This window comes from Paramacrobiotus metropolitanus, unplaced genomic scaffold (assembly GCF_019649055.1).
Source record: "Paramacrobiotus metropolitanus isolate TYO unplaced genomic scaffold, Prichtersi_v1.0 Parri_scaffold0000118, whole genome shotgun sequence".
NCBI lineage: Eukaryota > Metazoa > Tardigrada > Eutardigrada > Parachela > Macrobiotidae > Paramacrobiotus > Paramacrobiotus metropolitanus.
This window is the reverse complement of record NW_026570338.1, coordinates 314,308-386,396: the sequence shown is the minus strand read 5'-3', so window position 1 is coordinate 386,396 and position 72,089 is coordinate 314,308. Positions and strand designations below refer to the sequence as shown.

At 45.9% G+C, this 72,089-nt stretch overlaps 3 protein-coding genes and 1 pseudogene across 3 annotated transcripts; 1 reads left to right on the top strand and 3 right to left on the bottom strand.

The window, feature by feature from the left end:
* Positions 1-701: 701 nt before the first annotated feature.
* On the bottom strand, positions 702-5,869 carry LOC129598256 (protein unc-80-like; annotated as a pseudogene).
* Positions 5,774-12,887, bottom strand: LOC129598254 (protein unc-80-like). The gene is made up of 7 exons (XM_055496076.1): positions 12,756-12,887; positions 11,682-11,992; positions 8,530-9,077; positions 7,725-7,935; positions 6,945-7,146; positions 6,677-6,826; positions 5,774-6,282 (listed from the first exon to the last, which is right to left on the bottom strand). The coding sequence occupies exons 2-7, from the start codon at positions 11,724-11,726 to the stop codon at positions 5,774-5,776; spliced, it is 1,665 nt and encodes a 554-aa protein (XP_055352051.1). The 5' UTR covers positions 11,727-11,992; positions 12,756-12,887.
* Positions 12,888-31,302: 18,415 nt separating this feature from the next.
* LOC129598253 (protein unc-80 homolog) lies at positions 31,303-61,999 on the top strand. Its single transcript, XM_055496075.1, is given in 21 exon segments — positions 31,303-31,963; positions 32,289-32,735; positions 34,129-34,177; positions 40,817-41,266; positions 41,770-43,033; positions 43,940-44,370; positions 45,386-45,683; positions 45,868-45,944; positions 46,445-48,001; positions 48,638-48,995; positions 48,998-49,221; positions 49,796-50,352; positions 50,744-50,954; positions 53,310-53,511; positions 53,652-53,801; positions 54,137-54,324; positions 54,677-55,390; positions 55,903-56,421; positions 57,740-58,149; positions 58,945-59,358; positions 59,957-61,999. Coding segments are annotated over 20 exon segments (9,648 nt in total). The 5' UTR covers positions 31,303-31,963; positions 32,289-32,640; the 3' UTR covers positions 61,437-61,999.
* Positions 62,000-66,509: 4,510 nt separating this feature from the next.
* On the bottom strand, positions 66,510-68,581 carry LOC129598252 (fibroblast growth factor receptor 4-like). The gene is made up of 5 exons (XM_055496074.1): positions 68,419-68,581; positions 68,105-68,338; positions 67,701-68,029; positions 67,052-67,281; positions 66,510-66,950 (listed from the first exon to the last, which is right to left on the bottom strand). Exons 1-5 carry the CDS (start codon positions 68,579-68,581, stop codon positions 66,734-66,736), a joined length of 1,173 nt encoding a protein of 390 aa, XP_055352049.1. The 3' UTR covers positions 66,510-66,733.
* Positions 68,582-72,089: the final 3,508 nt, after the last annotated feature.

Sequence of the window (72,089 nt, the reverse complement as noted above, 5' to 3'; positions counted from 1 at the left end):
AGCAGTAATTTTGTTTTGGGACAGTCCAGTTGTCATAAGAATGTTGTACTCTGTACTCAGTGTAAGTAAGTGGCGAGCGTCAACATAGCAAAACACGGTGGAAACTGGAAGGACGGTACAAGGTTAAGTACACGAACCGCCGGCCGAGGTGTTAAATTGCTTAATTGGTTAACCCATTTTTTCTCCAGTGGAGAAGTAGCCCGACTGAGCAGACACTTATCAGCCAGTCCATAAAGACCAATCTATTGTACGGGGAAAACAGCGGCAACCGGTACATCGCCGACACCGGCGTTCAGAAGTAAACACAGAAAACCATGAAAAGACAAAAACGAGCACGAATCAAAGATGAAGGTGTGAGTGTCAGTAAGCGACAAAATCTGGAGCAGAGTTCAATTGAGAGAAGAAGAGACAGCGCAGAGAAGAAAAGCCCAACGGAGCTTCAAAGTTCCGAAAATCATTTCTTGGCAACACATGCCAACAGAATGCATCGGGTTTCAAATCACCAGTTGTGGAACGAAAGGTCACCGGTGGTCCATTGTATCAACAACGGCGCACCGGAAATGGACCGCGTCAAAATTCCAAAATAATTTTCCAATAAATCACCAGTCAAATTTCTACTATGGTAGATTTTCGTGAAATTTTATTCCAATAAGATTCCGATTAATTTTTAAAGGGAATCATGGAGCTCAAAATTCCGGCTATCATTTCAGCGGGGAAATTTCTTCGTCGTCGTTTAGTGATTCCACACTGTGCGTCCGCATCGGGACGTTGGCTTTAATGGACGGCGGACGCGCCGTGTGCACCACCGACACCGTAATGACCTTACTGTTGACGTTATTGGGAACGACGTTATCCTCGCGCGGCGGCCGCGTCAGCTGCACCATCTCCATTGCTTCGGGGACTTCCGAGCTGTTGACCTTCCGCATGGACGCATGATGGTGATGCGGCCCAGTATGTTCTCCATGCTGCGCTTTCTGCCGCGTCAAAGTACTCCGCTTCCGCTCTGGTAACCGACTCACCTGTTGTGATGAAGGAACGATGCTGGGCGGGTTGGACATGTTGCTGTTGGTGCGGACGATGTGCTGGTTGACCGCCAGCTGTTTCGAAGTTAACTGCTTGGACACGGGCGGGTGCAGTAGTGACACGAGGGTGCGGACGATGTAGCGCAGGTCCTCGATGCGCATGGGTGGGAGATCGGTGCTCTCGCTCCCTACGCGCAGGACGAAGGGGAAGAGGAAGCAGACGACCAGGCGCAGGAAGCGGTCGCTGAACTGCGCGCAGAGTTGCTCGAGGTTGCAGTATTCGCGGCCGGCTTGGAGGTAGATGGCGGTGAGGTCGATGGTGGCGTCGCGGAAGACGGAAGGGACGGTGACGAGGGGCGGGAGGGTGGAGATGGTGCCGGCGGGGATGGGCGAGGCCAGGACGGTGTCGCCCGAGGCGGCCTCCCAGGGTCAGGTGGATGCAGGTGCCCGTGATGGCGCGCAACTGTGGCATCAGCGCCATCAGGTTGTTGGTGCATAAGGTGCGCGACAGGCCCTGGATGATCTTGGCCGCCGCGTTCCTGTTCACACAATTAGAAATGATTTCAGAGGAATTTAAATGAATTTTATTGAGAATTTACTCTAATAATTACGAAAGTTAGGCATTTGATCGCGGCATCCGTGTTACACAATTAGAAAGACTTGGAGAGCGAAGTCCCATTTAATCTAACAACAATTTATTTAACAGTTTACGAAATTTTTATGTAATTTGCTATAACGCGGGGCCGTATGGGCGCCACGCGTATCCTCGACAGCGAACAGCGGTGAACCCGGATGAGGCTTTATTGCCGAATCTAATGCGCACCGTGGCGCAGCAACACCAGACTAACAAGGAAGGATTCTGCAGCCAGTGCAACTGTGCTGCAGATCCGTCAAACAACACAGCAATGTGCGGGTGGAAATCCCCAGAAACAGCGAATAGCTACTCAGGAGGGCGGAGCGCCCGCCCTTACACCCCTTGCAGGCATCGCTACGTCCTCAGAGCGAAATCATGGCTTCGATGGAGAAATCGACGGTGGGCAGGATGTCCAGCATGTAGTGCTCAGACCTTCACAAGCCATCACCTCCTTATCATACGGCGCCACTTTCAGCGGGGGTGTGCGCCACATACAGGACAAAATGGTCGCATGCCAACATCTCCACATTCAGTACGAATGCAGCGCAGTGCACTGCGACTGAGTTCAAATATCCGTTTCGTACAAGTGCACTGCACCGCTTGCGTACAGAATGCTGGGTATGGGGCTGCCGACCATTTAGTCATTGTACGCCAGTCGTGGCTCTTGGCGTCTAAGAGTTCGGGCGGACGGGTGGCCAGATCGCCGAGGAATTTGCTCAGGTGGCGGATGCTGGCTGTGGTCAAAAGTGGGCAACGATGGCCAGCAGGTGGTTGCGCGGGTAACTGAACTCGGCTTGCTGGTTGGTCGGTTCCGGCGGCTCGTGGATCGTGATGATCTTCGGTCTAAAGCAGAACAACAAACTTGTCATACCAAATCGATATCGAAAGCTGTAGTTAAAAGATAAAAAAGTATCATGTGCTACGTTAACCGATGTTCTTTAGAGATTCCAGAAGTATTTGCAACACCTACAGCATCCGCATTATCAACATTAGTAGCCAGTGTACTACGACAACTTCGCGCAAATTAACCTTTCATTACCAAACATAAAATCGAGGACAACACCAGAACACAAATCTAGCTAATTCGGCCGACAACCAACTATGCTAAAAAGTAAGTAACAAATAAAGTCTTTAGAGAAGCGGTATACATAATTATTATAGGTAGTACTCATTCAACGCCGAAAGGCTTAAAATTTTGTCCTTATGGTTAATCGTACCGGTTGGCCTCCACGTCGTGATCGCGACCGACATGCGACGGCGACGCCATGACCACGGAGCGTCCCTCCGGGGCGGCAGGGGAGCGGACCGGCACGGCAAGGGGCGGGTCAGGGATTCGCAGGAGAATATTAACGACTTCAAGCTGCCAGCCAGTGAGATGATCTTCTGCAGTTCGTCCTTGGCAGTACGGGCACTATGCCCCTATCCGCCGGCTTCTCATCGTACCACACCTCCTCGTTGAGCAGCGTCCGCCGCATCTACGTCCCCGCGAACTCGCCGCGCTGTCGAAGGCGATCACGGCGATGCAGCTCGATACCGCCGAGGTCAGGATGTTCTGCGCGGTGAGGTTGCCCATATCGGTCTGGTAGCAAAGTCCAACGGCTGGCGGCTTCTTCCCGTCCACCTACGGGCAATACGTTATAAATTGGTTTCGATCATGCGTAGTTTCGTGACCGTAATGGCGAAAAACGAGTATTACGGTTTACCATAGTTGTCTGCATTCTTGAAACAAAAAAGGTACCAGTTTGGATCTCAGCAATATACGTACGTACGCGTAAACGAGTTTCGACCGAATTCGCACAATCCCGTATAAATTTGCTGGCTGGCTTGAAAAATTAGTATCCATAAACTTGATATTCATGGTCTGTCTTACCGTTAATAAGTGTGTCACTATTAATTGGTACTTATTTAACGATAGTTACCTATTTACATTAAATCAACACCAAAGTATTGTGGGAAAAACTATTTTTCTATCGAATTTGTAGGTTCCGTAGAAATAATTATTCAATTCAAGCACTCGAAAGCCATTATAGTCTGAGCCTAACGCCATTACACTACGACAACACTACGATAGTTTGTTTCGTACACTCCAGTTTTTCGACAGTATTACTGAAATACAAATACTGACTATTCACACTGCTTCCTGCAATCTTGAAACAGGAAAATGGTGGCAATGAGGATCACAATATACGTAAATGAATTTTGGCCGTATGCGCACAATTCATATATTTTGTACGTAAATTTGCAGGCCTTTCTTGGAAATTTGAAAATATACATATATCAGCGAAACAGCCATGGTCAGTCTTAATGTTAGTAAGTACTTATGCAATTATTCAACTAAAATCAACGATGTTTTCCATTTACCTCTAACTAACTAACTACTTAATGCTATCTTGTTTTGCGAAAAATTATTTTTGCCATCACACAAAGTGGAAGCGAACTGTGTCCATCACTAAATTCAGCTCCAACCAATAAACGATAACACCAGCGTCTGGCCATTACACTACGATAACACCATATTTTCAGACTTAAGAAAACCGAAAGCAGCCTTAGCGTTGCCCAAAACTATGCAAAGCATCACAAACACCGTCACGTGACACCCGTACCTTTTCCAGAATATCCAGACTGCCCAGGGGATAATGAATCAACGCTGTCTGGACGACCTTGGACGGCCGCAGGGCAAAGCGTCCCAGCGAGAAGAGGATCTTCTTCATATGCTGTCGTTTCAGCGGTTTAATCCCGGTATCGGCCTGACTCAGCTCCAATAACCCGGCGGCCGAGCCGAACATCTGGAGGAGGAAGGGGTTGCGGTGGAGGAGGAAGAACTGGCTGCAGGCGAACTCGAGGGTGTGGATGAGGAGGTGGTTGGTCTGGTGGGCGGCGTACATGCGCAGGACGGTGGGCATGATCAGCAGGAAGCCGGTAGAGGCGAACAGGTACTTCAAGTTCTGTGCCAGGGTGATGCACGTCGCCAGACACAGGCGCAGGGTCGCCGAGTCCTGGCAGTGGAGCACTAGGACGCCGTTCAGCACGGACAAGAGCATTTGGATGTCGGCGTAGGAGAGCTGTACCTCCGAGGTGGGGCGGGACAGGTTGCAGAGCAGATGGGAGGCCAACTGCAAAACCATGTTTGGTATTTTTGAAAAACTGTTGTACTTGTAACGTGGACAATTTTTTTAGTACTGAGTTAAACGCTCTTTTTAATTATCTTTAGATTTTATTCAATAATTTCTGCAATGAGAATTGAGACAAAATGCAGTATTACAACAACAATTTTAAATTCTGTGTTTCTTAAAAAAAAGGTTGTTAAAGCATCATTTTTACTGTAAATGGCACTAGACAAGCCGTGACAACGTGCCAGAGTAGGCGTTTCGGATACGATGCCACTAGACTACGAAATCACTTCTCAGCCGTATGATAAGACGAAATCCAGGCTAACAAAGTAAGCCATTCACAATTGTCAATTATAATACTGATTGCGGTTGTTTTTTTAATTCTTAATTGCACAATCTTGGCCGTAGTGATATAAATTACGACTGTTATGTCGCGACATGAACATCAATAAAGAACGAGATATGAAAAATTGTTAATATCCGTAATTGGTAATTCGTCTATACGTATGTCTCGTATATTTTAAACATTGAAAAATTAAACGCCTGAATTTAATTCATTTTGAGTCAGAGCAGCCAGCCCATGTCCGGCAAAGGTGACACTCTAGCATGGGACATCAGACCTGTCGGAATGTAACTTATAAAATCGGCACAATGTCGGCTGTGGCGCATTTTATGATGCACGCAGTCAAATTCTTGAATTGCTTGCTGCAACCGTTTTAAAGTTTTGTTCTAACATAAACCAAAAATAAATTTCAGTTCTATTAGAAAAAAAATTTACATATACATACAAAAGTTCTTTTCTACAGCATTAATTTTAATTTTAGCTGGTCTAGATAAACGTGACAACTAATAGCGAAGAGCCACTTTACAGTGCCACTATACTACGAACAACTTTAACGGTTAAGAAGTTGTTCGTAGCACAACTTCTTAACGCTCTATCATAAACCTTATTAAAAACACCACTGATGTCTTATCTTACCTGAACCCAGGCGTATTTATGCATGACATCAATCCCCAGATACTCTGACCCGAACGGTTACTCCTGGAACTTGACATGCATCGCATTCCTGCGCACTCAGAAACAGACTATGCACCAGGAAGACCTTCTGTGCCTCCAGAAACAAATTATGGTAGGCCTGCAGCTGCAGCTTGAGAAGCCCTCCGTCCCCGGCGACCGCATCAGGTTCAGTTGCGGATAGTAGCTCCTTCGGAAGAAGTACACATCTCGCACGTACCCACTGGGATGGTGCGCCCTCCCGTGCGCTGGTCACATAGAATATAATTCTCCCGTCGTTCGTGGAAATGGAGAAGAAATCCAGCGCTTCGGTTAAGAGTTCCTGAACTGGGTGTCCTCGCTGACGGGATCTGCGAGGGATCTGGGTGAGATCGGGGCCGTGGACGATGACCTTCTTGGCGCCGGGGACGTTGGCGGTGAGGAGGAGGTGGGCGTCGCACTGTTCGCGGCGCAGGATGGTCTTGATCTCCTTGAAAGAGATCCCGTCGACCGAGGGACGATCTGCCCACATCACCGACATCACACGCTGGTAACCGCACAGCCAGTTGGTAGTTGGTTTCTGATAACGAAATGTTAGGGTTCCGCTGACGTAGCGACATGCAGCTTAGCCTGCAGCTATTCAGAACCAGTGAGGTTTTAATCTTACATTAACTATAACACACGGCTAAAAAACGATCGTATAAAAATGTTCGGGTTGCACCGGCTAAACGATAATACAGTTTTACACTAGCCAAAAACAGTCACAAATCTCAAGAAATTTAATTACCACAGAACTGTTAGCAAGATTTTCTTCGGTCAGTAACTGTAGTACGAATGAACGCAAACTTCGTCCTTCAACTGAAACGAGGATTAACAGAAACCCTGTGCGAAGCATAATATACAAATAGCGACTAACCAAAAATGCCGCAATTGTCGACACCGACGTCGTCCAGCAGATCGACCAGCTGCAGAATGGCCGTGCCCAGCGCCGTGGGGAACACCGGTAGCGAGGTGAGGGTGTGCGTGGCCACCGTGCCGGTGTCAGCGATCTTCCCGTTCTCGTCCACTACAATCGTTCACACCCGTATACGCATTTCAAATAAATCGGCAAATAAATGTAATAGTTATTAGAATTATCGTAGTAAAATATTAGTGTCACGATAAACAAAATAACATCAGCGCACCTTCAACCTCACGCTCGTCGGCCACTTGGTGCGGTACGGGCTCGATGGCGGCCATCTTGAGCACCGGCAGCATGCTGACCTTGACCCGTTCGCGTTCGCGCTGGTTGCGCTCTTCCTGGGCGCGCAGGGCCTTGTTCATCGACTCCTGCAGCTGTTTGCGGCGCGTCTGGGTGGCGGCCACCAGCGTGTTGGAGTTTTTGGACTGCCAAAACCGAAACCGCGTTAGAATGCTCAAGCTGTCAACGTGAATCATAAATAAATACATAAAGCCCAAGAAATTTCAGCAGTACTTCGTACACGTCACACGTGCAAAAGATTCCAAGAGCTAACTGTTAGTCTCCGTTTAAGGCGTATCGGTTAAATAATTAACTCATGGGAAACGCTGAGAAGTAAGTAGAAAACCAGCAACTGGCTGGCAAAAAACACCACAACTATGCATAGAAGTATCGAATTTGATTACAGCGCACTTGCATGACATCTCGCGCTTAGCTTGGTGCCTCTACACTACCACATTCCAGTATCTACTGAGTAGACGTTAGCACCTACGGTGCCGTCAGAAGATAGCAAGAATAACAGTACTATTGCCGTGTTGTTACTTGTTACTTTGTGTTTAGCCCGCAACTGCCACCTACGTAAACGATACAACAAAGTGCATTTCGCGTAACACTATTTTAAAGTGATTAAAATTTCAACGCTAAAAAGCAGCCAGAATCTTTAATGCATTATTTCAACGTGTTATAACCTGAAATATGTGAATACTAAGCAAACTTTGTAGCGTACCTGTTCCTCCTGGCTGATGGCCACTTCCTCGATCTTGATGGAGGTGGGCGGCAGCCAGGGCGCGTCGGGGCAGTCGACGTAGGGCCGGCCGATCAGCGGCGAGGGGAGGGTGTAGTCGATGTTGAGGGCGTGGCTGACGCGCATGATGGCCTGCGCGCCGTCATCCAGCCGGATCCACACTTGGCAACGGTAACGCCACAACGCCTGAAACCTAACCGGCAACACAGACAAATAATTATTTCCCATATTTGCATTTCAGTCGGTTCTTAGAGTAATTGTCATAGCCGGATAAAAAAATTGTAGTTTATAACAAAATTATGTCAGCTGAGTTGACCCTGCTTCGACGATTTTTGTACGGCGAACTTTTCTGCAATGTGGTACACGCCACAGTATTCTTGGCGTTGTTCCAAAAGATTTTCACAAGTGCTTAGTGCTTACGTGTAGTACGAGTAGCTTTACTAGTTTTTTACAAGCTTATACAAGCGATAGTCAAGCTTCTGATGTGGCACAACACTGAGAAGTAAGAATATTAACGCGGGTTTGGTGCCGGTAAGCGAATCCATGTTAAAGACGTTATGAAACGTCCGGAATGCCAAAAACATCGAAGCACATAAAAACTTATAGAAAAATCTAAAAACTGATTTAAATTTCGAATTGTTATAGTTTGATAAGTCTGAATATAATTGGTTCCCGACAGACGAGGTGCCCTTGGCAATAACCACTTCACTACGATGGTTAATGCTTACTATTACGAGCTGCCCGCATATATGTGATATGTACAGAAATTATCATTGAGACAGCGTACTTGAGTATGGAATCCACCCGCTCCTCGGCCTCTTCGTGGTTCATCCCTTTCCGCAGACAATCGGTGACGAACTTGCTGATCTTGACTGAGCACACGACGCATAAGACAGCGGTGGTTGAAGCCACTTCCTCGTCGTCGACCAAGAGCAGTTCCCAGCAGAGGGGGAACATGCGCTCCAGCTGCTTCTCGTCCATCACCATCAGCCCCTTGGCCAGCGCCCCGAAGGGGGCCGCGAAGAGGCTGAGCACGTGCTGCTTCAGGTAGCGCGACATGGCGCTGAGCTCGCGCGGGTAGTAGTGCAGCTCCTCCGCCTTGGCCCCGCCCCCCGCGGAGGCCTCAGCGCGCTCCTTCTCCTTGCTCTCCGTGGTGCTCTCGTGGCGCAGCTTGTTGATGGACTCCAGCGAGGCATTCTTCTCCAGAATGGTCGATTTGCTCATCCGACTCAGACCGGCGTAGTGCGACCCTTTGCGGAAGATGTGCAGCTTCCGCTGCGACATCGACGGGGTTGTTGGCGTCTGGCTGCCGCTTTGCGCCTGCAGCTCCATAATCTGCAACTGCGCCGGCCTTTGCGCATGATTCATGGCACAAACTTATAAAAAAGTTATGAATTTACCGTATAACGAACAAAGTTAAAAGTGAATTTAAAAAATTAAAATTCGCTTCTGGTAATCATGTCGTAGGCTTCTGCGTAATAACGCGTTCCTAATGCGTACAGGCGTGAGTTTATCAAGATTCAGATCTATATTGCCACGAATGGGATACACCAGAGCCGGCAAACCAGAAAAGACTGACCAAAACCAATATTATATTCTGAAAGCCCGTAGTCGAAAACCCGGCCAGATAGTATTCATTTCTTTTAAAACCTCTCCCGCTTCGAGCGCCACAGCGGAAGAGTTTTGACTACCTTCACAAAATGTAACTAAATTACTATAATAACAATTATCATCGTGGTATTTTTAACCAGGCAATGTTGCCACGTAAACCAAAAAAATATAGATAAAAAATGAAAGTTATGTTCCACTAATTAAAATATCAGGATCAATTTAATTAGCAGACCGTTGGCGTTATTGCGACAAGAACGACTACATATCCAACGTTGTCATCGAGGACAATTTCTAAACAAGTGCCGGACAAGCAGCGATAGACAGAACTACCGCGGGTTACCGGGCTATCAATGCTGTCCGGCGCAAAAAGCCCGTTCGGTGAAGGAGTGCTGAGCTGCCACTACTGTCCGTGCACAGATCCCGGACGGTGAGCAGGTGACCGAACTGTCACTACTGTCCAGTGTACAAAGCCCGTTAGGTGAGCGGCTGACCGAGCTACCACTGCTGTCCGGCGCAGAAAGCCCGGGAGGTGAGCGGGTGACCGAGCTTTCAGTGGCGGCTGCCACTACTGTCCGGTGCACGGAGCCCGTTAGGGAACGAGTGACCGAGCAACCACTACTGTCCGTGCACAGAGCCCGGGAGGTGATACGAGTGACCGAGCTGAAGCCTGACACTACTGCCAGTGTACAAAGTCCGTTAGTTGAGCGTGTGATCGAGCTAACACTGCTGCCAGTGTACAAAGCCCGTTAGGTGAGCCGGTGGCCGAGCTGTCGTTATTGTACAGTGTACATGAGTGACCGAGCTATCACTACTGTCCGGCGAACGGAACCGGTTAGCTAAGCAAGTAATCGAGCCACCACTACTGACCGGACATACACCACTGGGCACACACCAACTTCAGTGAAAAGAGCCAGTGAAGTGATGAGTTACCGAACTAGTGATCCAGTGCACTATCACTGTTTCGAATTTCACACCTTATAGACTGATATTTCGGCTTTCTTTTCGGGTATGGGATATCGTAAAATTATCTGTATGTACAGCGAAAGGGAATGCTTTCAAGGTTGAGGGTATCATGAACTGATTTTCATAGAAAATTCGTGTTTGCCCTATTGCATGTACCGATCATGTTTCGACGAATAGACTGATGTTAATCTAATAAATATTCATTCAAATTCAAATAAAATGGCCATGGACCACAAGAAACGCGGAGGCGAAGCCGAGGCTGTTTCTTGTAATTTTGTAATATGATCTAAAAAGTTTGTTTATTATAAAAACCGGCTTTCGCTGAGAATGGAATCAATGAGCCGACCCTTATTAAGTGGTCATCAGTTTCCGTACCCTACGGTAGTAGATCTTCTTTTGAAAAGTAATAACCACTGCACTTAACAGCGAATTTATTGCAGTTCTACGCTAGTTTCCTCCCCAGCGTTATTAACGGCCGGAAAAAATGTCCATGTTGTTTAGAGTTCTCAAAATATCTACGTGAATACGTATAATGGCGTATCGTAATCCGACAGTTCGCCACTGTGAAGCCATTTCACTACGAAATATCACATTTTAACTGGTACCATTCTAACGTACAGTAAGCAACCTGTACCAATAAAATTCGCCATCGAACGTCACGTAACGTGACTGGCAAAATTCTTAGCAAGCGGATGAATGTGTCTAAGCGGTTCGCCACGTTGAGACTACACTCCTGACCAGACTGTCCACAATAGCCCCACATTTATCGAAAGTTGGCAAAGCTGTTTCTAAACCCAATTTCAGTTCAATTTCAATTTCACTTTATTACTAATTGTTCCGATTTGTTTTTTTTATCTATCTTTTGATACTGTTAACGATGTCTGATTATTACAATGGAATGGTGAATGTACCTATGTATTTCGATTTTTTGTGAGGTTTTGTACTGCTGTCATCTTGTCGCATGCGTAAGGGGACTTGTCACCGTTGCAGAAGAAATTAAATTCAAATTCAGTTTGGATTCCTCTTTCGTTCGTACGGGATGTTCTAATGCATTTCGCCGGCAAACTAGTCGGCCTGATGTTTTTCGATTCTGGTTATCGTTATTATAATTCATAGGTGATTGGTGACCTTGCATCCTTTCCAACCTGAACAGTCGTCTGCTCAACCGGATCCCGGCGACTTTGGCAGTTTAAGTTGAGATGCTCTAAGAGCATAGTTTTAAACTCGCCAGACTTGTGTCTTGATTTCCCAAAACTCAATCTAATGCGCCTCTCTAAAATCTAGATGTAATACTGCATCTGATCGCGACCTAACTCCTGATTATTGTCGACGTTAAACTGATTAAACACGCAAGCAAAAACAAACCTGGCCGTGGTCGGCAAAGGATTGGATACTCTGGTGAGAGGTCATCCCCGAGGTGCTGGCCACGGAGCCCCAGCGCCGGCTAGCCGAAGAAGGCGTGGCAGAACGCGACAATGTGGCGCAGTTCCTGCTTGGTGAGGATGGCGCGGAAGAAGCGCTTGGCTTCCGGCTCGTTGACGGCCTGCAGCCGGTGGAAGCTGGCGTAGGCCTGCCGCCGCATGTACTCGCTGGGGTTGCCGCGGCTGCTCAGGCCGGCCGCCGGCACCCCCGACTCCGTGCCGCACCCGTGCACGCAACCGATTATCACAAAAATTCTACAATCAAATCACACAAAATCCATCAATGCTGGCACATATAACATCAACCAAATTTCGCAAAAACCAATAAGTTTTATTGTCAGTTGTACATTATTGTTGGATACTTCTTCAACAGTTTAATAAACATAATAATTTAAAAACCTCTAAAAAAGTAAAAAGTCCAACAATTAATTCTGGGTAAACTGCATGATGCAGACCACAAATTAACAAAATTAAATAATCTGTCACAGGAATATGCAATGAATTCGTTTGTTGATTATTTTGGGAAACGACGGGAAACAGGTTCGAATAATCGTCTATCGTTTTTTTTTCGCCCTTCAATATACCCAATAAAATTTTATCAAAAAGTGCGTTTTCATTTAATTAAATGGGCAGGTTTAAAAAAGAATCTTCGCAATGAAACCACAGCACTTGAAATTTGAAAACTTTGCACATTTCCTGGTGAATTGTTACTATTGTGCGCTCAATATATGCCTGAGCCAGTGCACTACAATATTTACTTACTAATAATACTTACAGTGAAGACTGAAGTTTCTCTCACTAGATTATCTGACTTATTTGTAATTTCCACAAAATAAAAAATAATTAATAATAATACTTAGTAACAAGAAAATTCCCACAAGAAGTAATCAAGAAAACATTTCTGGACTTACTTTCAAGCAAGTACGAACAAGAAAACATTTCAATAAAGAACACATTTCTGGACTTTCTTTCCCACAAGAAGTAATCAAGAAAACATTTCTGGGATTTCTGGACTTACTTGGTAATGCAGGACATGAGCAAACGATGCGTGGCCACATCATGGAGGAGTACCGGCGGCGGTGCGCCCGCTACGGGCGGCGGCAGCCCCGGCTGGGAGACACTGCGCGCCCGCAGCACCCCCAACTCCGCCTCCCCCACCCCGCCCCCTCCCGCCCGTTCCCCCTCGCCCTCCCCCTTGACGTCCAGGAGGAGGTCCAAGAGGACGTCGATGAGGGTGAGGGCCACATCACAGATGCGCTGGCTTGGTCGCTCGTTCAAGGCCACCAGCACCGCCCGGATGAGGGCCTGGTAGTTGAGCTCCCCGTCGTCCTGGATGAGGTTGCAGGTGCCGCGGGCCTCCTGGTACTCGGGCAGGGGGTAGGCGATGTTGGAGTCCGTCTTGGAGCGGGGCAGACCGCCCGGGGTGGCGGTGGCGGCGGGGGTCGACAGGTCGCCGGTTAGGCCGATCAATCCGGATTCCAGTTCCACCTCCATCCGCAGACGGTCGTGGGACAGGTCCTCCTCCATCACGGAGGCCCGCGACGGGCTGTTCTCCGTCGTGATGGTGATGCGCGGGAAGGATTTGCCTAGAAGATGGCATGACACCGGTAAACACTCGCAAACCATTTGCGCATCGAGCCCTCATAAGCATGAGGATCAGGCAGCGTCAGGGTTTTGCCGAGGAACTCAAATGTCTAGTAAATTATAAGTATGGAATCGGACGATAAATGATAATTCACGATAAGTATGCAGAGTTGCAGACTGCCTCGTCTCGTAATGGAAAAACAGTTATATTGGTAATGCAGAATTATCAGTGCAGCAGATAAGAATTATAATTTAAGAGCAAACACAAAATACAAACACGTAAACAAAGGAAAAACAAAACACTTCTGCTGGTGATTGCTTGAATTGCTTTTTATAAAAAATGTTCCAAATCTGTTGGTTCAACTCGGCAGTCTCGTGCAGTGCGACACGGCGTGATGGCCCTGCTCGGCCTGCAGTTAACGTTGCTGTGCCAGTCTACTACGCTCTCCGCCACCTGTAGGAGGTCATTGTAGCGTCTGCACCGCTTTTTTGGTGAATTTTTGGCGGCAGTGCACAAAGGGGACATTAAGCTAGGTTCTTTTTAATCAGGCGAGAGAGATGATGGTAGTAACCTGACCTGGGCAGTTACAACTTAACTCTATAACTTAACGTGAGTTATTTCCGAGTTACCGAGTTTTAACAAATAACTCAACTAGTTCAAAATATTGTTACCCGCACCGAGGTGGTAGGTTGCGCCAATGGAGATGCCATACGATAAATAACAAACAAATTTCTAAAATTTGAAAATATTTTTTAAGTCCACCTGGAGATAATTTACATCACATGAACAGCACAAGAACGTCATCTGCTTCTAAAATTCTGTACTCGTGGCCATGGTAATAGCAACCTGTATTCGCGTCATTGCAGTGAAATTTAAACAACCAAGATATTTGGGAACTTGGTCCGCGAATTGCGGCATATGCGTGAGCTGCATGTTGTGCCTTTGCCGTCAAAGGTGGGCGTACAGTTTTATATACACCTGCGAGAACAGCTGGGTTTGACCTTTACGAGCAATGAACCAGTTATTTGCCAGATTAACCCTCTTAGCGAAAAAGCTCGGATGTCTTCCCGCATTACGTCTTACCGTAGTTTAATCATAAACCGGTGTTAATCTGAATATCCCGTTAATTCATGCCAGAAAACAGTACGAAAAGATTTTTTGCCAAAACTTGTTTCATAACTGTTCTAGTGCATTAGGAACATGCTGAAAATGGCCCATACACTTTCTGCAGTTCTGTAGACATTACCAGGATTGAGTTTAATTTAAATTTACCATAACATACGGATAAATATAATATCTTACCAGCTGCGTTGAATTGTGAGCTTGTAGGCGCTTGCGTGCATAAGCTTGGAATGGGAAATCTGACTTCATCCAACGTTTCCAGCGAACCTTCGTATTACATTAACTACATTTCATCAAACTGGAATCAGCTGCAGTCGTGGACAGCCATCTGCTGTGCCGTTGTCATTCCACTGAACGCTTTTCTCCTGTACATTTTGACTGTACGCATGACTACTCCATGGACATCGTTTACCGTGTACATGCTCATCCTGTCCGTTAGCAACATATGCAATGCGTGCTTGCAGAGCCCGGTATCGCTCTTGATCAAGGATTTCCTCCCTGTTAATCTTATTTCTTCTTTTTGCGCCGTACATTTACTGATTCGCCAAGCCATCAGCTCCGTTTTACCAGGTTGCCACATGTTAATCTGCGTCAACCGTATGTGCGCCATAACGGCACCGTTCTTCTATAAGCGCTTTCACACGAAGAAAGTCGCATGGGCTATCAACTTGACCTTTATATTTGTCTGCCTAAGCTATTACGCTCCGCCGATAGCCTTCGATGCAGCGCTCTACCGGATACCGGCTGCCGATAAAGTCTGCGCATTTCAGTTTGGTTTTCCTGGCGCACCTTCCTGGATACGCTCCGCCAGCATACTGTTCTTTAATATCCAGGAAGTTGTCATAGTTCTGACGTATCCACTACTCTTAGTCCGGAGATGTAAAGGCGGTCGGGCTGTTCGCCCATCGCGAAACGGTGGCTCCCATGAAACATCCACCAAAAGCCGGCCACCGAAACCCACCCGGCAACGGAGAACGACGGATTCACATTCGGTCGCTGTTCTGACGCTGTTGACGATCAGTGTCGTAATATGCTGGACGCCTGGAAATGTTTTTTACTGGATCAACTCGCAGGATGCCACGTTCTACACGGTGACCGTGTTGCTAAAGCTAATTCATGCTGCATTTGATCCGGTTTTGCTGATGCTATCCATGGCCAATCTGCGACGCGCTGTTGTCAGCTGTTTTAAAAGACAGTAATTTATTCACCAAAGCAATCTGAATTACTTATTCTCTGAATACTGTGCTAATATTTATTTACTGTGCTCTTACTTATTTTTTCATCACCGTTTCAACATCAGTTTTTACGTCAAATTACAAACAGCTGTCAGTGAGTCTGTTTATCATACATGCAGGATTTAACATTCGACGCAGCGTGATTACGAATAATTTTGCACATATTTGTAAACACGCGCCGCTTTTGTATGAGGCAAGTTAATTTTAAAAAACTAATTATAACAGCCACGTTCAATAGGAGATTCTGGCAAGCTAAAAGCTTGAAAAATCTTTTTGTACTTTTCAAAACGTCTTCGGGCTCGTGGCGTCCCGCTGGGCACGCACTCAATTCCGTCGTTAATATAAACTGGATCGACACCCCAAAGTGACCTTCAGAAATGCCGGCCTGCGAGTGCACACGGTCCTTCCCGAACCAGAAAGCGGTGTCTCAGGCAATGCGGTCGTCATTCTTCATCAGATCCGGGTTCCATTAGGCGATGATCCCCAGACAGCGCCTGAGAAGCGTCGCGGTAGTTGTAGTAGTGACTCAGCATAATGTAACCGCGTCCGTGGTAGTTTCTGCCGGGATACGGAGCGTAAGGGGCGCTAATGGGACTGTGCTCTCCTTTTGCGCGTAGACCATCGGATTCATGCAATATATTGGCCAGGAACATGGTCAGTTCGCGCTTGGTCGTGATGGAACCGGAGCCGGCGGCTCGGCTGTTGATGTTGTTGTACTGCTCCTCCGATGACTGGGGTATCCGTTGGACGTCACCGCTGTGCGGAATTCCTATAGGTTGATTAAATATCCTGAAAAGAGCATATTTTTTACACTTTGCTATAACTGCTGTCGGCAATGCATCGGTACTCGGCATTACGTAATACACCCAGTATTAGGTCACAGTAATATCATACATACAGTTTCGGGAAAATGGATATCGGTCAGTCGGATATCGGTCAGTCGGCCTGCGTTTGCAATTTCAAGTAATAATCGGAATATATAAACAGCGTGCAACCAACAGGAACACCTCAGCATAGAGACACCTGTTTGCACGATATTCGTAAAAGCAATATGCTTTTACTATTTAGTCGTTCATTATTATAAATACTCAGGTTGGTATCAACCATAGCTGTATTATACCTCCACTCGGCGGTTGTGGTGGCTGTGTGGGCGGCTGCTCCCCATCAGACCTGGGCAGTTAAAACTTAACGCTATAACTTGACGCGAGTTATTTGCGGGCCAAGGTCAAAAAGGAGGAAGGAATAAATAAAGGAAGGAATGTTTTTTGGTCAAAAAGAGGAAGGAAATTTTAATTGTCGAAAAAGGAAGGAAATTCTTGTGTGGCGAACAACTCAAACGTGGGTCACAGCCACAGGAAGCAGAATGGCATAACGGTTTATGAAAATCTTCCTTTGGGATAGCTAAGAACACTGAATGCAGGATTGCACTCACTGCAGGCTGCATCTTTCAGAATTACTCTGTAAAATCTGTTTCTAATTTCTAAAAGCTACCGGTACTGGGATTACAGTTTTTGAAAGCATGTACTCTGTATTCTCGTATAAGCGCATTTGAGCGCCGCGTTTTGCAGTGTAAGAAGCGGTATTCAGCAGCGTCGTATGTCCAGGCTCCGTACATTACAATAATAATTAACAATAATGTTAACAATGTCACTAATTTGTAAAGTAATAATTATAGATTGTACTCCTGTATTATGTAATTAGTAATTCTAGCATCATATACTGAGTACATGTTATTAGTAGTATTCTAGTATATTCTTCTGTATTATTACAAATTTGTAGCTAATTATCATAATTATTATGTTGTTGATTAAATGTTAAGATAACTGTCATAATTATGATTGTACATTTACAAGGTGGTCGCAGCGTTTCGTAGCATACAGTTGCGCGTGTGCATAAGTTCTGACCAAGTGAACTTTTAGTTTCTACAAAGTACTGCATGCGTCACTGATAGGTGTAAAAAAGTTACTAGTTAGCTAATTGAATAATTAATAAGTATCAACGATTTCATTAATGGTGAAGAGCAGTAATCTTTTGCGCTTTCCAAATATTTGGAAAGCAAAGCCATTAATGGGTTTAAGCAAATATGTGATGCATCAATAGCGTGCAATTATTTGCTATTTCACGACGTTCAAAGTTCAATTTTTTTCTGCATACTTCACAGATATAGTTGGTGTCATGTATTCATAAAAATACAACTTTACTTCATCATCGCCGGCAGTCAACTGATGGTCAAATAGTGACCTGTGTACGTACATCTAGGTTGGCAACCATACCGTTGCCAACCGCAAGGTTACAGTACATCACACCTTTCTTTCTTATAAAAAAAAGAAAAAAAAAGGTTATGACCTTACTCGTACAAACGTACAAAATTAATACATCAACATGGTAAACTTTACTCGCCGGCGCTTTCCATGCGTTCATCCCGACTGGAGCTCAAAGTTACAGGATGTCGTATGGCCTTCGCTCCTCGGCGGAAATGTACTTGTTACTCGTTCGCTCGGGACACTTCCGGGACGAATGCCCTTTTTCGTCACAAGTGTTGCACCGCTTGTCGCGGAAGTAACAGCTGCCCGGGGAATGGTTGCGGCGGCCACACCGGTAACACTCTTTCCCGGCACCCTGACTGTTCTTCCTTCCTTTCTGGGAAATCTTGTTGACTTCAGTTTTCATATCGTCCATTTGCAACTCTTTTCTGGTCATTTCTATTTCAATGGCAGCATTCAAGGCGTCCTGAAGTGTTGCCAACGACTTTGTACAGAGCTTCTTCGTCGCCACTTCATCTTTCAGCCCCATGACGAATGCTGCAATCATATTCTTCTCCCTTACGTCGTCCGGAAAGTTACATGTCTCCGCCTTCGCCCGAAGGTCACACGAGAACTGGATCAAGGTCGCTTCTGGCTTCTGCTTTGTACTAAAGAATTTCACCCACTGGGCGATCCACATTGTCGGTACCGTGTAAGCAGAATCCAGGCGTGCGTATAGGTCGGCGATCGGTAAATCCATCGGTTCTTGCGGCTTGCACATCTTTGCCAAAAGTTCGAATGGCTCCGGACTCAGGGCATCCAGAAGAAAGGCCACATGGTAATCCGTCGGTACTTTGATCAGGAAGAGATGATTCTTCAATCTCAGCTTCCAGTACGGCCATTCCATCGTGGCGGGGTCAAACGGCACAATCCTTAATAATTGTTGTCCCTTTCCCGCTTCCGCTCCGGCAGTCAACTGATGGTCAAATAGTGACCTGTGTACGTACATCTAGGTTGGCAACCATACCGTTGTGATGGAGGCCGTGCGGCATAGTGATGGAGGCCGTGCGGCACTGCTAGTATTACCCGTAGGCGTAGACATAGTTGCCTTTTAAATGATCTTAGGCCTTCACGCCAATGTCATGTATTCATAAAAATACAACTTTACTTCATCATCGCCGGCAGTCAACTGATGGTCAAATAGTGACCTGTGTACGTACATCTAGGTTGGCAACCATACCGTTGCCAACCGCAAGGTTACAGTACATCACAGTTGGCGCCAGGCGCCACATCTTTACATGTTTCAACAATGAGCCGAGATATTGTAAATGTGGAATGGCAGTATACTTCAAAGAGGATATCATTTTTTGCATGTGGGGCTGCCCGGTGAGACATCAGAGGCAACCGCCACTGATGCTTAGTCTTTGACCAAAAGGCTGATGCAGGCTTTGCATGATTCAGTACATCAAAGCGCATTACCTAGATCGCACTGTATTCCGTATTTACTCGTATGTTGATAAAATCACTATAATAATAATATTATTATAATAATCGCGTAAGCCTTAACGAAATCCCCACTGTCGAGTTCGTCAGCTCGATCCACCGAATCAAACTTCTATGTCTACGTATCATTCGATAGCCCTTAGTGGGTAGATTTGCCATCGCAACTCCGCCCTCAGAGAAAAACAAACGTTTAAAGGAAAACTTCAAAAAATTTAACACAGAAGGGCAATGGGAAAAGGTGAGAATCCACCATTGCAAAACTGGCCACCTCACCACTGTCTCGACAGCTAAAACGCGTTTGGCCAGTACGTGGTTACGACTCGAGATCTCGAGTCGTAACCACGTACTCTTCGATAGTCTTGGTTCTTGAATATTATAAATTTTTCATTAACAAATGGCTTCAACAAAATTAAGTTTTAGGAAAGAAAGACTGAAGACCTAACAAATTCTGCGAGCAGGGAAGTGTTCAAAACTGTTTCTCAAGAAGCTGTCGTTCGCAGGGTCTGACCAATTTAAGGTTGCAGCGCGTCCACGAGCGGTTGCCATTGGTACTGATTTGCCGTTGAAGACAAAAATTTGCGACTCGCAAGCTGCGAGTTGATTTGCTTTCTGTGGAAAATAATGTCCAGGAAAGATGGTATTGCATGTTTAGTGTTGGTGTCAAATTGCATGTTTAGTACTTTAGGGTTTAGGGAAAGCAAGCTGGCAGCTGCATATCCCACATGCGCTTAGTTAGGTAATGTGTGTTAACTGCAGCAGGCCTACGAGGGTATAGATAATAAGTTTTTTTTTTTGAGTGATTGCTTAACGGTCGTTAGGAGCGTCATCCAAAATGGTTGTCAAGAACGTGAGTATTGAGAACGAGAAATTTTGCAAAACTTGAAAAAAATTCGTTAGTTTTTCATAGAAGGCGGAGCCGCAGTCGACGCCGAGCTGCGGCGCGAGCGGAGCTCGCGGAGCAGCAAGCGAGGCACGCTGCTTTACATTTCCGGCATAACGAGCCTGAACAAAATAATTACTGTATTACAGTAGTTTGAAATCGCTATTTGTTTTTTGAAAAAAGTAATTTACTTACCAATAGTCGCGGACCAGCAAACGAGGCAAACCTGCCTTACTATAACAATATTTTGAAGTCACTATTTATTTTTTATGCAAAATAATTTACCATTAGCTGCGCTGAGAACAAAAAGCAACAAGGAACCAACTGAAAATCGAAAAGCGTTTTGATGCATACTGTGATTGTAAAACGGGAGTTTTTGATTGATTGATTGATTCAATAACAATCAGTATTTCCGGACTGCAAGGCTAATGGTACACTGAAATTTGTTACAGCGCGATGGTAACAATAAGCGGGGAACATACTGCAGTTTTACTTAAATTAAACAGCTAATTTTTACAATTGGACGAAAAATTTGAGTGACTGATTTACAGTTATGGTGTGAAGGATTCGTTCTGGAACTGAAATGAAAGCCGGTCCCGTTTTCGGGAAGAAAACTTGAAAAAATTCATTTAGTCATATCTAAGGTTGTCCCAGCAGTCGGCGGGTTGAAAAAAGAACCAGTAGTGACAGCATACTATCATCAATTTTTAAAACGGTTGTTGTTGACTAAGCATAGTCTGTAGCCGACGTCTTTGCCAATGATAACAATAAGTTGCAGTTCTATAATTTCCTGATGAAACTACTTAGATTTATAAAAATAACTATTATTTTTTGCCCTAAATTATTCTTCTCTTATTTATTCCGCGCAATTTGCGCGGGGTCTACTAGTAGTAATGTATTTCCTGTTATTTTTTCTCACGATAATCATAGCACATTAAGTGTACAGGTAAATACAGTACTTTTTCGCGAAAAATATGTTCAGTTGTAACACTTGCTGCATTAAGTACTTCATTTACTTGTGTTTTAAAACGTACAGACCATCAAGTCTAGGTCCTAAGCTTTTGAAAAGTTTTCTTAGCGCATTTTCCTCTTGTTTTGGACCATCGGAATCTCTTGCTTTTTTGACCGCAAAAATTTCCTTACTTTTTTCAACATCGAAATTTCCTTCCTCTTTTTGACAAAAAAAAACATTCGTTCCTTTAATTGTTCCTTTTTCTTTCTGACCAAAAATAATTCCTTTATTTAGTTCCTTCCTCTTAAGGGAAGTGGGCCGGTATATAGTACCAAATTCGTGTACAGGCACGAAAACTTTCACTTTCGCGCACTCCCAAACACATTTTTGTTTCGGTTTGTGACATTCTATAGCCAGAAGATCTGTATACACTGGCGTGAAAACCGTTTGTGCGCGCAACATCCGGTTCGGGAGTTATGGCTGTTAGAAAATTCCAAAAAGTTTAAATGCGTTCAGGTGTACCAAAAGTCTCATTATGGACCGATCTCCCTCAAATTTTGCACGTAAATGCACATAACCACAAAGATCGTTTTTACACCGATCCACTGTTCTAGCATGTTTTTCAAATTTTAAAATGAATTTCAAAAATTTTAAAATTCATTTTAAAATTTGAAAAAAATCATGGAAGTCTGGATCGGTGTAAAAACGATCTTCATAGACATGCGCATTTATATGCAAAATTTGAGGGAGATCGGTCCATAATCAGACTTTTGGTACACCTGAATGCATTTAAACTTTTTGGAATTTTCTAACAGCCATAGCTCCCGAACCGGATGTTGCGCGCACAAACGCTTTTCACGCCAGAGCATACAAACCTTCTGGCTGTAGAATGTCATAAACCGAAACAAAAATGTGTTTGGGAGTGCAGGAAAGTGAAAGTTTTCGTGCATGTATACGAATTTGGTACCATGTACCGGCCCACTTCCCTTAAAAACGCCTTGCTAAAGAAGCAACAACATAATTATTTTCGATGATTGCATTGTTGTTCCCATGACAGCAAACCGTGGGAATTATAGGCCGCATCTGTTTTACCATAACTGCGATTCTCACAAGTCACAATAATAAAAGTGGGAATCCAAAACCGCCGCAGATATGTTACTACAAGCCCAGCACGGATGAATATTGGCCGATGACTATTAAAAACTAAGTAATTCCAAGGATGTGTTGCTTTGCGGTCGCTTACATACTGTCACAATATTAATAAACCCGTACGTATGTTTAGTAATATAGATATTATGATACGCTTTACATAAGTTAATCGAAACACGGACTGTCTACTTGTACATAGTACATACAGTACATAACTTGCAATGATCACTAACGTGATGATGACTAACGTGTTAAGTTAAGTACATGAATTCTTACTTTGTATTGTACTCGTACAGATACTTATTAGTTATTGTTAAGTAGCAGCTCAGATATTTCTGCTGTTTTCGGTCAAGTTGTGTTAGGACAGTGTGCATTTCTTATCGCGTCCATGGTAACAAGCTTATGATTGACCACTGGACCTAGACAAATGATTTTGGCAAAAAGTCAACAATCTTGGATCCACCGCTACACCTAGAGAATTTTGATGTACTTTAAAGCAACAAAATTGGTGAAGTAGAAGCCGAGATCCTTTGCCTCAAAGGAGAGGGGCCGACGTCCTGGCACAGATAATCAGTATTCATATAACCAGTTTACGGGATCTACATCTGTACGACTTGTCGTGGCGTACATAAGTTTCGAAAATTTTTATTTAAAGAAACATAAGAATCTTCTGTACTCAAAAAATTTTATAAGCGCAAGAATTGTAAAAAGCCTAAAAAACGTAAGAAAGAATAACCTAAGAAACCTAAGGACCTAAGAAACCTAAGAAATCTAAGAAATTTAAGAAACCAACGAAACGTAAGAAACGTAGAAAACCGAAGGAAGCTGAAACAAAGCAAAAATACAGATTGCGCTAATGCCAGCTTGATTACTTTAATTATTTTGCCCTGATTTTACGATTTTTTATTTTGTTTGCCGAAGCGATGCCGAAGGCCGCGGGCTGCCTCTGTCTGTACAAATTATTACAAACTGTAAGAATTATTAATAGCCCACGCCCGTCTATCGGGGCCCATGGCAACAATTTCTTTTTGGGGGCCTCTGTTTACCCGTTGGGGCGCATCGATTAAGCAATAGAGTAACATTACCGGCGTCGTTGCAACGATTCTAACGCACTTTTCTGCGTGAAAATCGGCCCAGCCGTTCGGCCAATCATGCGGAACAAAGCATACTCGTGTATAAGATGTTACGGATGTAGGTAACCAGTTTACGGAGGACTACATCCGTAACCAAATTTATCTGCGTCGGCTTTTGGTGATTAATTAATTTTGTTTTTGTTCGCATCGAGGCCGCTGGCCGAGGCGTGTTGTGTCATTTACGCACATGGGAACAACTTGTCCATGTATGTCTATGGAGGCCCATGGTAACAACTTTCCTTTCCGGTCCCCTTTTTTCCCCTCGAGGCGCATCGTCTCGGTAATAGCGTAACATCCACCGGGGCGTTGCAGCGGTTCTGGCGAACTTGACCGCGTTGAAATCGGCCTACCCGTTCTCCCAAACATAGGTTTTTTAACCTTACTCTGTCACGGTTGTTACGGATGTAGTTAACAAGATGAGCACGGATGAATATTGGCTTACGACTGGGCAAATAAATTAGTTTAAAATTCATACGTTGAAGCGTTTTCGAGAAAGCAGTAACAATTATTTTTTTTGTTTGAAAACAGTTGGTTTTTGTATAAGAAAACAGATTTTGTTCAGTTTATCGGATTTAACAAATGACAGGGAATGCTTTGCGGTCTGCGGTTGTATCAGCTAAATTTTTCCTTTTCTTATCGTTTGGCTTAGTGATTAGCCAACCTGTGGACGCTTGCTGTCATTGTCGGTTATTACTTTAGCAAACGGGGTCTATCAGTCCAGTATCTACTAATGTTCAGTTCTTAGATTGATGACCTTTGTTGATAGAGTTTGTGTCGTTTTGTGGCTCGGCTGCTGTTTTTCTGTTTATTCTGCTAAACTCGCGAAACTGTAATAGCAACTGTAGCCAACGAAGTGTAGCCAACGAAGTGTCGTTCAGACAGCCCACGGAACATAGGAAACGCAGAGGCGCAGCCAAAGCTGTTTCATGTTTTAGCTGATTGAGTAAGTACAGTGTAATGTGATCGTGGTAACAGACTAGCCCATGTTAGCCCTATGGCCTCCATGGTAACAAGCTTTCGAGTGACCACTGGGCTTGAGGTTTTGCATATAGCAAACAATGATTAGTCTTAGATCACCCGCCAGACCGAGCGGTTTCCAGAACATTTTAAAGCGAGAAAATTGGATGAGTGGGAGCTGAGATCATAGCGAACAAAGAGGAGAGGCAGAAAACCTGCAAGAGATGTATAGTATTCATATAACAAGCCCAGCACGGATGAATATTGGCCGATGACTATTAAAAAATAAGTAGCTCCAAGGGTGTGTTGATTTGCGGTCGCTTGCAGACTGTCATATAATATTAATAAACCCGTACGTATGTTTAGTAATATCTATATTATGATACACTTTACATAAAACCGGAAACACGGACTGTTTACTTTCAACGGGGAAATGCGGCGTCAGTGCTAGGCTCGATGGAAGGGAAACTAAACGAAATTTTTATGTTGTAGTTTTCGTGTCTTTTCTATTAATTTGTGTATTGCATTTTGATTTGACTGTTTACTTGTACATACAGTACATAACTTGCAATGATGTCTGACGTGATTATGACTAACGTGTTAAGTTACATTAATTTTTTACTGTGTATTGTACTTGTACTTATTGTTAAGTAGCAGCTCAGATATTTCTACTGTTCTGGGTCAAGTTGTGTTAGAACAGTGTGTATTTCTTATCGCGTCCATGGTAACAAGCTTATGATTGACAACTGGACCCAGACAAATGATTTTGGCAAAAAGTCAGCATTCTTGGATCCACCGCTACACCTAGAGAATTTTAATGTACTTTAAAGCAACAAAATTGGTGAAGTAGAAGCCGAGATCCTTCGCCTCAAAGGACAGAGCCGAAGTCCTGGCACAGATACTGTAATCAGTATTCATATAATTATAAATAGCCATGGAAAGAAGTTCCCATAATAATAAACCGTGAGAATTATTAGCCGTCACGAATTTGTTACCATAAAAACCACTTGGTGTGGTACGGGCTCGATGGCGGCCATCTTGAGCACCGGCAGCATGCTGACCTTGACCCGTTCGCGTTCGTGCTGGTTGCGCTCTTCCTGGGCGCGCAGGGCCTTGTTCATCGACTCCTGCAGCTGCTTGCGGCGCGTCTGGGTTGCGGCCACCAGGGTGTTGGAGTTCTTTGACTGCCAAAACCGAAGTCGGCGTTAGAATGATGCTGACGTTCGGGAACGATAAAAATGGATGTACGGTGCATACTAGTGAGTAGGTAGGTTGAAGAATACGTAACTATCATGCGAAAGTTCCGCCTGCGCATTGCTAGTTTTTTTAAGTTCATTGTGTATTTCTCGAATAGTTATTTCATCAAAACGATAACGGTACGTAGTCGTAGAAAACAGACAGATCAATAACAAAAAACAACAAAACAACGCTTTTAATTAATCACACATCAAGTTCTTTTTTATACGGCATTAGAGTACACGAGAAAGATCCATGTCGATCGAAAGGAGTGCCTTTCCACTACAACATCTCGATATTTAACCATTACAGACTGTAATGTTAATACGAATACAGTCTTCGTATTAATACGAATTAAAATAGTTCTAATATGCTAAATCTAAAATACCTGAATTTCAAGAACTATTCCGCCACAAGAACATAAATATTTTACAATTTGCAATATAATTACGGAATATGTACAGAACCGTCTCCACTTGGGCTATTAAAACTACGAAGTACGAAGACTATTATTGTTGATAGTAATGGCTGTATCTTGTAGTATTCAATATGACGGCTTCTAAATAAGCCGCGCTACGTCAACCGGTGAATGATCATCGAATAGAGCTATTAAAAAAACATTCCTGCGACCTCGAACGTCCATTTGGACATTTCGTTTTGCCAGTAAATTCCTGTGTTCCGTTAGCGTACCTGTTCCTCCTGGCTGATGGCCACTTCCTCGATCTTGATGGAGGTCGGCGGCAGCCAGGGCGCGTCGGGGCAGTCGACGTACGGGCGGCCGATCAGCGGCGAGGGGAGGGTGTAGTCGATGATGAGGGCGTGGCTCACGCGCATGATGGCCTGCGCGCCGTCCTCCAGCCGGATCCACACTTGGTAGCGGTAACGCCTCAACGCTGAAAATCTGTCCGGCGGAGACTATAAGAATTTCAAAAATTATCTTACGGTTTGCGTTTGCCGTTCAGCCTTTTATCTGAATAATTGTCTACCATCTTCGGCCTCATCGTAAGATCAAGGCAGCCGTACTAAAGTCAAAATGTCCACCTCCCGTTCTCACGTGTAATACAGTTGAAAACATCTGCATCTCCATGAACTAGTTAGCTGCAACCGTTTGTATTAACCTGTGCATGTATTGTAAGTACAACAGGATAAAAAATTACTAAAAATAAAAAATTACTAAAAATAAAAAAATAAAAAATTATCCAAAATCCGACACCATTTTGGCTATCACGGAAATCAAATTTAGAGTAATGGAAATATTCGTAAATATTTGTAACCACAGAATTCGAACAATTGTGGTTGAAATCCGGACAAACCAAGCTGACCTTCAGTATAATGCGTCTTCTTTCAAGTAGATACGGTAACCGTTCGGATGATCATTTCAGCTATCAACCGGTAACGGCACAATAACACTTACGGCTGCGTTTGGCAGTATTGTGGTATGAGCGATCACAGTGGCTTTTTCCGGTGTATTTGTCTGTATTTCACCAAAGACTTAAAAAAATATTAAAGATAACAGGTGAAACTTGCATCCAGCTTACTCCAGAGCGCATCAATTTCTTTTAAGCAGTTTGCTTACTATCAGCTCACAAAAGGCGCACTTGAAGCCAGTTCACTACGAAGTACCACAACTTCCGTTGATATCAGTAGACAGCTGTTCAAATTCGCCATCTGACTGTTCTGTGGTTCACCGAAAATCTAAAATCTGCGAACACACAAATTAAGTAATCATTAGCATCCGTCAGTTTCATGAATTTATTGTAATTACATGTACATATGTTTCAAGACCGACATGCAAGCCATACCGAAATCTTTTGTCCATAAGCTCAAAATTATTCATTTTTGTGTTCGGTATGTTTTATACTCTTGATTTCTTTTTCATAGAATTACATGATCTGTGCGACGTTGTTCATGTGACCACGCAAATCAGAGCACCACGCACGGATGCTGCACGAGGTTATCCCAGTGCGAACTGTCCACGCTGGCCAATGGAACAAGCAACAACCGGTACTGCGCTCCAGTGGCTCACAATACGATATTTGTAAGTGGAACATCTGGTCAGGGACTCATAATTGTAACAGGCGCGGCAAACGCGGCACCCCCGGATTATGCCACTAACACCATTTGCTTGACTAAACCGAAATGTACAAATTGCTGACTGGACGCACCTTGGAGGAATCGGCATACACTAGCATACACGAAGGTGACCCCTGCAGCATCTTTTTGCTTAGCGGTTACTCAAATGGGACAACCGCCAGTAAAATGCCGGTGACCCTGTGCAGCGACCTATCGGCTGCCCATCCCACGCTTTCGTGTCGCGGTCATGGTTGTTGGCTTATCATGCAACGGTAACTGTCAACATGCAGTGAAATTACCTTAAGGTATCCTGTAGACCTGGAGGCGCTCGAGAGTCGAGGGATTGCCAAAGAACAGCCCACGAGGCCAGTGCATGGCGAGAAACAGCTGCAATTTCGGAATATAATTTGCAGTAAAATTGGTTTCGTATTACTTGTTTGTTACTTGTTTCGTATTATTTCAGTTTTTGCAGAGCTTTATCACTTCATGTGTAATTGGTAGATTGGTCACCCGACTGGCCGGAGTTTTCTGAGATTTCTTAGGATTCCTTTCTCCTTCCCTTTTGATATGAGAAGGTTTTGGTGATCTGCATATTTTGTGCGCTAAAATTTATAAACAAAGTATTTACTAATAAGAACAATCATTGTTGACAACTTAATTCATTTCGATCAGAAATAATGTTTTCGTGAGTGACCGCTCTAAATAATTATAAGTATCATGGAATAAGTACAAATTTAGTACTAGAAATAATTAAAAATTTATAACAGAAACACTTAATCAATGTTATACAACGTTGTATAACAAGTGATTAAACATAAGTTTTTATATGTAAAGCAATCGGGCTATGAACAAATCCAAGCCGTACACATACATAGTAACACATACGCATATTTGCAATTTTGCTCAGCGCAAAAGAGTAAGAATTACAATTTCGGTGCGTTGGATGTTAAGATATATACTTATAGGCGCGCGACTGGCCCAACGGGCGGAAGTGCTCAATACGCTCCTACGCGCTCATAACGAGATGCCGCGGAGTGTTGCGCTGCGATCAGCATCGAGTTCGGTCCTAGAAGAAAAGATAATATCCCTCAATGATGCCTCCTAGAAAGCAACGCCTGCACGGGCTGCTCGTGTGTCGTGTGTATGTGTTGCAGACAGGCGCGCGCAGCGATATACCAGCACAGTAGCGCCCGGCAATTGATGCACGCTGTAGACGATGTGCGCGCGGGATATGGCCACTTATCACGCTCTTTCCGCGGATCGATCAATTCCCCACCGACTGGCGGAGTCTTCGCAGCAGAAACCGAGACAACACCAGAAAAAAAGCCGGCGAATCAAGATTTTCTTTTACCATAGTTTGTTAAAGATTTTTTATATATTTACAAAAACCAGTGCAACAATTGTGCGCACATCTATATATCAAAAAATTTTATTTTACACAGTAGAAACCGAGACGCTTTATATGGATTCATAAAGCACCGGTATAACCATTATTTTTAATTTTTTAATCTTTATATTGATTCTTAATATGTACAAAGACGAGCATTGCCCATAAAATTCATGAATCTGTCCCAGTGGGCGTGAGAAGAGACCGTACCTACGTACATTATTATTATTTTTATATGTTTTTCTTTAGGCTTTTCAACTTTGTTTATAAGTTTAGCACTGACAAGCAACGCACGATAACAAAAGTACTGTTTCTGATTCGCGCGATGAAACTTCATTCTGTTATTGATCCGTTCGAATTTTCTGGAATTCTTAAATTCACGTTACACGGAGCATCGACGTGCGACGCACACACGCAGGGAGGCCATTAATTATGCAACGGTGACCTATCGCCTTGTAATTACTTTTCCCAATAAATATCAATTTCATGATTTCCATCCATTGCACGCATTAATAAGTCCTTCCCGTAATTAAGTAATAGAATCTCGGCCAAACACAGCAAAGACAAACCAGAACCAACCCATATCCGGGCGGATATACATATACAGGCAAAAGGTCAAGCATGTGTATTAAAATCGCTGGGCGTTGGCCACGAAATCTGCCGGGAAAGTGCAAAAATACCAACCGCGCAATCCGTCGAATACCACGATTGCGCGCCATCTCGTCAGTTAGCCGGGGCGGGAATGGTGCGGACGCATGTGCTGTTGCAGGGGCTATATACGTGCTGACAGATTCCCTGTGTGGCATGTTCTTCACTGCCTTCCGCTCCATCATCCCCCTTGCGCACTGTGTGTGTAGATGTAGATGGGTATGTTCGGCAGGAGCAGTCAGCAGCAGTGGGCGCTGTTGTTGGAGAGGCGCGTCGCGTGTTTATGTTGAGTACTTACTGGCGTACAGGGCCGGCCTGGCTGTGGGGCTATTATAACTGTGCCGGCGTTCTCTCTCGCTCTCTCTTTCGCGCCTTCCCTTGTAAAACAACAGCACCATGTAGCCAGCCAATCCATCTCTATATCCCATTGAGCCCGGCCTTGGTCTAGGCAGTGGCGTTGTGGGCATCTGTCAAAAGGGTCTTCTGTCCTAATGATCTGAATTTTTCACATGTACATGTTACGCGATTTGTTATTCGACTTTTAAAAGGCGTGTCATGCAAGTCGCTAAAATCGGGGAATGACAGTAAGGCTGCATTCCAGTTAGCCTAAACACAATAACAACAACATTTATAAAACATGTTGTAGAATAATTCATATTAATGCAAGTTATTTTATAAACAGGCTACGTCTCCGCCTTACACTGACCAGTGTTGTTCTAAAAGGAAAATAAAAGATGCACCTTCGGAAACTGCTTAATTTCTATGTACACGGCAGTCACTCGTTTTGGAAATGAAAAGATTTTGGACCCTCTTCCAGTTCCCGTGTCACAGCGTTTTACCACGAACGACTTATACCCAGCAAATTCGGCAATGCTTATCTGTTTATTATAAAATTAAGCCAATTGTTTTATCCAAAAGAATTTTTTTAACAGAACACTATAACAAATGTCCATCCACCTTATAGTATTCGCTAAAAGCTAGCAAATCAAATACCTCACAAATCAGTGACCTCGCAGGATTACGGGCGCTGGAAAAAATTAAGTGACATTTTCTTATTTGGCAACCGGCTTATACTGTAATGCAGGAAATAAGCTTTTCACCACATCTGTATCTATATGAGCTGCATATAGTGCAAACCCGGAAGCGCTCTCAAAACGGCAACAAATTCTAATTCTGTTTGGACCCAACGCATGGCCCTCGACGCACAACTAGCCGGATGGGCAAAAAGTTGGTACTGCCTGTGTGCGTCCCTGTTCAACGCACGCTTCTCTCTCTTCCTGTCTCTCTCTCCCTCCCTCTCTCTCGCTCTCTCTTCAGCCCTGCGTGGCAAGCGGGCCCATACAGAACCCGGCCTAACTCCGGATATTATGCCGCATCTCCCCTTCCTTCTCCATTGCATTCCAACTGATCAACCTTATACACACACTGCGAGAGCAGCAGCAGCACAACACAAGCAGGCACACAAATGCACGTTATACAGCAGCAGCAGCGCATCCCCAGCATATACACACGCCGATCCTCTTCTTCCTTGAGCCCCGCTCTTTATTCCACAATCCCCTTAAATCCATTCGGCAGGAGCGCTCGCTGCAATCCGTTACCTGTCTGTCTCTTATCCCTATCTCTCTCTCTCCTCTTCCCTTTTCTCTCCCTTGTTGATATATATATACACACATGCTGCCGAAGAAAATGTTAATCAGATCCCGCGCGCTACACAACCGGATGTGTGTCGGTTTGAGCGCTGATATGGCTCAAATGAGGGATATCATATTTTAGACCGTTAATACAACGTATATTATATGGAACTGCGCAGCGCGCGTTACATTTGTATCGGATTATAATCCACACACACATACACATCCGCGTCGTATGTGTGTGGCCCATTGTCAAAGCCGGGGTGCAGTGCACACGTTTTACCTCTGGGAGCGCGTATCCTGCCCTGGCTGGGGAAATTTAATGCTTACTCACCGGAAATATCATCCTCGACGCCTTTTTACGCCAGCCACCGATATCTATCAGACGCCTGTACCCTTGCTGACACGGGGCGGTTTTTTTGCCTGCTTTCGCGTCTCTCTCTCCCTCTCCTGGTCATCGCGGTGAGACGGCCTGGCATGGGGTGAGGCCGTGTAAGTTGGGGAGAGAATTGTCTAGTGTGTGTTTGTTACGATTATCATCAGAGCCCCGTTTTCTGTCTATGCGTGTGAGTGTGTATGTGACTGTAGAGTGTGTATTGCGGCTGATAGTGTGCTGCACGCGGCGGCCCGGGTTCGGCTGTCATCGGGAAAACTTTAACTGCACACTCTCTCCTCTCCGTTCTTGAGTTGTGTATGTGTGTGGATGTGTGTGTGTGCATGTCGCTCGTGCGTTTGTTTCTGGCTGCCTGGTTTTTAGCCGCATACACTGTACAATCTAAACTCAATTGCGGCCCACACATATTCTCTATCTTTACAGGAACACATCAAGCTACGGCGTTATCGCGATATCTAATTGGGATTTATATCTGATGATTTTACTGCCTTGATCAGTTATCCGCAAATATGATTATCATGCAGCGCCGTTAAGGCACCGGCCGCGGAATTAATTAAGGGGGGTGCCTAATAATGTGCTGGTGGTTAACGTGTTGGGGTTATGTCGGTGGAATTGCCCGTGACGCGGATTACTTGCCAGCAACAGCCGCAGTCGTTGTTGCACGTCCCGGTCGTCGTCGTGTTGTGTTGTTGTTGTTGTTGTGCGGGATACGCTGAGAGACGTCTGATCCCGCCAACAGCATTGCCGTATTGTGCCCGCTCGCTCCGACAACAGTATGCCCAAACGGAAGAATGACGCGCACCACAAACAGGACAATGATCTGGAGGCCCTGCCTATTCCTATTCAAAGCTACCTGTGGCGTCAGTTGAGGTAATACACAGACTGTCCGGCTATGTTTACCACCGGTGCGACGCCGGCGACGGCGCGCGCGCGCCAGACACATTTGACTCGATTATAATCCTGGGTAAATTTACCGAGCTCGGGTCGACAATAACACAGGCGCGCGTTGAAAGGGAGAGAAAATCGATTAACTCAACAAATTGGACAAAACATTTTTTGTGCGGTTTTTGTACGGGGGGATAAGGTAGCGGATTGGTGCGGGCGCCACGCGGCCGCCTGGCATTATCATAATGCAGCAGACCGGCAATGAAGATCTTGACCGGTAATTGCTGGCTAATCGCATATGCATCCCTTGATAGTACGCGTCGTCAGGGCGCGCATTCAGCGCATACAAGCCAACAGCGAGTCTGTCTGGCAGCGTCATAACCCAGGGCTACAAGTGGGAAAACGGCAAATCACGTGGATTAGCCCCGGCTGCCGCTGCACAGTCGCAGCACACACTCTTCGATATTCTCCTCACACCCGCGTTCCGTCCATGTACGACAAATTACCAGGCATGTTTTTTTCTCCATTGTGAAGTTTCGCGCTAATGTTGGAAACCCTTTGGGTTCGGATGAGTAAAAAATGAGAAAACGTATTTTGCGCTATACCAGTCAGGAACAAAATCGATACGTGTGCTTCCTGCACAAATAAGTCTACGCCAAAATTGCACACACGTGGAGAATGGTTTTTTCTTCTGTGTTATCAGCAGCAGACGGATGTCGGGGAGGGTATTATAGGAGAGACAATTTCTAAGTGTTCTCTCTCGGGAGGCATCAAATTACCCGCGGACAGAATTGGTATACTGAAGAAAACGTGCCGGTTTCGGTGCGCCCCGGCATTTTTTCCGCGAAGGTGGCACACACGATGACAGAGCGGTAATTCGGTGCCGGGGAAAAACACTTGACTTGGAGATGCGCCAAACACGTGGTCGGCCATGAAAGACCTTACACATACACACACAGACGCGATGACACCGTATTTTCTAAACGGTCTTTTATCGCGCGGGGACAGATTATGCGAGTCGTTTTACGACGCCAGGCTCGATTAGCCCGATGCGCCTGCTAGTGAGGCTCTTAATCCGCGGACAGTCGAAGCCCCTGTATCATCCACAACCTAGAACAATTATCATTACAATATAACAATTTCGTCACAGTAGAATAATGGAACGGTAGCGTGCGCCGGCATCGTTGAACGCGACGTCCCGCCGTGCGTATTTCCGTGCGGCCGGTGTACCCTTACCAGCCGCACGGCCAATTAGCGGCGCACCGGTGTAATTCGATCTCGCCGCGGCGGATGTGTATGTGTGTGTGTTGATCATGTGATTGGTTACAGCAGCGGTAAATCCTATGCTACTAATCCGCTGTTCTCTCTGTGATTGCAGCCCATTTGTCCGTCCCTACAACCGGAAACTTCAGGAGACGTCTTGTGTGGTAAGTGCCTGTAGGCTGTGTGTCATCCGGGGGCCGCTGTCGGCCGTCACCTGATTAACCTTTTCCCCGGCCGGCACTAGCCCGGAAATGCACCAGCGTGTTATTCGTGTACATGGAGAGTAAAAAAGCTAATCCAATGCCGGCATTGATTTTTTCCACTGTCGGCCGTGTCGTGCGCGCGCGCCTTTCGCGAGGAAATTTAGTGACTAATTAAATTTGGACCCCAACGAAGCGCAGCGTCAAGACGCGGTCTGTGTGTTTTTTTGTGTGCAGTAGAACAGCGCGGTTAACCGCAGCCCAGGCAATTGTTGTATTTTGGCTGTGGTATAGTTTGGCAGTGGGGATAGCAGTGCCGGCTTGTCAGGCAATTCTCGGCTACACGTGCCATTAAGCTGCGGGGCCCTGTGCTGGCGCGCGGCCTAATCACTTTTCGCTCATCCTTCGCGCTAAGCCCGCACAGCTCTATCACACGTCCAATCCCCGGCCCCGGCTTAACGATGCGCTGTTACGGTGAAAATCCCGCGCGTGTTCCCACGCTTCGTGCATTGTTGCGAACGTTGGTTTACGCGTTTATTGATTGGGTGTGACAAAACTTTCAGCAAAAATTGTTTAATATATATTAATTTTTTCCAGTACAGAATTTTATAAATTTTCTTCAGGATTTGTTTTCCCGGTAAAAATACCAGCAGAATTTTTAGTAAAATGAATTTTTCCCTGAGGTGTTGGGTTGTGGGAAGATTTTCACTCCACATCAATAATTTTGTTGACGTTGACTGGCAACAACTGCACCGATCGGAAATACATGTTTAAATAAATCCGCCACTGTTCCCCGATTAACGGCGTGTTTATTCTATCAACCCCGGCCCATTGTGCAGCACGTTTCGCGGGCACAGCGAGACACCACCAGGCCGCCGCCCGTGCCGGGGTTGGCGGGGCAATTATCCCGTTATGATGGGCGCATTGTCGTGGTGGTGTAAAGGTGTTGCGGCCGGGCGTCCCAGGCGGCTTCCTGATCACATCATCCCCGCCATCCAGGGCGACTGTATTACAGCCGATTCGGCCGTGGACCCGGCAATATATGTTAAAGGGAAAATCAGCCCGATATATACATACAGGCGAAGCGGCGTGGATGGCAGTTTAATGTTCCTCCGGGAATTAGCGGCCAAGACGACGGGCTTTTGTGGCCCGGCGAATACGGGCTGTATACAGCTACTATAGGAGGCCGGAGAGAGCCGCCTATCAATGGCAATATTCCACAATTTTTTCATCCACTTATACCCGGCTGGGTGTGCATGTGCTGGGCGCGTCGTCTGTACATGTGTGCACAGCGCACAGTGTGTGTTGGCACGATTGCTCAACGATTTGCCTATATCGACAGCTCGATAAAAAATGGCTTCTTCTCAACGCCACACTTTTGTCTTGACTCTCTCTCTCTCCCTCTCTCTCGGTCTCTCCTTCTCGCGCGCTCCCTCTCGCAACGGGCGCATGCACTGGTCTCCACTGGCTGCACTTCTCATCAACGGCAAACTTCCGGTATTTTCTGTCAAAACGACTAAAAACTAATTCCCCTCCATCGGCCACACACTAGGCCGCACCCGCCGGCCCTATACTGTAGATCTGTACGGCACGGAGCGGAGAGAGAGCAGCCCGGCCCACACACCCACCCCGGCCGGCTGCACTGCCATATCAGATCGTTTTCAGACCAATTAGTGGCCCTTTAACCGTGCCGCACACGCGGTTTGCTCTCCTCCGCCGGTCGGCTCATTAAAACCAATGCACCGAAGAGAGACAGCGTTGTATTTCGAAATCGACTATTCGCATAAAGCAATCGCCAACCCCGGCCGGTTTTTTTCCGGGCACCACAGCCAACTAAACACAGCGATTTTAATATTTAGGTTTGTTTCTCTTGGACTTAATAGCTTGTTAATTAAATTCGCAAATATTTTAGTTTAAAATTTTGTTAGAAACGCCTTATGGAATACTTTTCCCCCTTCTACAGAATTAAAAAAAAACAATTTGTCTGCCGCGAAATTTTAATTAATCTGTACCAAATTTGAGAACTTTGCGGTTAATTATGCTGACGGGCGGATTCTGTTTACCGTTGGTGTGAAAGACTGTCAGCAACCATCGTGCAGGAATTTGCAGTGTTTATTATTTGCAGCTTTTATGCTGGGGAGAATTTCACAGAATTTTCTGAAGGTTTTATTTGAAGCATGTGCTTCAACATTGATTAACAAAGTTAAAAAAAAATCAAAGACATTAAGTTTTAAGATAATGGAACTTTTTTAGATAGACTCAAACTTAACAAGCGTAAATGTTTTTTTTTAAATTAATGGATTCTTTTGAAGGATGAAGAATTTAATTGCACGTAATATCGGTGGATTTTGGTAACCGTACACCGGTAAAAATGAATCTCCCTGCCATAGCTTGATTACACCGGACACCGGCGTGATCATTATGATAATACATACAACGCGGGCAATTAGCGGCGACAAGCCGCATTAATTTCCGCTGCCCTGTCTCCCTGGTGCGGGAGCCTGGGCGCGCGCGCGCAACCGGAAAGTAATGATCCAGCATAATTGCGAGCGGCAGTAACCGGCATCCCGATACCTGACTGCCTCTCGCCATATCCGCGCGCTGGCTAACGGCTCGGATCCCGGCGCAAAACTGTTATGGTAATCTCAGGCTAAAAAGTGCCCGGAGGCAGCCCGGGGAATGAATGGGGAGAAGTTAATCAAAGTGGCCTAAACGAGCTGAAGTATGGGGCAACGCGTTGTACAAGTGTATACGCGCAGTGGTACGATCGATACACAGTGTACAATTAACGGGCTGTGCACTGTGCTGCAGCTATAATAGCGCGGGAATAACATGCCACGAGCAGGGCTATTAACACACCACTCGCCGACCGGGAGCGCTCGTTAGGCCGCCCCGCTCGACCCGCTTGACGAGCGGCGTAGTTTTTATGGATGAGGAGAAAGTGTGTGTGTGTGTGTGCGAGGACTGTATATAGTGTCAGCGGGGCCAGTGCGTCGTGTTGGCCAGTGCGCCCATTAACGGTCGGGAGTCGTGTAGTAAATGTCACGAATTTGTAGCCGGCGATCCCCCCTGAAAAAATGTCAATGTCTCTGGCGACAATCACACCCGCTGCTGCATGCCAGGGAAGGAGAGAACCGGCCGCTGGCTGCGCGCACGTATTTTATACACACACTGCAACCGGCGCACGCACACGCACGCTTTACAACATCTGCTGTAAAAAAACGGCCCGGCGGATATTAGGTTTTTCCCCCGTGCGACGTTTCTGTGTTCGGTCGCGCTTTCTTATCCGTAGAAGTAAATCTAATTTGATTTATACCGAATAAACCAGGCGATACGGCTTTCCCACGGTTAGGCAGTGCTGGGAAAATCTGGTTACTGTTAAAAGAAAAATTCGCTTAGTTATAAAGTTCGCTTAGAAAAATTCTATGTATAAAACATAAATTAGGCAATGTTCAAATCCCTTGTAAATTCTGTGAAAAGTTGGTTACTTCGTACCAAGTAAATCTATTTTACTCAGATCTAAATTTTATTTATTACTTTCTATGTAAGAAATAAAGGTTTCCCACGGTTATTAAATGCTGGGAAAATTTGGCTACTTTTTAAAAAAATGCGCTTATTTTTTGGTTTCTACCAAATATATAAGGCGATGTTCCTTTCCTCTGTAAATTCAGGAAAAATTGAATTACTTTCTGCCAAGTAGATTTATCTTTCAGATATAATTTTTTTATGACTTTTCGTGTACTGAATAAAAGGTTTCCTACGGTTACTAGATGCAGGGAAAATTCAATTTATTCCTTAAAAAATGAATTTCATTGTTGAAACTCGAGAAAGATAACCCTCCTTTCCCGTAATTAATAAACGCCGGGCAAATTTGGTTTGATTGTATAAATGCAAATTTGATTGGTTGGTTAGGCTAAACGTTTAATGACCGGAAACCGAAGCTCCCGGCCTTCTTGGCTGGCGTTACACGCCGGTTATTTTCTCCAAATAACGTGCCGAATGTTCGACCTTCAGCGGAAAAATTTTAATGTTTTTTCCACCTGTCGAAGATACTGTTTAATTACTGCATATAGTAAAATCGGCAAATATCAGGGAGAATCTCTTTAAACGGCTGCAGGGCAACGGATAAGTTAATAAATTCCATCCTGTTGTGTGGACAAACACACGCCACGAGGTTAGGGAAAGATAAATGTTAAAGAGTGCAGAAAGCACATCGATGGGCTCTGTCTGGCCATGCTCCCGTATATATATACCATCGCCAGCGAATAAATTAACAGCAGCAGTGATCGATTGGCCCATCGCTGCGTGTGGACGGGCGCCGATCGCAGCCCGATATATCTATCCCGGGCCGGTGTTGCGCAATCAGGAATCTATACACTGGTGGAGTGTTGAGCCCCCCGCTTCCTGTCACTTCTCCAAACACGGGCCCTATATATTGTGCCGGCCATCCGTTATCAGTTTGGAAAAACAAACTCAACCTTTGCTGTACACTTATCCCAATCACTTGCTCCCATCGATTATCCCCGCCAAGGGCCCGGCCCACGCATTCCCCGGCGCGGGAAGGAAAATGAGGACGGCCCGGGCCCGGAGCACCGCGGGGCGTTGACGGCGCGGGGATGGGAACAGTGTGCAGTTGTGTTTTGTTTCGGCATTAGCCTGAATAAACAGTTTTTCTAACCGATTAACCATTGGCGTAAATTTTTATTATTTCTGATTATACACCAGCTAACTGTCTTTATTTTTCTTGCAACGAATTATCGATTTATACGTTAAACAGAAAAAACACTATTTTCAGACTATTTTAATTATACGAATAATTACTTTCATTTATACGGGATTTAGATTTTGGTTGCTCTATCAATAAATTTTTTTGTTTTTTAATTCGCACATTTTGCCGTATTTTACCATTCGAATCGTAACTTCGAGAAATTGTTTTCTTACCTATATAAATTGTTTTATTTTTCATATTTTTGTTTTTTTTACCCATTCTAAACAGTGCTCCGTATTTTCGAGAAACTTTTTTCTTTACCTATAAGAATTTATTTTTTGAAATTCACAAAGTTTACAGAAGGCTCTGTATTTTCGAGGTAATCGCAGAACGTCCACCGTTTTCGCGTTAATGCCAGCCTTTTTCTTTAAATAAAAATATTAATATTAATTTTGCCGTAATTGCTGTTATCGCGTTCGGCGGCAGCACAGGTAGGGCATCCCTCTCGGAAGTAGTTGCCGCCATCGATCGTTGACTCTGCCTAGCAGTACACCGGTAGTCGGGGTCGGCGGGTATCATTTAAATACGGAGGTCACTGGTTATCCGCTGCCGCCGCACCGGTGCCTCCATCCGTCAGCCGCTGCTCCTCTCCGCGGAAAACATCTGCTTCGCCGAACGACCATCTATTTCGTGCCCTTCTATCCCTCATCCCCCGCTCCTCATCTTCCGGCGCTGTGCGCAAAAGGGAAATAACCGACCCGGGCTCACGCCTAATCAGAAGGCCGATATTTTTCTTCTTGTGTATGTATATATTCGGCAACCGGCGTCGCATCCGCGCGGCGGTTATATCGCACAGCTCGACCTGCACGCAATCTCGTCAGCGGCACTGGCTGCTGCTGATTCCCTTTCCAATTACACTTAATCATTCCTCACGACGATTTATCCCTGGCTGTGATGACGCGCGCGCCCTGTATCCAACTCACTGGCTTTGTCCTGTGCCGCGAGATGCCCACATCCGTCAACGCGCAGTATACAGACAGCAGTAAACCGGCCGCAATATTGCCACGAAAAAAACCATGCTCCCATTCACACACAATAGGCCGCGCCCTCTTTTTCCCGGGGCGCATACCAATCCGGATGGTGCCAATTAACGAGGCTAAAATTAGCGGGAAGGGAGAGACGCTTTTGTCTGTCACCCCCGGGGGCGGTCGGTGTCGCGGAAATATTGTGTACAGCCGCGGCAAACACACGGTGGTTTTGACCTGGTTTGGAATAAATTACAGGATCAAGTCCTGACTGGTGGGGAGACGGTCTGATTATTTTTTTCTAAACTTTCTCCAAACAATCTCATACGCTAAAACAGGACGCATTCGTTATTTTGCTGTCTTGCATTTTCTGCCATAAAATATGCGAGAAAGTTGAGCATCGTTTTGGTAGTAAAATATTCGTGGCGGTTCATGTTTCCCACGGTATACTATTGTGGGAACTGAATCCGTTCTATTATAAATAAGTTTATAATAAAATATTTTCGGTGATTTGTGCTTCCAACGGTTTATTGATGTGGGAATTTATTGTAATTATTCCAATTGCAGTTTATGGTAAAATATTTACGGCGGTTAGTGTTTCCCACGGTGAATTTTTGTGGGAAGCGGGAACTAATTCCTTCCATTACAGCTTAGACCAAATTATTTGTGGCAGCTAAAAATTCCCACTGTTTGTTATTGTGGGAACTTAATTCATTCCATGACAGCGTATAGCAAAATAAAAAGTATTTGTGGCGGCTGATAATTCCCACGGTTTGTTCTTGTGGGAACGTAATATTCACTTGAAGAATGTACTAGTTTGTCGTTTATTTGGAAACGTTCTTAGAAAAATTGTTGTTGTTGTCATTGCAGTCATTTGAGCGCGTGGTGGTACAGAACATTCTGCACGGTCTTTCGCCGAGCCTGTCGGACGCTATCCAGAGTATTCCCCGATGGCGCTTCGTGGTGGCCAGCCTGCCCTATGTGATACACTGCTGTGTGGCCAGTCTGGAGTCCCGTCCGCACTGGCACCATTCCCACGCCTCGGCGGCCGCGGTGGCGGCGGCCTCGGCGGCCGTCATGGCGGCGGCGGAGGAGGGCGGGCCCCCGCCGCCCCCGGCCCCCCAGGCGCCCCCGCTGGGGCCCAATGCGACCAAACTTTTGTACACGCTCCACTGGATCTTGCTCGACGCGGCGGCCGAATGCGCCGACCAGGAACGCGAACGGGAGCGCCAGGCCGGCCTCACGTCCTCCACTGCCATCCCCGCCAAACCAGCTTCCCCACCCACCGAGCCTTATCTCTTCCCTGTTACTTCCCTACAGGTACGCTCGTCGAGAAAAAAATCCTTACGAAAATTCAAGTTAAACTTCTTTATAATTTATTGCTATTCTGTAATATTCTGAGTAGGAGATTTTGTATAATTCAATAATTTCGATGAAATCGTATTATACTAAATTAATAATTAATATTAATAACAGTTTCTCTTTAATAATTTGCTCTTTAATGAAATTAATGCTGTTAATAATTTGTTGCGATAATTAATTTTGTAAAAGTGGTGGATGATTTTTTACGAGTGCAATAGTATTAAATATACATATTTAATTAAATGTTCATTTTTTTATAACTGCCTATAAACCTATAAGTTTATAAACCTACAAACCTATAAACTTATTGTCTTTCAGCTTGCTTAATTATAACAGTGCTTCGGTATTTGGTTCACAAGCATTTCTAATCGCGAATCTTGGCGCTAGCGCATGCACAATTTAATTACCGCGTGGTGCAGATGACAGAGTTTGCGTAACTGATTTTGTTTCCGTGTGCGCAGGTTTTTGTTTACCTTTTTGCTCCGCTATTGCCTCACCTGCGCACCTCGGACTTCACCAGCTTCCGGCTGGAGAACGGCCTGAAGATCTGGCAGCCTTTATGGGAGTACCGGCAGCCGGACATTCCCTGCTTCACCCACCCGGCCAAGCCCACCCGCACCACCAGCAGCCAGGCCGACGAGGCCCCGCCGCCCAGCACCGACGTGGGCGACATCTACGTGGGCACCCAGCCGGACGTCGGTTTCCTGCTGGATGAGCCGGAGCGGACGGCGGAGGAGGCCGTGGCCGCCCAGGAAGCCAAGGATCGTGCTCAACTGTCCCGTTCGGCCTCCGGCAAGCCGGGCCTGCAGGCGCCCCTGGTGCACATGAGCGAGATCTGCACCCTCACCACCCTGGAGACCCCGGTGACGCCCTCCACGCAGATGGACCTCATCTGCGAGTACTGCAATACCAAAGTGCAACCGGCCGACAATGACGTCTTTCGCTGTAAGTGCGGCCATCGCCGACGGCGTCCGCAGCCGCAGCCTCTTCCTTTGATTGCTCAAGCCCCCACCGCTACCGCCGCTACCGCCGCCACCGCCTCCCTGCCGCCCCCACCACCCCCGCCGCCCCTCCCGGGGCCCAGCAGCGTCCGCAGCCAGGACTCCCCGGTGGACAAGGAGATTCTGCACAATAAATTCGAGATGGCCATCGCCTCGCAGATCTTCCCGGACGGCCGGGCCCGTCCCCGCGACATCAGCGCCGCCACCTTCTTCGACGTGGCCGTGATGCGGTGTCTGTACGTGCCCCCATGGAGTGAGGAGGGCATGTTCTGGGCGCTGCGCTACTTCCTGCAGCGCATCATCGAGATCCGCGACTACCTCCAGCGGACCTCCACCGTCCGGCAGCGCAGCAACTCCGTGCCCTCCGTCACCTCCGGGGTCAAGTCCGCCCACCAGTCCCCCAAGCACGAGGGGGGCCGGTCGAGCTCCCCCACCAGCCGGTCGACGCTGCGGGCCGATCTGCAGATCCCGCTGGAACGGCGGGGCTCCAAGCGACGCCGCGGGCCCTTGGGCGGGATCGACGAGCGGCCGCGGTTCGTCGTCGGGGGACAGTCGGTGTCGCGGGAGGACACGGTGCCGACCATGTCACCCGGGGTGCGCAAATTGCAAGACCGCCTCTTCTCCTTCGGACTAGACGAAATCGAGCGTACGCAGCGGACCGCCACGGGTTCACCCATCAACTCCAACCCGGTCACACCGCGGGAGAAGAGCTTTCGCCACAAAGGTAACGCCACCGTATAATCATGTACACTACAGAGTCAAAAAGCATAATTTCCGCAGCGTATTTCCAATTAGCTGCGCATTCTTGCGCAGAACAATTGGTGCAGTATTCAATGTATCGCATTCGCGGGTCCTGCGATGCTGCGAATGCTGTGCTTAATTATATTTATTCGATCAAGATGCACTGCCCCATAATGTCCTTCTCTGAATTACTATTTATGGGATCAGCGTCGTCAATAATTTTTATAGTGAGGAATCCATTAATTTTATGATACTTCGGTTATATATTCTCTTGTTAGTCTTTCTTATATGTATTTCTGTCATCTTTCTCGCCTGATTATGAAGAACCGGCCTTAATGTTTCTCTATGCACTGCCACCAAAAATTGTGCAAATGTGATGACCGCCAGCCTGTGGCGGAAAGCGTAGTAGTCTGGCACAGCAATGTCAGCAACAGGGGCCATCACGCCGTGTCGGATAACGCGCATTGCACTAACAAGTTCTACAACCAACAGATTTGTCTTAAAACTTAAAAGTTCTTATAACATTTTTAGAAAAAGAACTACCAGTGGAGTGTTGTTTTATACTTTTCTTGCTGTTTGTATTTGAGCTGTAAATATCAGTTTTCCTTCAATTTCACGGAAGGCGGTACCGCGGTAGCATTAGAATCTAATTGATTTTCCTATTACGCTATGAGGTTTCGTTACCGTACAGACTGTATATATGCTGCAGCAGAGGATGGAATTTTACTTATTGGACGATTCCATACATAGTCACTAGATTTCTCAGGCGGAAAATGCTGGCATCGATTGATAAAGATGCTGGCATCGATTGATAATGCTGGCATCGATTGATGCTGGCATTCTGGACAAAGAGTGTCCGTGTTTTTAACGGTGTCGTGCCATCCCACAGGCAAATCCTTCCCGCGCATCACCATCACGACGGAGAACAGCCCGTCGCGGGCCTCCGTGATGGAGGAGGACCTGTCCCACGACCGCCTGCGCATGGAGGTGGAACTGGAGTCCGGATTGATCGGATTAACCGGCGACCTATCCACCCCCGCCGCCGCCGCCACCCCGGGCGGTCTGCCCCGCTCCAAGACGGACTCCAACATCGCCTACCCCCTGCCCGAGTACCAGGAGGCCCGCGGCACCTGCAACCTCATCCAGGACGACGGGGAGCTCAACTACCAGGCCCTCATCCGGGCGGTGCTGGTGGCCTTGAACGAGCGACCAAGCCAGCGCATCTGTGATGTGGCCCTCACCCTCATCGACGTCCTCCTGGACCTCCTCCTGGACGTCAAGGGGGAGGGCGAGGGGGAGCGGGTGGGAGGGGGCGGTGGGGTGGGGAGGCGGAGTTGGGGGTGCTGCGGGCGCGCAGTGTCTCCCAGCCGGGACTGCCGCCCCCCGTGGCGGGCGCGCCGCCGCCGGTGCTCCTGCATGATGTGGCCACGCATCGTTTGCTCATGTCCTGCATTACCAAGTGAGTCCACAACTACCAACTCGTTACCATGATTATTTTACTTGTTTTCAGTGTTTTGCTTGGGAATGTGTTGAGAGACACGACAGGCATATTAGAATTAATATGGAAAATTGTAGTGGACTGTCTCGTATTGGTATAGTGATATTTGTTGTATACGTGACGAAGCCGTCAAAGCTAATCATGCTTGCATGTACCTGGATGGATAGTGAGGAATATTTTTTACAGACCTGCTGGGTTTAACTAATTAGGAAGCGTACTTTGTGATGAAGTTGATTGGTCGCATTCCAGTAGCCGAAGAAAAAATGATTGGTGGTTTTTCCGTCTTTACCCTGACTGAAGTAACTGATCAGTGCCTAATTATTTGCATTGTCGGTGTAGATGAATTAATTTTGTAAATTTGTTATTGGTATTATGGAATTTAATTAAATTGACTTTCACGACTTTACCAAATTTTATAAGAAAATTAAAACTAACTATTAGTATTGTAATGATTTTTTTTAGTAATCCGGTTACTTAGTTTAATGTGTGCCTTATTCATTGCTTACAAGTATTACGTGCGATCCGGTATCGTATAGCGTTTGTATCTTTACTAAAAATTAATCGTAAGTAATAACATCTGGGATAGCGAACGCACTAACTGATGGCTGCAGTATGTGCTCGTAAATGTACGATTGCCAACTGTTCAGGTTGCAGGCATTGCGGCTGTACAGTGCGTGTGCTGCCGCTAATGCTTCGTAGTGAAGTGGCATGTATCCAAAGAAATTAATAAACTTATTTTTTGTAAATTAGTGCTTGTTCATAATAAAAAACCTGGATTTTTGTGACGGTAAGGCACTTTATATGAACGTGCTCATGAAATTGCGGTTATGATTGTAGAATTTTTGTGATAATCGGTTGCGTGCACGGGTGCGGCACGGAGTCGGGGTGCCGGCGGCCGGCCTGAGCAGCCGCGGCAACCCCAGCGAGTACATGCGCCGGCAGGCCTACGCCAGCTTCCACCGGCTGCAGGCCGTCAACGAGCCGGAAGCCAAGCGCTTCTTCCGCACCATCCTCACCAAGCAGGAACTGCGCCACATCGTCGACTTCTGCCACGCCTTCTTCGGCAGCTGCGTCAGTCACGCCGCGCAGGACCACTCGCGCCATTCCAAGCACACCCGCAAATCCCTCGCCTGGGGTCAGTTAACCGCCTCTTATCAGCCGGCGCCACTGCCAGAATAATTATCAAATTGTTATTATTATAAGTACTATTAATTAATTATTATTTGTAGTAATTATTATTTGTTCTTGTTAATAAATTATTTTTTAATAATATTTTTATGGCGATAATAATATTACAAATTAATAACGGTCTTTTTCAGTTGCTGCTCAAGCCGCGAAACCACTGGTCAACCAACTGATAACGAAAGCGGACTATCTAAGAAAATCGGAAAATCTCGTAAGAGCAAAAAATAATTAAGGGCCGTTTTGCTAGCACAGCGTTGCCAATTATTACGAGAAAAGACTGGAAATTTCTTTTAACACAACAAAAATGTTAATCGGTTAATCGAATGTGCTCGCGTGATTATCAGAATCTAAGCTTCGTTTTCTAAGACAATTAAAAGAAGTGCGATATAAAGCCGTCGTACTACAATATTTCCTGATTTGAATGGCTAGACCAAAAGCAAAGGTCTGATAAACTAGAGAAGACATAAATATCAAGGATTTTTAAATTTTAACTATTCACGTGACCTTATTTATTAAGCTTCACAAAAGCTAAACATTTGACCCGCTGTCCAGCGGGTATTATTAGAACGGACTCCGCTCTGGGTGGCTTGTGCCTGTGAATATTTACCTGTGGAAAGGAGTAGTGAAGTCACCTTACTGTTTATCTACAGAATAAATGATAGTCTTTTAGTTGCTAAAATACTTACGCTGTTCGTTCAACTTGACTGACAGGGTCTGCAGAACGATCTGCGCCTGCTGCTGACGTACATCAAAGAGGCCCACGAGCAGATCTTCCGGCGCATCGTCCTCTCCGGCGTGATGGAGTCGCAGCAGCGCCAGCCCTCCGCCGTCCGCTCCCGCCCCCTGACCCCAACCCCCCAGCACACCGCCAGCAGCCTCACCGTCGCCGTCAACCGCAAGCCCCTCCTCCGCTACCCCCGTCTGGAGTCCAGCGACACCGAACAACACCCCCACGCAGCGGAGACGGACGCCGAGGCCCTGTCCTCCTTCGACGACGCGGCGGCCACCACCCCCTCCGCCAGCATCCTGCGCGGCCTCTTCGCCAAACGCCCCAAGGTCTCCATCAAACCCTTGCGCTCGCGGGAGTCCAGCGAGACCAACCTGAAGATCGGGAACAGCATCCGGTCACCGCGGGTCAGCATCTCGGAGGACGAGAGCGTCGTGGCGCCGCACTCTCCGCGCGGGAAGAAGAAGCGCACCATCCGGCAAAAATGGCTAAAATCCCCCATGTCCTCGGTGGGGAGCAAGGACTCCAAGGAGGCCGGCACCGGCATGCACCGCTCCGTGTCGCTGGTGTCGGGGGAGGGCGGGTCGCTGGCGGGGGACGCGCTGCGCCAGACCAGCTTCGAGTCCGGCGGGGTCAACTTCAACACGAAACCGCGGTTGTCCTTCAAAGCCAACAGCTCCGGGCAGATGAATTTAAGCCTCTTGAAACAGCGGAAGTACCACGAGTCCAGCTCCGTGGAGGACGACAGTCCACGCTCCCGGGCGGCCTTCACCCGCAAAGCCCAGAGCAGCCGCTCCCACGGCGACGACACCGTCACCAACGCGTCGTCAAAACTGGTCTTCCTGTTAAACACCAGCGCCCTGACCACCGGGATGCGATCCCTCGGGAGCCTCCTGGAATTCTGCCCGCCCGGCACCGTCCCGGAGCCCTCCGTCCTGGCGGCCATGCTGGACCTCCAAGCGCCGGTGCTGTCCCGCGCGTGCTTCCTCCTGGAATGCGCGCAATTCGTCCACCGCTGTAACCAAGGGAAATGGCCCGAGTGGATGAAACTCAACATCCCGCAGTACCGGCAATCCGGACCGATTGGACGTTTAGTCGCCGCCCCCACCCCCCGGAAACAGAACATCCTGCAGCGGACCGCCGGGAAGGTGTTCTACGAGTGGGCACGGAGTCTGATGCTCCGGCTGGACGACATCATCAAGAGCGAGAACGTGGACCCGCTGGCGGTGGTGTCGCCCGACACCGTCGTGGTGGAGGACGAGGATTTCTTCTTCCTGGGCGCCGACAACACCGATCCCAACACGGCGCAGAACTGTCCCTTCGTCCTGAAGATGGTGGCGTGTCAGCTGCTGATGGAGATCACGGCGTTCCTGAGGGAGACCTACCGGATGCTCCCCCGGCAGAAGTACAGTACGATTCGCGGGCATTTGAAGAGCACGACGGGGGAGAAGCGATTGGCTAGCCGGCGCTGGAGCTCCGTGGCCAGCACCTCGGGGACGACATCCCACCAGAGTATCCAGTCATTCGCGGATCACGGCCAGGTTTGTTTTTGCTTGCATGTGTAATCAGCTTAACATGTACAATAATCAGGAGAAAGGTCACGATCAGGTGCAGACTGCAATACTGCACCGTGCAATATTACATCGAGATTTAAACAGGCGACTTTGATTTCCCAAATCGCAGTCTTATGACAAGCCTGGCCATTTGTGGGCATCGCATCTGTTTTGAAACGAAGCTCTTAACGCATCTCTACTCGAACTGCTAAAAGTCGCGCGCTTCGAGGTGAGCTGACGACTGTTCATGTTGGGAAAGGATTCAAGGTCAACAGTCAGCGATGATTACGGTAACCAGAACCGAAAAACGCCAGGTCGGCCAAATCACCTGTCTTATGCATTACAACATCGCGTACTAATGAAAGAGGAATCAAAACTAAAATCGGGTTCAGAAACAGCTTGGCCAACTTCCGATAAATTGTGGGCCAAACATAGACAGTGAGGTCAGAACAGTAGTCTCGTCTCAACATGGTGAACCGCTTAGACAACATTCATCCGCTTTAGTATTAAATGAATTGTTTAAAAAATGTTTAAACTTCAGAGTGTGACCGGCTGACCGATTTCCACGCTTTGTCCTTTGTAGAAACTTATAAAGTATTGTAATCTGTATTTTCTTGTACCTAGGTGCTGCTGTACCAGACGGGACAAGGACCGGGCGAGCGCCGCATCAGTTTCATGATCGCCGACGACAATCTCTCGCAACGCAGCAACTCCTCCGGTGCCGCCGATGAAGAACGCCGGCAGCACCTCCTGAAATCGGGCCGCGACCGGGCCAAACAACACGCCATCGAGGGGCCCATCGCACGGCGCTCCAGCATCCGCCGGCGCAAAGCCTCCCAGGAGATGGATCTGCGCCGCGACCGGACGAACAGCATCCGCTCACGCAAAGCCAGCAGTGTGTCGGAGCGGTCGGACGTTAGTCGTAGCAGCACCGAGGAGCTGGTGACGCCCCACGACGACCGGGACGGGGTGTTCGGACCGGATCAGAGTCGACGGAGTACAGCGACAACATGCCCTGGCTAGAGACTGTGATTAATCTGTGCGGACGCTTCAGTTTCGTCTGTGATCATAAGAAGAGCTGCACGGCGTTTTGTTTCTTCCGGGTGATGCGCAGTTGTACAAGATTATGCTGGGCGTTGAAGAAGATCCATGGAAGTGGGGCCACGGCGCCCCCGGGATCCATTAAAGCTCCGACGGAGGAAGACGAGGTACGGGCTAACAGTTTTTTCAATCACGTTACTTGACGCTAAATGGCGAATTTTATCAGTAAACGTACCACTGCCTAGAAAGATATTAGATATCGCTCAAAATGTGATGTTTCATAGTGCAATGGCTTCGAAACATGGATCCATCTGATGGCATATTACGATGTGCCATTGAATAAAGTAGATAGTGAAAAATCTTAAACTGTTTTAAATTGTTTTTGCCGGCCGGTTTTGTGAGTACCACTGTGGAAGAAACTGGCGCAGTTAATTCGCTGAAGTGCAGTCGTAACGGCTTTTTCAAACGGACACGTAGAGAGTCTGCTATACTACGGTGCGAAAAGTCGAAAACTGATGACCCCGTAAGGGTCTTCTCGTTGATTCCCGTTCTCAACGAAAGCGTTTATAATAAACAGATATTTTTATCATATGAACCGCACACCTAGGTACTACGTAGATGCTTAGAATATGATGTAATAAAATTGAATGTCCGATATTTGCTTTTAAATATTCGCTTGTAGGCAACATTTTTTATAATTTTTTGCCAAGAATTATGTACAAATTCCTGGTCTGACTGTAGATCATGGAGCTGCAGGCGCACAGCGGCAGCCAGACGCCGACGACGCCGTCGATGTCGCAGCGGAAACTGCGCATCTTCCGCAAAGCGTCGCACTACGCCGGTCTGAGTCGGATGAGCAAATCGACCACGTTGGAGAAGAACGCCTCGCTAGAGTCCATCAACAAGCTGCGCCACGAGAGCACCACGGAGAGCAAGGAGAAGGAGCGCGGCGAGGCCTCCGCGGGGGGCGGGGCCAAGGCGGAGGAGCTGCACTACTACCCGCGCGACGAGGCCGAGCTCAGCGCCATGTCGCGCTACCTGAAGCAGCACGTGCTCAGCCTCTTCGCGGCCCCCTTCGGGGCGCTGGCCAAGGGGCTGATGGTGATGGACGAGAAGCAGCTGGAGCGCATGTTCCCTATTTGCTGGGAACTGCTCTTGGTCGACGACGAGGAAGTGGCCTCCACCACCGCCGTCTTGTGCGTCGTCTGCTCCGTCAAGATCAGCAAGTTCGTCACCGATTATCTGCGCAAGGAGATGAACCACGAGGAGGCTGAGGAGCGGGTCGATTCCATACTCAAGTAGGTTGTTGCTTTTAGTTTAGTTTAGTTTAATGGTTTAACGTCCGCACACATTCTGGGTGTAGACCCAATTCGAGGCAGCAGAGGCTGCTGTTTGACTTACTTGTCATTACACTTACTTGCTACCCGTACGAAATCACATGGACAAGCGACAAGCGTAGTGCAGTGGGTATTGGCCAGGCGGTATGACTGGCAGATTGGTCAACATACCTATACCAGTTTCGAAACGAAGGAATCTTTAGATTCTATCACACATGTTATAAAGCCAGTTGCCACTTTTTTTGCGAAACTGTAATTTTGTTATAAGGCTAGAACAAGTTACCCAAAGGCCAAAGATTGGCTACAGCGCAAATGCAAATTTGTTTTCTGAATAATTTCTGTTGCCGGTTAGGTTCCAGGCGTTGTGGCGTTACCGTTACCAAGTGTGGATCCGGCTGGAGGACGGCGCGCAGGCCATCATGCGCGTGAGCCACGCCCTCAACATCGACTACACCCTCCCCTCGCCGCTGATCGGCCGCCCGTACGTTGACTGCCCCGACGCGCCCTGGCTGCCGCCCACCTCCATCAAGATCGAGGAAGTGGCCATCAGCCAGGAAGAACAGGTACGCTAACGGAGTAAAAGAGTTTTATTCCCAAAACAAGACGTTCAAGGGAGAACTTCGATTAGCTATAATATTACTGTAATAGAGGTAATCGACCACTTGTATTTGGAATTAAAATTTAAGAGCGCATAGAAAGATTGTTAGGCACCCGAAAATTCGTGAACTAAAACTGAAAATCTGGAGATCCGCCTGAAAAATGCTGTCATTTCTGCGGCACCGAAGCCAGTTGCTAAATAGTTTTTCCGGTGCAGAGCGCTTTCGAATAATAGGTACAGTACTCGTATTTCCGTAATACAAAGTAAGAGGCACTTACAAACCCGGCCCGAGATTTTTTGACCGCTGCAAGCGGGATATTTGAGAAACGTGGGCTTGAGCCATTCAGTGTGTTTTGGCACGTCACGTTATGCGTTTTTCACGCCACCGCGGTCAGTGCGGACTGCGGCGTGAAAAGTGTGTGTGAGAGATACAAGTGTGAGAAACACTGAGTTGATACTTGATGCAGCAGTTGCTTTTACAAGCCAACGATCAACAGTAATCAGTCACGTTTATTTGCGGCACTGTACAGACGGGTTAGCAGTGGAATGATGTAAGGGTGGGCATTCCAATTCCAATCCAATTCCACGTGGAATTCGATTCCACGGAATCCGCATATTCCAAGAGGCAGTTGGAATGGAATGCGGATTTCGCGGATTCCACGTGGAATTTTTGGAATTCTTTTTCTCCTTGGAATTACCAAAATTAAGCTTTCAAAGGCGTTTTTCAATTAGTCTTAGCTAATTTGCGTTAAAAATCACAAAGTTTACCTTGCATAATTTGACTCTGGGCTCTTAAATTCCGTTTGCTCCAAAGCTCAGTGGTTTTAGGCTAAAATTTCCGATGGTTTGGCGTGATGGTGAGGAAGCTTTATAATTTTAAATATTTATAAAGCTCGGGACCCGTAAATTCTCATACTTTAATATTAAACACCTATGTGAATCACTGCTACTCGTTGCGCTATACTGGAGCAAAGGCTTACAGATGAGACTTAAGGTGTCCACATGCACTGGCGTAATGCACGTTTGATGCAAATCTCATGAAGTAGAGTAAAATGTTATGATTTAAAACTGAAGTGAAACGTGCCGATGAATGTTTCGTTTTGGCGGTTTGAATGGCGATAGTCGACTACATATACTTCATGCCATGAAACAACTGGCACGGCACCTGCCCGGTGTATCTGTATTTTTTATATCGGCAATCCATCCGCCCACGGTTGCGGCAGGCAGCAATAGCGGTTGGCCAGAAAGTTTTATTTATGAATAAAGAGGAAGGATTTCCCTCCCTCTTCATCACTGGTATTTTGGATAAATTCACGTAATCGTCATCCAGATTTTCGCTTATTACATACTTTGAATTCATTCAATGCATGATAATTTCTACGCATTGTTGCTGCTGAATGATAAATTTGAATGAAAAAGCGTGAATTCATTCAATGCACGTGGACACCATTAGTAAGCAGCGACTCAATAATTTGAAAATCCGGCAAATGACAATATACTGGCAGTGCCGCTGCAGTGTTAGCTAGCTACAGCGGCACTGCATATATTATCTTACGGTGCACGTTTTATTATGATTGTGATGCGATAGTAATAATTTAAAGTAAGGTAAATTAAAAAAGTATTTTGTTTGAAGTTTAACAATAACTTACAGTTCAACTACATACAGCAGCATCATACTATGAGTTTAACTGGTAGAAGAGCAATCTATTTGGCTTATGACTGACGCCGTATGTTGTGATACATCTGAACATTTTGAGCCTCAGAGTTAAATTTAACGGTAGAAAGCTACTGAAACGAAAGACGTCAATTATAAATTGAGAAAAACAGCATCTGCGATTAATTATAATGCCTAATTACGGTAATTCCACTAACTTATTGCGATTCCGCGGATTGGAACGCATTCCATGGAATCCATGGAATATCTTGGATTCCAAATTTTGGAATCCGCGTTCCAATCCAAAATCCGTTCCAAAGGGACGTTTCCCTTGGAATGCCCAACCTTAGAATGATGTAGTGCACAGGCAGTCAAGAAGCCTCCCTTTCCAGTGCCTTGTAATCACATTTAAACGAAAATATCTGGTACTGTAAATTTAGCGCTGTTTTTTCGCACATAAAATTGACAATTACTCACTACTTATTTCTTTTTGTTTTCTTTAATGAATTGACCTAATTGACACGCACTGAAATAAAAGTAACAGTGCGCACATCGGCACATGCACGAAGAACTGTTGTGAAATAACACAGTACTTGTACTATCAATCCAGTTTTATGGTTGACATGAGCGGCATTAGCATTCTAACGCTGGTTTCGGTTCTGGCAGTCTAAAAACTCCAACACCCTGGTGGCGGCCACCCAGACGCGTCGCAAACAGCTGCAGGAGTCCATGAACAAGGCCCTGCGCGCCCAAGAAGAGCGCAACCAGCGGGAACGCGAACGGGTCAAGGTCAGCATGCTGCCGGTGCTCAAGATGGCCGCCATCGAGCCCGTACCGCACCAGGTCGTGGATGAACGGGAGATTGAAGGTTCGGTGATTATTTTTTTTATTGTGACACAACATTATATAATAGGATAATAAGTATTAACTATTAGGATAATCCTACACAATTAGTATATTTATTTGCCGATTTATCCAAACGGCTAATACTGTTGTTAACGACTGTAGTGGACGAGAACGGGATGATCGCCGACACCGGCACGGTGGCCACGCACACCCTCACCTCGCTACCGGTGTTCCCCACGGCGCTGGGCACGGCCATTCTGCAGCTGGTGGATCTGCTGGATGATGTCGATGTCGACAACTGCGGCATTTCCGGTTAGCCCATATTAATCTTTTTTATTGCGGATGTTTTATAGTTGATTTAGCTTTGCGACAAAATTTCTATTGGTTGATATTCCAATTAATAACCGAAGGGAATGCTGCTCAATACTGCGACGTTTAAGTTTGAAATTCGTCTTCTTTTTTGGCTGGCTGATTTCTTGTTTTTTGATTGGGTGAACTAACATTCTTGATCATTGTTTCTGTAGCGTGTTACAGTTAATGGTAGATTTAAAAATTATGGTGGGGTGTAATGATAATATTCGGATGAATTCGGCGATAAGCGCCGAAAAATCTGGCTGCGTCAGCATCCTGATACCATTTTTATACAGTGTGTGATCTGGCCTTCCACACCATCTGGGAAGGCATCGTGGAGGATGCCGTGCTGTTTCTGCGCTACGTCCTGGAAAAAGTCAGCAACAAGGAGAAGCAGGCGCTGATCCTGCGCAAAATCCGCAAACTACTGGCCTTCATGCCGCGTCTGCCGCCGCAGGCCGCCTGCACCATCTTCAATCATCTGGTACGTTCCACTGAATTACTAATTTTACGGCCACGAGCCAGTAATTAAACTAGCAGTGCGGAATGGCATTAATAAGGCGTAGCTATGTAGTGAAGCGGCTCAGGCCTCGGTCCAAATAAGCTGAGATACATGCCGTTTAGATTGTCATGCTAGAGATATTCCGTTGTCAGAGTCAAGTTCTTTTTTTTCGAATGCTGCGAAAACTACCAAATATGGTACCTGTTCACATATACATTAACCACTCAGCTACACAAGAAGATTATTACGAAAGCGAGAAACTCTTAGACGAGGCGAATGGGGGAATGAGATAGATAGCGTGCATGTGTATTAACCCTCACGATTTGCTTAACAGCTGGGCTACTGCATGTCCTATGTGCGGAACCCCAACGAGAACAACTACCACGGCGTGGAAGCGGTCATGTCGGTGATGTGGCAGATCGTCCCCTCCGTCGACGGGATCTCCTTCAAGGAGATCAAGACCATCCTGCGCCGCGAACAGTGCGACGCCCACCTCCTCCTCACCGCCAACGTCCCCGGCGCCAAAAAGGTCATCGTCCACGGCCCCGACCTCACCCAGATCCCCTCGCAGATCCCCGTCAGCGAGGACACCCAGTTCCAGGAACTCTTAACCGAAGCGCTGGATTTCTTCTCCATCCCACTGAACGACCGGGAGAACTACATTTTATGTGACCAGCGCACGGGGCGGGCGCACCATCCCAGTGGTTACGTGAGGGACGTGTACTTTTTTCGAAGGAGTTATTACCCGCAGCTGAATCTGATGCGGTCGCCGGGGACGGAGGGCTTCTCCAAGCTGCAGCTGCAGGCCTACCACAATCTGTTTTTGGAGGCGCAAAAGGTGTTCCTGGTGCATAGTCTGTTTCTGAGCGCGCAGGAACGCTCAGATACCGCGGCGCAGCAACAGCAGACGCTGGTGCTGGATGACGGGCTCACGAAGATCCCGAATTTCCCCCGGAAGGCGCTAGAGTGCGATGTCAAGTTCCAGGAGGGACCGTTCGGGTCGGAGTACCTGGGGATTGATGTCATGCATAAATACGCCTGGGTGCAGGTAAGATAAGACGCATGTGGTATTTTATAAGCTGTATAATAGAGTGCATACGACTTACGAGCTGCAGCATTTAAAATGGTCAGAGATTTCGGCTTAGCGTTCGTGTGGTTAAAAAGTTGTTCGTAGTGCAGTGGCACCGTATGATATGGGTCGTTGTTCATAGTTACAAGTTGTCACGTTTGTCTAGTGCGACTAAAAGTCAACTGCTGTAGATGATTACCTTTTTTTTATAAAAATTTTGTTCTCACAAATTTAAATTAAATTTTGATTTACATAACTTTGGTTTGCATAATGTCCGTTGTTATGCTTGTGCCGAAATACAAGCATCACAACTGATATTATGCGAAGCTTATTAGTTGCATCCACTATCCAGTGAGGTTCAAATCCCTTGCTAGATTGTCACCTTGACCGGATATGGGCTACCTGCTCTGGCTCAAATTAAATTAAATTGAATTAAGATACTTAATTGTCCACAATTCAAAAATACAAGCCATTGGCGGTGGTTTCTACAGCTGGCTTCCCATCTACTATGCAACCTCTCCCGACCCACCTCCGAAGTCCAACTCTCCTACGCCGACATCCAGATGCTCTTGTCCGTTCTGAACGGCGTCCTGGTGCTCCACTGCCAGGACTCGGCGACGCTTCGCTTGTGTCTGGCGACGTGCATCACCCTGGCACAGAACATGAAGCACCTGTTCGCCTCCACCGGCTTCCTGCTGATCATGCCCACCGTCCTACGCATGTACGCCGCCCACCAGACCAACCACCTCCTCATCCACACCATCGAGTTCGCCTGCAGCCAGTTCTTCCTCCTCCACCGCAACCCCTTCCTCCTCCAGATGTTCGGCTCGGCCGCCGGGCTACTTGAATTAAGTCAGGCCGATACCGGAATTAAACCGCTGAAACGGCAGCACATGAAGAAGATCCTGTTCTCGCTGGAACGCTTCGCGCGGCGGCCGTCCAAGGTCGTCCAGACAGCTGCCGCCACGCTGATCCATCATCCCCTGGACAGTCTGGATATTCTCGAAAAGGTACGGGTGTCTGTGATGCTTTGCATAATTGTAGGCAACGCTAATGCGAAGGCTGCTTTCGTTTTTCTCACATTTGGAACGGTGTGTTGTCGTAGTGTAATGGTCAGACATCAAAATTAATAGTCGCTAAGCATCTTTCGATTCGCTTGATAGCTGAAGCAGAATGCAGTGATTACACCCACTTTGATGTGAGAATTATTTTTCGCTAAATAAGATGGCAATAATTTAATAGTAAATTTATGTAAATAAAAAATATCGTTGATTTTAGCCAAATAATTGCATCAGTAACTAGTTCGTGATTTATTGGGCAATACACAGTAGCCACTCGAATAACAATAATCATAAGCGCTGACATACTAAGTACTATCTATATTTTCAAACATGCCTGCAAATTTACGTGCTGTCTTACAGATATGCGAGATAATGCGGAAACTGGCAAAATTCATTTTAGTACAAATATATTACGATCCCCACTGTCAACGTTCTTTGTTTCAAGAATGCGGGGAACTATCGCATACTATAGTATTCAGTGAATACTATAGTGTGCGTATAGTACAAGCCCGTTTTCAAACCTGTAGACCGCTGTAAGCGGGATATTTGAAAAACGTGGGCTTGAGCCATTCAAGGTGCTTCGGCACGTCACGGCGTATTGGTCATTAACGCCACTGCGGTGTGAGGGTGTGTGAGAGAGACAAGTATGAGATAGACTGAGTGCTCTACGCCAATGCATCCAGTGTAGATTAGATAAAATCTAGCCTTTAACTGTGCGCTTATTCACTGCATCGCGCTTACAGCGGTCTACAGGTTTGAAAATGGGCTTGTATCTTTGTGTAATACTGCCCCTGAAACGGGCGTGCATGAAACAAGCTGTCGTAGTGAAGTCGTAGTGTAATGGAATTATGTCGGGCCGCAACAAAAATTCTGATTGCTTGAATTACGCGATTTGCGTAATTAGCAGCAGCATAGCGTCCATAGCAGAAATAGTTTTTTCCCAAAATATTCTGGCATTGATTTAATATCAGTTCTATCAACTTATATGTAAATATCGTTATTTACCAATTACAGACAGACACAGTAGCATTAAGACTAACCCTGAGCATCAGGTTTCGCTGGTTTATGAATATTTTGTCAAATCAGCCTGCAAATTTATACGAGATTGCGCGAACACGGTCGAAATTCATTTACGTACGTACGCATAAAATCCTGACGGGCACCTTTTTTTCTTTCAAGAATGCACACCACTATGGTAATACTCGGTTTTCGGTTACTATACTGTCACGCATGGATACGAAACAAATTTCTGACGTATTGCCCGTAGGTGGACGTGAAGAAGCCGCTGCAGCCGTTGGACTTTTGCTACCAGACCGACATGGGGGATCTCACCGCGCAGAATATCCTGACCTCGGCGGTGAGCAGCTGCATCGCCGTGATCGCCTTCGACAGCGCGGAGAGTCCGCGCGGGACGCAGATGCTGCAGGTGCTGCGGACGCTGTTGAACGAGGAAGTGTGGTATGACGAGAAGCCAGCGGACAGCGCCCGCACCGCCAAGGATGAACTGCAGAAAATCATCTCATTGGCCGGGAGTCTGAAATCCCTTATATTCTCCTGCGAATCCCTGACCCGACCGTTTGCTGTGCCGGTACGCTCCCCCACCGCCCCCGAGGGACGTTCCGTGGTCATGGCGTCGCCGTCGCATGTCGGTCGCGATCACGATGTGGAAGCCAACCGGTAAGAATTTCACCAAATTTTATGGCTTTAAAGAAACCAAAAATATGTGCTGTACTCTGCTTCGTCAGATATTTTCCTTGGTAGTGTGGTTTGTCGAGCCGAATCGGAAATGTTTTCGTCTTGTTTGCCCGGCATTTTTATATTGTTTCTCGAAAATAATTTACGTGAAGTAGGAGCATGGCAAGCGTTGCAGCTGGTCTTGATCAATTGCGTGTGCGACCCAAGTACTATAAAACAAGATACTGGTGTAGTATCTCTACACGGGTTGCTTCAGGTGGTCATCGGAAATTAGTAATGCTGCAGTGCGGCGTAATTCTGAAACCTATGAGTGCTATCGCAACATTTTTATGTTAGAAAATGCTGCCCTTTTACATTTAGATTTTTTTCTTTTTTGAATTAGTGTGACAGTTTCCTATGATGATCAAAATGTTATGTTTTTCGGCGCCGATATGTGCGGCTCGCACCTTCTTCACTGCCTGGCTTGTCGGCAGTTAGATGGACTTGTGTGCATTTGTATATTGGTTTTAGGGAGGAGTAGAACCAGACAGACACTGTAACTTGTTTTCGATAAGATGTTTGTGCGAAACAAGCACAGTACGTAAGTCAACATACAGAACAAACGTAGTACACTGGCTATCTAATTTTCTCTTTTGGTCAGGTCTGTAGCGCGTTGCATTTCTGAAATCTGTATCGGACATTAGACATTCCTACTTTTCAGTTTGTTTTTTATTCCTGATTTTTTTGTTTTATTACTGGTATCATGTAGCAAGATCATTAATGTTGTGGTGTGTTAAGACCGAAGATCATCACCATCCACGAGCCGCCGGAGCCGTCCAACCAACAAGCCGAGTTCAGTTACCCGCGCAACCACCTGCTGGCCATTGTCGCCCACTTTTTGACCACGGCCAACCAGCGCATCCGCCATCTGAGCAAATTCCTCGGCGATCTGGCCACCCGCCCACCCGAACTCCTCGACGCCAAGAGCCACGTACGACTGGCGGACGTGGCGCATACCCTGCTGAAAGTGGCGCCGTATGATAAGGAGGTGATGGCCTGTGAGGGTCTGGAGCACTACATGCTGGACATCCTGCCCACCGTCGATTTCTCCATCGAAGCCATGAAGCAGGCGCTGCAGAATCTGCTGCGACGCATCGAGAAGACCTTTACAAAGATTTCCAAGGCGTCAAGCATGCGCAAGGAGACGGATTGGTATGTCTACCACTAACTAAATGGACGGAAAGTCTGGTCTGTTAAATAATATTTTCCGAACACAATTTTACGAATCACGTGGAATTACCGCTAAAATTGTGTTATATTGGTGTGAAATTGTAGAACAATGGCTGATATCTAATGTGAACACGAGAATACTTCGCAAAAGTCGTAATGTTGGTTGCATGATTACGGAAATAAACCGGTCTAAAATTCGCAAAAACTTTTTATATGGATGAATGATGGATGTCTAAGGGAAAAGGTCTTTAGATTTTAGAATTTTTATCGACTCTTATATGCGCTGTAAAATAATGTTGACTAATTACGGGTGGGCACAGTGAACCTTAGTAAACCTTTTCCTGTAAAACATCAGTTGTATAACAAGAGCGTCGTGGCTAAATGTACGGTAATTACATGAAAATTTCATAATTTTTTAAATAAATTGTTTCCTACTAAAGGAGATTTCACTTAAAAGTTCTTTAAAATTGTGTAACATGGATGCCGCGATTAGATGCCTAATTTTTGTAATTACATTATCAAATAAAATCCGTAAAATTCAGTTAAATTCCGCTAAAATCAGTTCTAATTTCGCCAACAGGAACGCCGCGGCCAAGATCATCCAGGGCTTATCCCGCACATTATGCACCAACAACCTGATGGCGCTGATGCCGCAGCTGCGCGCCATCACGGGCACCTGCATCCACCTGACCCTGGGGGAGGCCGCCTCGGGCGACACCGTCCTGGCCTCGCCCATCCCCGCCGGCACCATCTCCACCCTCCCGCCCCTCGTCACCGTCCCTGCCGTCTTCCGCGACGCCACCATCGACCTCACCGCCATCTACCTGCAGGCCGGCCGCGAGTACTGCAACCTCGAGCAGTTGTGCGCGCAGTTCAGCGACCGCTTCCTGCGCCTCGTCGTCTGCTTCCTCTTCCCCTTCGTCCTGCGCGTCGGGAGTGAGAGCACCGACCTCCCGCCCATGCGCATCGAGGACCTGCGTTACATCGTCCGCACCCTTGTGTCGCTACTGCACCCGCCCGTGTCGAAGCAGTTGACGTCCAAACAGCTGGCCGTCAACCAGCACATCGTCCGCACCAACAGCAACATGTCCAACCCGCCCAGCATCGTGCCTTCATCGCAGCAACTGGCCGCCAGCCGCCACCAAGAATTATCTCGGCGCGTCGCCTTCCTCGGACTGAAAGTGGTGGTGGCGTGCTACGAAGGCCGGCTCGGATCCGAGTGGCTGCGTCTGAGTAAATCCATCCAGGACTACGCCGAAAAGGGCAACGGGGGTCTGGCGTTCTGGCAGTTCCTGGAGTACACCATCGTCCACCGCACGGCGCTCTTCGTCCACCTCGCCCCGTTGGCCCTGCGGATTATCGAAGCGGCGAAGAAGGAGGGCGAACAGGAGATGCTCATCCAGGGAAACATCCGCCGCGCCTTAACCGGGACCATCTCCGCCGAACGCTCCAATGCCGAGGTCTTCGCCCGCATCGCCCAAGAGACCACCGACCTCATTGACGAGTTCACCCTCCTCTCGCACATCCACCCGCCCAGCCGCTCCCCCACCCAGATCGCCGGGGAGGAGGGCTCCCAGGGCGAGACCGAGGGGGTCTACCGCCTGGCTGATTTCGGGCGGTTCCGCTACGGGCGCCGCAAAGAAAGTGTCCAACAGGACCGCTCGTCGTCCTCCCAGGGCGGGCGCCGCTCGCCGCCCATCGTCATCCCCGTGCTGATCGAGAAATCGGAGACCAACGCCGTGGAGAGTCGCTTGCCGGAGCGGAAACGAAGTACCTTGACGCGACAGAAAGCACAGCATGGCGAGCACACCGGGCCGCATCACCACCACGCGTCCATGCGAAAGGTCAACAGCTCGGAAGTCCCGGAGGCGCTGGAGATGGTGCAGTTAACGCGGCCGCCGCGCGAAGACAACGTCGTTCCGAACAACGTCAACAGCAAGGTCATCACGGTGTCGGTGGTGCACACGGCACGCCCGCCGTCCATCAAAGCCAACGTCCCAATGCGGACGCACAGTGTGGAGTCACTGAACGACGATGAAGAGATTTCTCTGCTGAAATAATACCCGGAATTTCGAGCCCCATGATTCCATTAACAATTAATCGGAATCTTAGTAAAGGAATAAAATTTTGCGAAAATCTACCCAGTGGAAATTTGACTGGAGATTTATTGGAAAAGATTTTGGAATTATTGACGCGGTCCATTTCCGGTGATCCGTTGGTTGGACAACGGAGACACCGTTGACGTGCGTTTCACTACTGGTGATTTCAAACCCGATGCATTCTGTTGGCATATGTTACAGAGAAAGGATTTTTGAAGTTCCGTTGGATTGTTATGCTCTGCGCTGTCTCTTCTTCTCTCAATTGAACTCTGCTCCAGATTTTGTCGCCTACTGACACACACTGACACTCACACCTTCATCTTTGATTCGTGCTGGTTTTTTTCTTTTCATGGTTTTCTGTGTTTACTTCTGGACGCCGGTGCCTGCGTTGTGCAGCGGTTGCCGGTGTTTTCCCCCGTTACAATAGATTGGTCTTTATGGACTGGCTGACCAGTGTCTGCTCAGCCGGATTACTTCTCCACGGGAGAAAAAATGGGTTAAACAATTAAATAATTGATCAACACCTCGGCCCGCGGTTCGTTTAACCTTGTACAGTCTCTCCACCGATTTTAAGTACAAATATAACACATTCGCCAATTAATTGAAACTACAGCATTCTCATAACTCTTGGACAACAACACTATCTCAAGAAAATCCTGAAGCGCGAACGGCTGCTAGCTCTGTTACGATGTTCTCGAAGCATCTCAACTGGAATTGCTTATTCAGCGCTTCCAGTGAGCAACTGACTGTTCAGGTTTGAAAAGGATGCGAGGTCACGAAGCAGCTATGATCACGATTGCCAGAATCGAGAAACACAGTTTACTGTGAGGTCAGATCGTAGACCTAAATTTATTAGATTGTGTTCGCCACACACCAACGATAGACGGTCCGGTGTACGATACGATGCAGCACCGTACCGTAAGCATATCGTCGGTAATTTATAGTGTTCGTTCTCATCACAGGCGACAAACGATAAACGTTATACGGTCGAATGTTGCCTCCGAAGTGAAATGTAAAAAGTTTCAGTAACCCTTGGGGCTTGTTTGTGCTAAACTGCTTTTAGTTGTGAACCCGATGAAACTAAATTATAAATTATTGTTTTGACACCAAAGCTGCTAGATTTGAGCGCCAGTGAGCGTTGTTATGAACATTTGAAGTTAAAACAGGCGTCTACGGAGTTCGAGTAAAAAGTTCGCGCTGAGTACTCCAACAACGCCGTAGGCTTTGCATGGTAAATTGAAACAGCTGCAAAACCATTGGTTTTTGAACAAACTGCCCTCACGTGGTATCAAAAAACTTATTTTAATATTGTCTTTCTTCTGATTTACTCCGTTTGTTAATCAAAAACCATTCGAACTTATTCTGATACCTCAAAAGTTTCGTGAGTTGGCACTTGTAGCCGTGCCAGTCGATGCAATCGCCACTAAGAGCGGTTGCTATTTCGCAGGGCTTAACGGTAAGCTTGACGATAGCTTTGCTTTCTATCGTCAATCCTATCGTCAGACGGTCCGATAAGGGTACGCCATGATGACGTGCAAGAGCCTATCGTATATCGTACCGCATATCGTAAGCCTTTTTGCGCTTGCGAACACAATCTATTAAAAACGAACGGACAAAAAGCGAGAACTACGAGAATTAACATCAACATTCCGATGCGCATGTCCAAATGTTTGATTTATTTTCGAGTAGCCAAGCCCGTACGTTCCTGGTAACCAGCAAGCAGCATTACTGTGCTGTAATACGTAAGCTGTACTTATCACATTACTGTTCCATATATTTGTCACGTATGGTCAGTGGAGGCCAACATTTGCCCTGGGCCTCTGAGCACTGCAAACTGCACAGATATACGGATACCGTAATCTTCAGCTTCACTGCAGATACGTAAATCGTAATGATATGTATGCAAGTTTATCGAACATGTACAGTCGGTGAAGACGAGAAGCAGCTGGAGCGCATGTTTCCTGTTTGCTGGGAGCTTCTCTTGGTTGACGACGGGGAAATGGCATCTACAACCACCGTCTTACAGTATGTGTCGTCTGCTCCGTCAAGATCAGCAAGTTTATCACCAACTATCTGCGCAAGGAGATGAACCACGAAGAGGCCGAAGAGCTCAACTCCATACTCAAGTACGCTGTCTGAATAATTATTATCACGATATATGCGGGCTGCCCGTAAGAAAAAACAGGAAGGAACGTAGTGAAGTGGTTATCGCCACCCTGGACAAGACGAATCAAATAATCATGCTTTTCGAAATAGACAAATTTCGAGATATAAATCAGTTTTATAAATCAGTTAGTAAAGCTTGTTCCATTTTTAATAATCTCTTTTTTTGTTTAAACCTCATCCATCATCCTCCGTACAGTCTAGATATTCTGGAAAAAATAAGGATGGTTGGACAGTGCATATTAAAATTGGGTTTATACTTTATAGTCAGCTGAAACTGTAATATTTCTGTAGTAAAGCATTTTTATCGTTTCCGATTCATGGCGGACGATGAAAGTGTTGAAGTACCAAGCGCTATAATAAGGCTTGACTGTTCTAGAATTGGAGAGTGCAGTGTTATCGTAGTACGATGGCGTGATGTCGAAAAACCAAAACCAGTGCCCAAAATTAACCGTTGCTAGTAGTAGTAATATACAGTAAAGATAATTTCTGGCGAAACAGCCTAGTTATTTTTGCAGAATTTCGTTTCCAAACTGTTACTCATGCTGCCTATAAAACCTATAGAAGATTGTGTGGGTATCGTAAAACTTTTATAATTAAACGAAGATTCTCGCAGCCGGGAATTATTTTATCAGCACCACAGAAAAACTGTGAAATATAATCATTTTATCAAGCAGTGAGCAAGCCCTCCCGCTTGAGAGTTCGTCCCGAAGTACGGCCGTTATGAACTTATGGTGACATGTCCGGTGTATATGCCAAGGCAGTGATACACAGCTTTTTCTTTTGAGGGTACGATTAAAGAGCGATAAATTTTTACTTTTGCTACCAACAAACTGCAGAAGATCATCTCCTTAGCCGGCAGCCTTAAATCGAATCCCTGACCCGCCCCTTCGCCGTGCCGGACCGCTACACCGCCGCCCGGAAGAACGCTCCCATGGCGTCGCCGTCGCATGCCGGTCGCGAACACGATGTGGAGGTTGACCGGTACGAATAATCAAAGTTTTGTGGCTTTAAAAGAACAAAAAATACATGCAGTACTGTATACTGCGTCGTCAATTATTTTTCTTCGTGTCGGCCGAATTTGTATTCTTCGTGATGTGCTGCATTTGAATGTTTGTTTTACGAAAACATTTTGTGCGCAGTAAGAGCAGGGCAGACACTGCAGCTGCTCTTGGCGCAACTGCCTGTGCGAAACCAGTACCAGTAAACAGCATAGGATCGTAGTACACTGGCTACCGCGATAGTTTCTGGTGTCCAACAGGTTTCTGGTGTGTTGCTTCAGAGATCGCTTGACTTCGAAAAAAAAATGTAACTGTTTTATTTTGATTTTTGTCTGCAGTTGTACTTTAGTATGAGGACAATTTGCTGTGCTGGTCTGTAGTCCGAAAATCATCACCATCCACGAGCCACCGCAGCCGGCCAACCAACAAGCGGAGTTCAGTTACCCGCGCAACCACTTGCTGGCCATCGTCGCGCACTTTATCACCACGGCCAACCAGCGCATCCGCCACCTGAGCAAATGTCTCGGTGATTTGGCCACTCGCCCGCCCAAGCTCCTCTACGCCAAGAGCCACGTGCGACTGGCTGATGTGGCGCATATTTTCCTGGAAGTGGCCCCGTATGTTAAGGAAGTGATGGCTTGTAAGGGTCTGGAGCATTACAGCGTAGGACAAAAAGGGCGCATAATCCCACCCACAGCATTCCGAACGCATGCGGCGCAGTGCGCTGTACGACTCAGCTGAACTATCCGGTTGTCGTACAAGTGCACTTGCCACATGCGTACGGATATCTGGGTATGGGGTTACGGTATGCGTCTTTTTAGTCCTAAGCTGTACATGCTGGATATTTTGCCGAGAGTGGATTTCTTCATTGCAGCCATGAAACAGGAGATGCAGAATATGCTGCGACGGATCGCCAAGACGTGCACCAAGATACAGTATTCAAAGCGTCCAGCGCAAAGAGACCGACTGGCATCTGTCGCCATGTCCAGCAATTACGGTACAATTATCTAGTTATCAGGAAAAACATATCAAGAATAATTCGTGCTCAATTAATTAGCTATGTATAATTTTGTCTAAACAGCTCTATTACGCCAGTTTATATATAATTTTTTCTCGGAGTAGGTGGTTTTTTGTTTCCTAAGTACCGCCCGAATAATAGTCAGGACATCCTGAATCAAACTGCTAAAAGGGCACACGTACAGATACAGTTGCGCTTGTGAATTGTTTGTTAAAGTGAATTCATTACAGTGTAACACGCCGGCGCGCCGTTAACTATTTTTGCGAATCAAATAAATAAATAGTAGACTTCGCGAATCAAGTAACACCGCTAAAACTGTGCACTTTTGCTGTGACATCGTAGAACAGTGGCTGATAAGCATTGTACCATCCCCAGAATGCGCTGCGCAAGTCGAGACATTGCTAAAGTCATTTCAATGACCGATTAATAAAGTCGTGAACATTTAAAACATATTTTTTTATCTGGGTGCTGATACCAAACCGTAGTAAAGGTAGGGAAAAAAGTTACAAACCAGTTTCAGCTGATCCTGATTTCAACTGTAAGTGAGGTGATTGAGGTCCAAGGATGTTAGTTCGTTAGAAGCTGGATACAGCAGACCATGGATGTTAAGATTTTTCTACATCGCCCAGAAGATCACCGACCTCATCGACGGTTCACCCACCTCTCGCACATCCACCCACCCGGCCGAATTTTTGCAGCGATTCATTTCTAATGTCTCACAGTGGTAGCGCCGTTAGAATTGTATAATTATAAAATCAGAAACTTAATATGAACCAGATGGACTGCAACACCATTTTTGCCACAAAACGATTGAACACCAGTGGTTTTTTCGGACACTTTGATGGATAACTAAAAACACTAGTAACAACATTAACAAAATTTATTCACTACCATCCACTTAATTTGCCGGAAGTTAATCGGTACACAAGTAAAAAGCATGAAAATCGATAGACGTATGTAGCAAGTCAGAAGTCTCGTGAATTAGGTGAGTATGAAGGTGAATTTGCCAGCGTCATACTGCTGCAGTTAATGAAAAACAGAGCCAGTCGTCCAAGCGCAGATCTACAGCACGCACACTAATCATCACTGACCAGTTCGGCAATATTGCCATCCATATCAATTTCCGTCGCAGTTATTTCTAATGTTTCATTGATCTTATTATTATCCGCATCAAAGATTACGTAGCGGTTGCGAAGAGCCACCGGAAGCAACTGCTCCAGTTTCTGGTGCAGCAGTTCAAATGTGGGTCGGTTCTCAGCGGTGAAATCCCAGCATTCCAGCATCATCACCGCTCTGAGACAAAGCAAACACGGAATTCGCACCAGCACTTTAAAAAGGTAACGAAACACCACACAAGATAGAGCTTCCAACATTTGTAGGTTTAGGATACGTACACAGATTCGGGACATAAGCTGGGAATCCTCAATCGACCGCCACTCCGTAGAAATCCGTACAACACGTCGTAGAAAATCCCGTGGGAGAACTCCGTGGTATACGGGACATCGCCTAAGGTGAAGATTTCCCACAGGACCACACCAAACGACCACACATCACTCTGCGTGCTGAAGACACCATGCCCGGGAACCATGGATTCCGGCGCCATCCAGCACACCGGCAACGGCACCTACGATCATTTAGCTGACGATTATACAACGGACTCGATGTGCTAAAGAAGAGACTACTGTATACCAGGTCTCGTTACCAAAATTTCGAAACGGTAGCTGTAAGCCTGCAATCATGAAGGTCTAGCCAAGGCAGGCGAAATCAGGTTTAGGCCTACTGCGGATTACTACTGTCGTTTTGGCGATCTGGCGACCGCCTTACTCTGCCGCCATCTGTGGTCAATAATAGCATGCAGGTGACAAACGTCAGTTTCTTTCGCTTGCAACATATTATGTAGATTTTTTTTCTCTCATCACAACGCCTAATTGAACTGTTTCCCCGATTAAAAGTTGTAATCGATTCGGCTGCTCCTACCCACAACATGGAACTATAATCTCTGGTAAAGCTGCCTTTGTTACCTTATCTCGTTCGAGAACGTACTGTGGCTGCTCCCCTGGCCATGCCGAAATCGCAGATCTTCACAATTCGGTCAACCGTCAGCACGATGTTGCGCGCGGCTAAGTCACGATGGATAATGTTCTTCTCTGACAAGAACGCCATGCCGCGACTGATCTGGTGGGCGATGCATATTAGCTCGGTCACATCCGGTGTGGCGACAAGCTGGTTATCTTGGTTCTTCTCAAAGGCGACGTAACCGTTGACCAGCCGAACGACTTCTTTAGACTCCGACGTCGTCGCGCCTTTTAACTTTCTAAGGAAACCGTCTAAAGCTCCGATCTCGCAGTATTCCATAACGATTTTCAATCGACCTGTTCAGCATGATCTCTGGTAAAGTCATACGGATATTATTATTTCCAAGCGGAGCAAAACGAGCCCGGAATTACCTTGTAAGACCACGCCTTCCAAATTGACAATATTGACATGACGGCCGACCTTCGTCAGGATACTCGTTTCCGCCAGGAACCCGGCGATGCTGCGGTTGTCGGGATGTGCTTCCCGCAGCATTTTAACCGCGACCGGTAGACACTGCGACGGTGTTCGGTCTAAGAGTTTCCCGTCATTTCTGGGGATTAGCCAGCCTTTCACGGCTATTCCGCTTTGTCCTTCGAAATCCGGTCCTCAGGTTTAGTACCTTTAACACGGAAAAACATCACGACATGCGCTAATTGTACACGCATCCATTGATCGACCTTTTTACCCAGGTCCACCGTCCAGGCCTGCCGTTCGTAATACGACATCGTCGACGCCGAAACGAGCTTCTGCATGTCGTCGCGGCGGTCATCGGGATTCTGTAACAGTACCGTTCGCAAAATGTTCTGGATGAGAAAAAAGACAGCTAAAGGCCAGGTGATCCGGTACATGGTGTCCAAAGGATACGTACGTGTGTGTACACACGTGGAACGTTTCCACACTCCCCAACACTCCTTTGCACTGCTTTAAGATGCTCTGTAGACAGCTAATTTATTTGTATGCAGCACGTTGTCCTGAAAACTGTTTTTGGGTTAGAAAGCTAGTTGGCAAGTTATGGGTGAATACGGTTCCAAAAAGTTTAACGCAAGCAGATGTATCAAAAGTATCATCGTCAGCCCATCTTCTTAAAATTTTGCAAAAAACAGACACAACTAATGTTGAGATCATTCTAGCGTTTATTTACAGTATAAAATTTTTAATTGCTGATCTACCTAACAAAGTTAGAATTTGTGAAATTCGCCTGAAATTTGTACTAAAAATGATATAACCTTGGTTTGGTGTGACAGCAGTCTTCATTTGAATCATAATCAAGCAAGCGAGCGAAGCGAGCTTGCGTTATTATAGATGAGATTTGAGTTTTCTGTGACACGGAGACCTCGAACCCGGGTTCCTGGGTTCGCCGCTGACTTTTTGCTGCTAACCTGCACAACTCGACACGCTGAGTCGAATGGCATCGAAGAACCAAGAACCCGGGTTCGAGGTCGCTGGGTCCCCGAGGTCGCCACCGGGATTTTGCACTTTTCTGGTACAGTTTTATGTGGCGAGTCTAACCGAAGTACCCGGGGTCGAGGTCGCTGGGTCCCCGAGGTCGCCACCGGGATTTTGCACTTTTCTGGTACAGTTTAATGTGGCGAGTCTAACCGAAGTACCGGGGTCGAGGTCTCGGGTTCCCGAGGTCGCCACCGGGATTTTGCACTTTTCTGGTACAGTTTAATGTGGCAAGTCTAACCCAGTCCCCGGGTTCGAGGTCTCGGGTTCCCCGAGGTCGCCACCGGGATTTTGCACTTTTCTGGTACAGTTTAATGTGGCGAGTCCAACCGAAGTATCCGGGTTGGTTTGTAAATGACTTTTGGTGTACGAAAAGGATAATCTAGGATTTTATTATGCTGCTTTTGCAGAAGTTGTATGTAGCTTATGCATGCAATTATTTTAAGATATTACTCAAAGTATTTTTTAAAATTTCTTTAAAATAAATTTCTTAATATTACTAAGATGTTTCTAAAAATGGTTGAATATTTTTAAAAACTGCTAAATTTATCTAAATATTTCAACCTTTTCTGCAAAAGATTTCCAGTAGTTCCTTATATATTTCTAAATATTTCTGGAAATGTTTCTAAATATTAAAAAATATTTTCAAATATTTTTAAAAATACTACATATCTAAAAAAGTTAAATAAATTTAAATAATTTGTTAATCTTAAAAACAAATTCATTGTTTCTAACCAGGGTCCCGTCACCGGATGTTAATTCAAAAAATTTTGATATTTTGAAAGACAGATGAATGTTAGACTAAACGAAAAAGAATGTCTCATTTGCTGTGGTCAATTGTCGTGGCCAAAACACAATTTTACAACAAATTCTACGCTATGCTTTGGTTTATATATGGACAATGCACCGCATCATACGTTGTGACGTTTAACTGAACAACTTGTACGGGGCCAGTTTAAGTACTCTTGACAAATCATCAAAGGGGCAGCGCAAACCCCTCTGGACTGAAAAAAGAAGTGTTAACTGTACCTTCTCCAAAAAGGGTGAACAATGACTACAGTGCACTTCATAAACTCATATTTTCATTCATATTTTGCATCCAAAGCCACGTAGTGCTATGTGTAGATATTTTGCAACATCATTTTGAAGTTTTGAATAAACTTTTTAATAAAGATTTCGAAGTCCAAGGATAAAGTTTTGAACGAGCGTTTGAATTAAATTAGTATTTTTAAACATTTCTAAGAATAATTCCAAATATAATTAACAAATGTTAGTAAAAATAATTCTAAATATTGCTAAATTCATTTAAATTGCTCTAAAAATTTCTAAAAATATTCTCAAAGATTTCTGATATTTTCATATGTATTTCTAAGTGTTACTAAAAATATTTCTAAAGATATTCTATGAATATTTCTAAAAACTTTTCTACATACTATTGAATATCGCTAAATTCTCCTAAATATTCTTAAATATTTTTAAATGCTTCTAAATATTTCAAAATAACTTTTTACCTATTTCTAAATATTTCTGGAAAACGCTAAATTCTTTTGAATGTTTTTAATTGTTTTTAAATATATTTCTAAAGATGCCAGATATTTCTATTTATATTTCTAAATGTTTCTAGAAATAATTTTAAACTTTTTGAAAAATACTTCCAACAATTTCCACATGTTTTTAAACATTGCTAATTTCTTCTACATATTTCTGAATATATTTCTAAATATTTGTAAGTATTTCTGATTATATTTCTAGATATTTCTAAATATTTCTGAATATTTCTCAATTTATTTCTTAATATTTCCGAATATTTTTAAGGAAACCGTTATAGGCAACCCCTAAAACCCTTGTTTATTATAGGCACCCCATTTCGCAGAGTGTTTATTTTAGGCACCCGTTCTGAATTAATAATTATTATGTCCAATATTATGTGAACGTAATATTATTTGCATATTCCGACTTTAAATCATCATTGTTTTATACTGTTGTTAAATTGTTATGAACTTAAAAGCTTACCATGTGCAAAAGATCAGTGTTAAGAATAATGTTTAATGGAAGGGGCAATCGAAACTTCTGATTCAGAAGTCGTTATCACTGATATAGTATTCCCATCTCTAGAAAATATCGAACACCAGAAGGATGCAAACCCTTCTTTCGAGGAATTTGAGAAAGATTTTCAGGCATTTTCTTGTCGACTCACTTGGCAGCACCGTTTTGTACAGTGAGTTATATCCTATTTAAATCGGATGCAACTCGCCGAATGAAAAAAATGCCAAGTTGACTCGACAGTACAGATACAGTGCTTCCCAGATGCATATATCGTTGAGGTATATCTTACGTTAGCCGGCATCGCAACCTTGACGTCTTGGTAGTAATTAAGATTGTTTGATGAAATGATAATGATGGTATTTGCGTTATTCCACATTCTGCATTATGTACAATAATTTTACAAATCTTTGCCCCACTTTCAGCACTTCCCCACATTGGGGGTGGCATCTTGATTCTTAATCATCCGTAATATGTTCTGCTGATTTGTTTTTATCGAGAAAACATTAAATAATCATGCTTATCGATAGCAGTTAGTTTTCGAATAAAACAAAGAATTTAAGGCTGTCGGTATATCTCCGACATATCGGTGCAATATTATAATTTTGCACAAAGTAACTGAGGCTTACAGTCGTATTAAATGTTGTAATAATATTATTATGTACCACGGGAAACATTACTCTTTAAGAAAATAATTTTGAGACAAGTCATTACTTGCATTAACACTAAAAACATACACTAAAATGTCGGTAGGAATCATCATACAGTGTTATTGGGTTTAAAAGTTAACATACTAATCATTTTGCACGTTGCTTCGTGCGCCATTTCTTTTGTTTATTTGCCGAATTAAGCAAAAAATACTAAGGG

Bases quoted from the DNA above. Each gene is read 5' to 3' on its own strand.
- LOC129598254 (XM_055496076.1), bottom strand. From the start codon at position 11,726: ATGACCTCTCACCAGAGTATCCAATCCTTTGCCGACCACGGCCAG. The intron at 7,936-8,529 runs GTACGCTGTCTC...GTTGCCGGTTAG, and splicing joins CGGGTGGATTCCATACTCAA to GTTTCAGGCGTTGTGGCGTT. The intron at 6,827-6,944 runs GTGCGCTGATGT...GAACGATTGTAG, and splicing joins CGACGAGCGTGAGGTTGAAG to TGGACGAGAACGGGAAGATC.
- LOC129598252 (XM_055496074.1), bottom strand. From the start codon at position 68,581: ATGTACCGGATCACCTGGCCTTTAGCTGTCTTTTTTCTCATCCAGAAC. The intron at 68,030-68,104 runs GTAATTCCGGGC...CATGCTGAACAG, and splicing joins GGAAGGCGTGGTCTTACAAG to GTCGATTGAAAATCGTTATG. The intron at 67,282-67,700 runs GTACGTTCTCGA...AAATGATCGTAG, and splicing joins TGGCCAGGGGAGCAGCCACA to GTGCCGTTGCCGGTGTGCTG.